General features: G+C 42.3%; 1 protein-coding gene across 1 annotated transcript; it reads left to right on the top strand.

Moving 5' to 3' along the window:
- The first annotated feature begins 34558 nt into the window (after positions 1-34558).
- LOC123244776 (MLX interacting protein) lies at positions 34559-56430 on the top strand. The gene is made up of 16 exons (XM_044673378.1): positions 34559-34625; positions 35211-35296; positions 35748-35837; positions 36456-36497; positions 37240-37411; positions 38431-38520; positions 39081-39172; positions 39936-40572; positions 40947-41053; positions 41338-41521; positions 50934-51058; positions 52023-52124; positions 52247-52374; positions 52546-52669; positions 55468-55597; positions 55735-56430. The coding sequence occupies exons 1-16, from the start codon at positions 34619-34621 to the stop codon at positions 55863-55865; spliced, it is 2247 nt and encodes a 748-aa protein (XP_044529313.1). The 5' UTR covers positions 34559-34618; the 3' UTR covers positions 55866-56430.
- Positions 56431-72089: the final 15659 nt, after the last annotated feature.

The following is a 72089-nucleotide window of genomic DNA, read 5'->3' as shown; positions in this document are numbered from 1 at the left end:
AGAGAAAAATTTTAAATCAAAAATACTTTCCAAAGAGGTGACCAATAGGCCATTTGCATTTAAGTTCCACTTTTAGCAAATCTTTAATGGAGAGAAGATGTTTAATAAGGGGATGGGGAAGAAAGGAACCTTTGGATCCTTGAAGTGGTTGGGAAATGGGTACCCCTAAAAGGAGAAGGAAGGGGTAAGGTGAGGACAGGGACTCAGATTTTGCCTAGGGCCAGCTTTTCTTTTCTTTAGCTTTACATGTTCAAATAGAAGCACTTCTGTACTCTAAAGTATTTAAGGGCACTTTGGTCTGGAGAGGTGCTTTTGCTATGCATCCTTCTATTACAGCTTGTCCAAACTTATCAGAACCTCTTAGAACCTTTGTCTAACACATATCCTAAGTAGAAAACTACCTTTCCTGTTAGTCTCTTTATTGTCACACACAGTTAAAAAAAAAAGCTGAAGAAGCTTTACTTTGGATGTAATATACCATGGTGTTAAGTAATCAGGATATTCAGTTAATAATAAATATTTATTAAGGTACCCTGTTAGCTGCTAGGGAGTTAGAGTCATGGGATACATTATGCTTTCTACTATAATGTGGAAAACCTGAAACATGTGGGTTATCCTTGGTCTCTAATTGCAGTAATTCAGCTTTAGGTAATGGCTTTATTCCAAAAAAGCACAGGGATGAATTTGATGCATCTTTAAAGATTAGCCATTAATAAAAATTTAGGGTGTGAGCTGTCATTCCCCAGAGTCCTCAGGAAAAGGAAATTGCCTCCCAGATGTAGGTGGGAAGGTCAGGCATAGATGGTTAAAGATGGTAGTGTTTCCAGTTCTTGTAGGAGTTCTCTTATGTTTATAATTGGTGCTTAAGGATCAGGCCCCAGGGTCTGTGACCTTTTGCCTACACTGGCTGTGAATCTGTCACTGTCCTCTTCTGGCATTTCTGATAACCTTGTCCTTTTGCCTTTCCTACTTAGGGAGCAGGAGGAGATAAGGGAAGTTTTGGAGTTTGAAAGGGTCTTATTTTCTTAGTTGGGAATCCCACTTAGATGGAGAGATAGATTACCTGGGGTTGGAGTCCTTAATTAAGGCTCTTAGGTTCATTCCCACTGAAATAAGGTACTTGGAGTGGACCTGGGCTATCTGACAATCCATCAACATACATTTATTAAGGACTTATCTTATGTACACATGTATATATGTATCTTATGTATACAAAGAAAGACAAAGACTTGGTCCCTGCCCTCAAGGAGCTCCTAGTCTAATGGCAGAGTCCACAGGCCCACAACTGTGGACTGGGGCTGTGGGCAGGGGCAGGTGATCTGGCAGGGAGGGGAAATTGGGAAAGGCTTTTTGTAGAAGGTGAGAGTTGAGTCTGGAAGAAGTAAGGTTTCCCCCCTTCCCCCCCACCTCATGTGATCATCTTCAGCTCCCCACTCGCTTATTTGATATGTCTAATCTGTTGTTAGGTCTGATCATTTTACCTTCTTCACAGCATCTCTAGATGCACTTAAGGAGCTCTTCCTAACGTGGCCCCTTGAGATCCATTTCCAGCCCTCTGTCACCACACTCCCCTCCATGAACTCCACAGTCTAGCTCTATTGGTAAAGACGGGCATGTGTGGCCTGGCTACACAGAGTGGAGCTACTCCGTTCCCCCTCTCCACCATGCCTGAGGACATTTTCCACATGTCCCACCCCTCCACCCAGCAGCCCAAAGGGAGCAATTCTTCCCTCAGCTGCTTGGGGGACTCACAGACACCTTGAAGTGCAGTTTGGGCACACAATCTCCAAAAGATTTGTCAACGCTAGTGTAGCAGCACTGGCTTTCCTCAGATCTGACTCTCAATCTCTGGTCTCTTTGCCTTTGTACTGGCTGTGCCCCAGCTGGAACCTCTGCCTCCACATCTCTGCCTCACTCCGATGAAACCCCAGCTGTAGGAGGCCTTTCCTGGGTCCCTTCACGACTAGTACTTCCTCTTTCAAGGTACCTTCGTTCCACAAATATGTATCTCCTCCACATGCTCTTCCCCCAATTAGCATGTACAGGCCTTGAGGACAGGGGCTTCTTTGTGCCCCTACCCCTTTGCGTGGTATGTGGCACACAGTGAATGTGGAATGTGGTCTGGCTTTCTAAGGGAAGTGCTGCCTATTCACAAGCAACTTGTGAAGAAGTCACCAACTTCTGTATGTTCTAAAGTTGACTCTGTCTTCCTTCTCATCCTTTTTTCTTCCTCTCTCCCTGCCCTCTTCTTTCCCCCCACCCCCCATCAGCTTTAGAGGATCCTATCCTCAAACTGAGAGTTCCCTGAGGCTCATATTAACCTAAGCAGCCTAGTGAGGTGGGCACCTTCAAGGCTACCATCCCTTCTTTCACTCTCTGGCCTCTCGGGTGCTCTCCCACTCTAAGCTCACATTTGTCCCCTTGAGTATGTAGACTGTGCCAACCCCTTTATCTTCTGGGTTCCTCCTATAAAGTATCCCTTCCACTCCCTAGCCCTGCTTTCCAGTTGTGATAAGACTCTTTCAAGTTCTACAGATTTTTCTAAACTTTTTTTTTTTAATTACACATAGAAACAGTTTTGGACGATTGTTATCTGACATTTTGTGATTCAGATTTCTCTCCTCACCTCCTCTCCCCACTCCCCTAGATATTAAGTAATCTGACATAGGTTATGCCAATGCCATCACGCAATACTTATTCTTTGGTTTGTTTTACAGCTGGTCCTGCCCCATCTCTCCTGAGGTTGATGATATTTGTGTTTTCTAAACATCTCTGCAGCATGACATGACCCCATGATCTTTCTTTCTCCTCAGTTATGTTTTCTTTGGGAAGTAGGAAAAGAATTTCTGTAAACCGAAACACTTTTCCAGATTAATAGGGCAGAGATCCCCAATATTTCATTTGTGAATTAACACATGCCTAGCCTAGTCTTTTTTTTTTTTTAACCCTTATTCTTCCACCTTAGAATCAATATTTATATTGGTTCCAAGGCAAAAGAGTGGTAAGAGCTAGGCAATAGAGGTTAAGTGACTTGCCCCAGGTCATACCATTAGGAAGTATCTTTGGCTAGACTTGAACCCAGGATCTCCCATCTCTTTGTCTGGCTATCTATCCACTGAGTCAACTTCCTGTCCCCCCCCCCAAAAAAAAAAACACACTGATCTTTTTAAAGTATTTTGTGTTTCTTGTTAGAAAATTTATTGAAGACAGGAGCCACTTGACTTTTGGTTTAATATTCCCATTACTTTGTATGTACACTCAGGCCCTGGTACATAAGAAATGCTTAATAAAAGCTTGCTGATTGATTTTCACTTCACATTTTTTTTATTTAGAACTTAGAAAGGTCAGTAGTATTTCTAGAGGTCATTGGAAGCAGATATACCAGGTATAGTCTGAACCTTTTCAGCTGCCTGCAGTAGGACTACAGTGATCTCTAAATGTTGAGCATAAATATTTACTTATCCTCTCTAGGGTTTGCAAATTGGACAACCATTCAATATCCCAGTGAAGTGAATAACATCCAGGTAACTAATGACCTAGGATAGTGATGGTGAACCTTTTAGAGGGGTGGATGATATGAGAAATGTCCTCAGGTGTGTGTAGAGAGGGGGAGGGGAGCTGCCCAGCCCAAGTTCTTTTGGCTTTCTAATAATGAACTCTGGCAATCTCTGTGCTGGGGTGAAGGTGCATGTACCCACAGAGAGGGCTCTGAATGCCCCCTCTGGCACAAGTGCTATAGGTCTACCACCATGGACCCAGGATAATAAGTAGTTTCCTCCAAGTCAGTTGTGGAGCTAAGTCAATAGAATTTGGAATTTCGGATTCCCACCTCCCGCCCCCCTTCTTCCCTTTGTGTAGGTGTTAGAACTATGAGCTTGCAAACCCAGAACTTGAGGCTTGGTCTAGCATAGCTTAGAATCAGAACTTCAGAACCTTGAAAGTCATTTAAGTCTGAACCACCACTCAGTGCAGGAGTTTCTTCTTAAGCAATTGACTGAGTCTTTGCATGGATATATGGTAATGGGGAGCTCACTACCAAAAGGGCATTGGATGTTTGTGTATATTTAGTTGTTCTTTTAGTATTCTGTGGAGAAGTATAAATGCTTATTATGTTGAATTTAATTGTATGGAGCCAAAAATCTACTTAGGTATGAGGGAGACAAATTATTTGCTTTGTTTTTGAGGGGCAGGAGGTGATCATTTTAAAATTTAAAAAAATTTTCTTGGAGATAGAAAATGTTTTTCTTCACCATATGAGAGATGAAGACTTGAGTCGACTCTTGTCCTTTTTGCCCTCTCCACCAGTATGTTTTCCTTTATATTAAATCATTTGGAAGCCTTTTGGAACAGAACTGTGAGAAATTTTTCCATTTGCAGATGCTTTGGCTAAGTAATAAGGTATCTTAACCTGTTTAGAGGTAGTCTTATCTGCTTGGTCTTTAACTGGTCATTGGGTTGTGAGGTCAGTAAAAATTTGCCTTGTCATTTGGTCTTTGAGTTTTTCTATCTAGACATTCTTCCCAACCTTACTTCTCAGAGTGTGAGTATGGGGCAGGTTTGACCCATCAAGGGGAGTTGTGGCTGTGTTGTAGTTATGTCCCTAAGGGAATGTGGTCTCAATAGAGCATCTATTTTGTATAAGCTAATTTAACTTTTGGGGGTTCCCAATTCCTTTTCTCATTTTGATCTGAATTTATTTTTTTTACAACTATATGTAAAAACAATTTTTCATATCTTAAAATTTTTTTTGAATTCCAAATTCTCTTCCTTCATCCCTTATTTTCCTTTCCCTGAGGCAGGGATTTGATATAGGTTATGCGTGTACAGTCATGCAAAACATTTCTGTATTAGTCATATTATGAAAGAAAACAGAGACTCCTTCTGTCACCCAAAATCACACACACACACACACACACACACACACACACACACACACACACACATAGTATGCTTCTTTCTCTGGAGGTGGATAGCATTTTTCATCATAAATCTTTCTGATTTGTCTTGGATCTTTGTATTTCTAATAATAGCTAAGGCCTTCATAATCAACCATCTTACAAGATTGCTGTTGCTGTGTACAATGTTCTTCTGGTTCTGCTCACTTCATCTTGCATCAGTTTGTGTGTAGGGTTTTTTTAAGCATTTAATTTTAATTTTAATTTTTTAAAATTACACATCGAGACAATTTTTGGACAATTGTTCTCTGACATTTTGCAGTTCCGGTCCCCACCCCCACCATGGTAAATAATCTGATATAAGTTATACCAGTGTTTTCATGGCATACATATTTCCATATTTCCCATGTCAAGACTAAAGACATATCACACAAACAATTAAAAAATAAATTTTGACATGTAGTCTCTTTGCTATTGATCTCTTTAACAAAATTATTGGTTGTTTCTATGATTTTTTTTTGACTCATTCTTTTGGATTAGAATATTTAGTTTGCAATTCATTTCTAACTATCCACTGCCTTTTATTGAATGTAATTTTTATTTTTTATGTAATAAAAATAAAATTTTATGTAATAAATAAAATAAATTTTATTTATTATGATCTGAAAAGGATATATTTAATATTTCTGTTTTCTGCATTTGTGAGGTTTTTATGCACTTTCTGTTAAGTTATTTTCAGTCATTTCCAACTTCTCATGATGCCATTTGCGGTTTTCTTGGCAAAGATACTGGAATGGTTTGCCATTTCCTTCTCCAGCTCATTTGACAGATGAGGAAGGAGACTGAGGCAGACAGAGTTAAGTGACTTGCCCAGGGTCACACAGCTAGTGTCTGAGGCCAAATTTGAACTCAGGAGAATAAGTCTTACTAACTCTAGGTCCACTGCTGTATTTACAGTGCCACCTACCTGCCCCTTACTACATGGACAGTTTTGCATAAGTGCCTTTTACCACTTAGAAAAAAGGTATATTCTATTCTATTTCCATTCAGCTTTCTCTAAAGGTCAATTATAGTTAATGTTTCTAAAAATCTGTTCATCTCTTTAACTTCTTTTTTTGTTTATTTCATGGTTAGATTTATCTAGTTCTGAGAAGGAAATGTTGTAGTCCTCCACCAGTGTAGTTTTATGGTCTATTAACTTTTGGATGCTATGCTATTTGTTGTGTATATGTTTACAAGAATTTAAAATTTAGGTTTTATGCTAAACATGAGAATTCTAAAGTAATATTGTAGTTGCCCAATTTAAAAATATTACAGCTTAAGTCAAAATGACTTTTAGGAGCTTTATTTACAAAGAGGTGGAAAGAGTAAAAGTAGAAAAATGTAGATAAAGAGGCAGAAAGTACTTCCTAGCTACAAAATACCCTAAATTAATCCTAATGTCTCCAGACCTCAAATGTGAATCCAAAAGCGAATCTCACTAGAATCCAAAGTTCTAATTAGGAAGCCAAAATCCCAAAGAGTCAGGGAGGCACTGAAGAATCTGCCAAGAACCTTTAGTGCAACAGAGGCTGACTGCCAAGAATATCACCAGAACTCACACTGAAGGGAGTGTCCCACCAAAGTGCCAATGAGCAGAGAGGGTCTCCTCACCAAAGAACTAAGGAAGGAGTCACTCCACTCACCACAGCAAGCCAACACAGGATCCAGGGAAAGAGTTTCCTCCTCTAATTTGGCTCACCAATGCAGAGAGAATCACTGAATCCTCGAGCTGGCCTTTTTAAAGCAGTTTTCTCAATATCACTTCCTGTCGCTCCACTACTTTATAGGAACCCATCTCAGTCTCTCAATTTGCCTAACACTGCCCAAGGCAGATGGCAGTAGCCTTTGGAATTGTCACCCACTCTAGCAAGTGACTTGGTGACTGGTAAGGTACTAAGTAGGGATACTTAAGTTTTTGATTGATTAACCTAAAAGTTGCTGATTGATAGACAAAGAGTTTGATTCACCCTGCTCATGTTTAATATTGATATTACTTCATTTGTTTATGATACCTCTTAGCAAGATGTAGTTTCCATGCTTCCCTTTTTTAATCAGACCTATGTTTGTTTTTGCTTTGTCTGAGATCATGATTGCTATCCCTGCCTTTTCTTTTTTTAACTTTAGCTAAACCATACTAGAGTCTGCTCCTGCCCTTTACTTTGTATGTGTCTTTCTGCTTCAAGTATGTTTCTTGTAAATAACATTGTAGTATTCTGGTTTTTAATTCACTCTGCTATCTGCTTACATTTTATGGGTGAGTTCTGCCCATTCATAGTTATGATTACTAATTGTGTATTTCTTTCCATTCTATTTTTTCCCTTGTTTATCTCTCTCTCACACTCTCAGTCACTTACTCATCAGCTTCCCCTCTCTTGAAAAGAGGTTAAGATAGATTCCTGTACCCATCTAAGTGTGTATATTATGCCCTCTTTCAGCCAGTTCTGATGAGAGTAAGGCTCAAGCATTGCCTGCCACCCCTTGCTTCTCCCAGTTCTTCCCTCTTTTTCAACTTTTAGTTTTTTTTATGTCATTCCATCATAGCTCACACCTTTAACTTCTAAAGTCTGTATGTGCCCAATTGCACGAATAATGATAAAGTTCTTAGACATTAAAAATTATCATCTTTCTATGTAGAAATGTAAACAGTTTCATCTTATTGAATTCTCTTATGATTTCTCTTCCCTGTTTATCCCTTTTTTTTTTTTTTTTGCTTCTCTTGAGTCTTATATTTGAAAATCAGATTTTCTGTTCAGCTCTAGTCTTTTCATCAGGAATGCTTAAGTCCTCAATTTCATTACATAGGAATTTTTTCCCCTTAAAGGATTATACTGTTTCACTGGGTTGATGATTCTTGGTTATAATCCTTTGCCCTCCAGAATATCATTTCCCATTAGGAAAGGCCTAAACCACCTAATCCTTTCCCATTGGGAACTGCTAAATCCTGTGTTAATTCTGACTATGACTTCATGATATTTGAATGATTTCTTCTTGGCCGTTTGCAATATTTTCTTCTTTACCTAGGAGCTCTGTAATTGGGTTATGATGTTCCTGGGAGTTCATATTGAGATCTCTTTCAGGAAGTGATTGGTGGAGTCTGTTTTTTCATTCTTTGATTTTTAAAATTATTATTTGATGTTTCATGGCGTTATTTACTTCCACTTGTCCAATTCTAATTTTTAAGGAATTCTTTTCTTCCATGAGCTTTGGTACCTCTTCCATTTTGCCAATTTGACTTTTTAAGAAGTTATTTTCTTCAGCGAATTTTTGTACAACTTTTCCCATTTTTTGTGCTTTCTTTACTAAATTGTTAAACCTTTTTTTGTGTGTGATTCTCTTGCATCACTCTCATTTCTTTTCCCAAATTTATCTTTCTTATTTGAGTTTTAAATTCCCTTTTGAGCTCTTTTAGGAATTCTTTTTGGGCAACTTCTTTTGGGAACATTCACATTTTTCTTTGAGGCGTTGCATGTAGCTGTTTTTTTTTGTTTTTGTTTTTGTTTTTTTTTTGCATGTAGCTATTTTGATAGTGTTGTCTTCTTAGTTTATTTTTTGATCTTCTCTGTCTTCATAGTGATTTTCTATGATCATATTTTGGTGGTAGAGTTTTCTCCTTTCCTTGGCCTATTTCTTGACTTTCAATTTTATGTCAAAGTTGGTCTCTGCTCTTGGGGTGGGGGGGAAGGGCACTGTCCCAGATTTTTCATGCTGCTATTTTCAGAGCAAATTCTTGAGATCTGTAAGTTTTCAGTTCTTCCAAAATATGATCTAAGGAGAAATGTGGTCACTGCCCTATTATTCTGCACTCTGGTCTATGAGAGACCACAAGAACTCTTTGATGACAGTTAGCTAGTATGGTGGCAGAGACACTCAAGACATAAACCCAAAAGAGAATGATTCCAGAACATCTACAAGCAGAGCCTCAGAGGGACACACTCAACGAAAACTTATACAAACACAACTAGAATTAATTCATGATTGAGATGAAATTCAAAAGTTTTAAAAGTGAACGATGTTTTTATAAATGGAATGAGAATGCTAGAGGAAAAAGTTGGAAAAGAAATGAAAACTATGAAAGAAGGAATTTGAAAGGGAATTAACAGGTGGGCACAAGAAATACAAAACCTTTTGTAAGCAATAAACTCCCCATAAATCTGAATGAACCAATTAGAAGTCAGTGAATCAATAAGGCAATAAGAAATATTAGGCAAAGTTTAAAGGATAAAAATTTGGAAGAAAGCATGAGTTATCTTGTGGCAAAATAAAACAAAGAAAAAAAAAACCCTGACCTGGAAAACTGATTGAGGAGAATTTATAACTGATTGGACTATCTGATTGCCATGACCAAAACAAAAACAAAAGAGCTTAGAAATCATGTTTCAAGAAATCTTAAAAAGAAAACTATCTACATCTCTTAGAACCAGAGGGAAAAGTGGAAATGGAATTCACCAGTCATCTCCTAAAAGAAACTCCAAATGAAAACCCCCAAGAGCATCATAGCCAAAATCCAGAGCTTCCAGATCAAAGAAAATGTACTATAAGTAGACAGAGAGAATGACTTCAACTACCAAGAAGCTATATTCAGGAACAAACAAGATTTGGCAGCCACCACTTTTTAAGGAGCAAAGAGCTTATTATTCCAGAAGGCCACAAATCTGGGCTTACAGCCAAGAATAACTTCGCAAAACTGAGTATAATTCTGCAGGGCAGAACAAATTAGATCTTTAATGAAGTAGAGGACTCCCAAGCATTCCCATTGAAAAGACCAGAGCTGCAGAGAAACTTTGAACTACAAACACAGTAGTGAAGAGAAACAAAAAAAGATAAACATAAATGAACAATGATAAAGGTCTAAAACAAGGATAATTTGCTTACATTCAGATATGGGGAGATGACACACATGGCCCCTCTGATCCCTGTTATAACAGAGTTCATAAAGTGAGGAGCCCTATTAGAGAAAGCCTGGAAGTGGTTCTATTTTGTATTGATCTTAAGAATGGAAAGAGAGAGGAAGAGAAATACACTGGGAGATTAGGGGAAAGGAAAGGAGGGCTAGGGGAAATTATCTCACATAATGAGTATACAAGTAGATATCTATACAAGTGAGAGAGGGGGAGAGAGCAGCTGATAACTTGAACCACTCTATCATCTGAACTGATTAAAAGAATGAAGAATATATTCAGAGCTGGGTACAGGAATATATTTCACTCCAGTGTTATAGGTGAGAAAGGGGGAAAGGGGAAATTAGAGAGAGGTTAAATTAAGTGAGTGATTACTCTAGTTCTAAGCAAAATTAATTCTAAGGATGTAAAAAAATATTTATAGCTCTTTTTGAGGTAGCAAAGAATGGGAATCTGAATACAGAATAAGACATAGTTTTTGGGAGATAGCCATTGTGAAAATTTGTTTTGATTGTCTGTCCATGTGTAATGGGTTTTGTTTTTCTTGAGTTCTCAATAAGGGTGGATTAGGGGGTACTATTGGAACAGGAAAAGATGAATTTTGGCTGATTAAAACAAATATTTAAAAAAATTCTGGATGTTCTAATCAACACAATAATCAATCACAATTCCTGAGGACTCATGATGAAACATACTTCCTACTTCCTGACAGAGTGGACCTATAGTGCAGATTGAGAGATTTTCTTTTTAGACTTGGCCAGTGAGAATTTTTGTTTTGCTTGATTATAAGTGCTTTTATATAGGTTTTATTTTTCTTTCTTGCTCAAAGTAGTGGGGAGGAAAGTGTGAGAGAGAGAGAGAGATCTTTGTTTACAAAAGAAACTCAGTAAATAATTACTGAATTAAATATTTGTCTCTCTAACAACCATTTTAGTCACTTTGAGTAAGCAGCTTGAGGTGTCTATGATTCTAATCTTTGCTGTTGAAGCACTGGAATGAGGAACAGCAGCAGTGAAAAGGCAAGGTTAGGCCTTAGGATCTCAATGATATTTTTTTATTTTTTTGAGTAGTTTATTTCATTATTATTTTTTTTTTAAATTTCCATGGCTACATGATTCTTGTCTCCCTCCTCTCTTCTCTCCCCCCTCCCAGAGTTGACAAATAATTTCACTGGGTTATACATATATTGTGATTTTTTTTTAAATGAATACCCAGTCAGGATTTCTACAAGACCCTGTGCCACAGGCCGCTTGATTATCTTCTTTCGTATTTAATGGAACAGTACTACTACTACCTGTTTCTTCCACAATCTGGCCCAGAGGTCCTGAAGACAGTCAAACTTTTACATCTCTCTAGGCTCTTTTTTGAGGGGGTTCCCTCCTGGATCCTGTAATTTCTCTCTCATTTAGGTATATCTCTCCCTTAACAGTTTTGTGGATTCGTCAGTCAATAATCAGTCATTAAGCAGTCATTAAGCAGTCATTTAGTGCTTTTTGTGTGTCTAAGAGCACTATGCATTTTTCTTCTGTGTATAGAATGTAATTGTTTAGGAAGAGAAATGTTTATTCCAAAAATCTATACTCCCAAAGGCAAATAATCCGGGTTATTGGAACCTCTAGCTTATTCTTTTCCTTTGCCTTGCATGGCTTTGTATGGGGCATGTAGAGCCAAGGATACTCATCTTTGGGGAATCATGGTCTCCTTCAGATGCTTCTCCGTGGTACATTGGCAGATGGCTATTGATTGCTTGTGTGCTCAGCTGCTTACTTTCTGGCTGATAACTTTCTGTTTGCTTCTATTTGGGAGTTGTTGCTGGTTGGCTTCTTGGCACAGAGGTGTGTATATAGTGTTGACATGATTGCCAGGAGTAGGATAAAGTGTGTGAGACAGGTGTAGTGTGGAAAGAAATACTGAAGAGCTCTTTTCTCAGGACTTTCCTCAGCTTAGAATTTCTTCTTGTTTCCTGCCAGTGTCCAGGTTCTTCCGTATCGTTTTTTTTAAAAACTCTTACCTTCCATCTTAGAATCAATACTGCATATTGATTCCAAGGCAGAATTGCAGCAAGAGTTAAGCAATCAGGGTTAAATGACTTGCCTAAGGACACAGGTAGGAAGTGTCTAAGGTCACATTTGAACCCAGAACTTTTTGCCTCTAGGCTTGGCTCTCTATCCACTGAGCCACCTAGCTTCCCCCTCCTCCTCCCCAGTGTCCAGTTTCTAAACACTGTGTCTGAATAGATCCCAAGGAGTGTTTCTCTTGGGTAAGACAGCATGGAATCAGTTCCTAGACCTATAAAGGAGCTAGAGTTGAGACCTTTCAGAACAGAGGTCATTGTTGTTCTAAAGGAAACTGAGGAGTTAGTTGAAAGGCCAACAGTTCAGATTGACTCCTTTTTGGCAGGAGCTGGAGGAATTGTGGTATTAAGTTGACTTAAGGAAACATTCCCTGTGAACCTGAGTTCCTGGATGGGCCAGTTTGAGAGCTTTCTCTGTGTGGAATGGGAAATTCTGGTTTTCTGGATCTAAAGAGCCCTTGGCCCCCTTCTGTGTCATAAGGGGGTATTTGGTCTGGGGCTTGGTCATGTGTATCTTGTCTTTAATGGGGTCTCCCAAAATCAAGAGTCTTTGAGGGGATCAATTGAGAGAAGGAGGGCAGAGTTTTCAGCTAGCTCTTACTGTGTGGTTGCAATCTGACAAAGGAATCTTTGTGTGGGGACAAAGTGCTGATTGGGGTGGGTTGTTTTGGCTTGAACCACTGGTGCTTTAAAACTGGTTCCTTTTCTCTAATCTCAGACACTGTTCCTAGAGGTGGGATGGGAAGAGAACTGCCAGTCCCAGGAAAAGGAGGAGCCATTCAATTTCCCTTCCCTTTCTGCCTTTCCTTACTATCTTAGCTCAAGAGTATGCAACTCTTCCACTAGCTGAGGGACTGACCCAGGTTCATTCTGGACCCCAGCTGGTATGCATTCATCTTCCTTTCTGGGTGAATGCCCAGCGGGCATTGGGTTTCTACTAATCACGCCGTTTGCTCATGGCTTCAGCTTCACTTGGCTCCTGTTTGTCCTGTACTTGAGACCACCTGTTCTGGCATTGGTTCATTTTCTACCAACAGTGATAAGGCTGTCACAGCTGAATTCTCCTTGCTGACTTTTTTGGCTTGGTATCTATCTGTTCCTCTCATATCCATAGTGCTTCATGCTAAGTTCACTTAGGAGGAAGAGAAAATTCTTTCTCCGGCATGGCCACTAAGTATCATAAGGCTGCAAGCAGTGACTTGGGGGAGATAGATGGTCTCTTTTTTCTGATGCTGACATTATTTTACCTCAGTGTCTCCTTAGGTTTATATTTGCTATGGTCCAGTTATATTAGTTGACTTTTCCACACTTAAAGGTAAACACAATAGCTGTGTGCCAGAGGCAGAAGTACTTATGCAGGAGGGAGCCCCTCTCAAATACAGGAAATGGGTTTATCTGGAGTTGAGATTCTAATTGCAAAGGTAACATAGTAATGAAAATGCTGAGCATGAAGTGATTTGAAAAAAAGCATAATTAGATTCTAGCCCTAAACAGCCAAATTAAAGTATTTATTTTAAAGCTGGAGTTAGAAGGACTTTGAAGAGAGCTAAAGGGTGGTTTGATGGGTTATTTTATTCATCAAATAAAAAATGATCTCATGGAGTATTTAGCCACTTACGTGGTAAAATTTGAGGAACACCAAAAGGCTTATTTTCCTAGTAGGTAAGATATGTTCTTGCTTATGGTTCAGTTTACTGTAGGCTGATATCTGGAAATGGTAATATTAAGCCAACTAATAGACAAAGACTTGGCCAGTCACCTAGGAGGTCCATGAAGACATAGGATAGATAAGGTTTTGGGAGATGGGATTCAAGAAAAAAATTGCAACATGGAATCACTAACTGAAAAAGCCCGGGGAGGGGATAAATGGGAAGGATGGTCCTCTTCTGCACACAGGACAATAAAAGTAAGAAGCACTCTAAAAGACCTTTAGAAAGCCCTTGTGTACATTTAAACTTTTGGATTCCGTGGCCAATAAAAAAGTAGTGGCTGGTCACCATTTACCTTCCCACTAATAGTATCCATTTATTGACTATAGAATCTGAAAATAATGCACTGGATATGGTGGTATCATGTAAATAATTGTCCCAAATGGCATTTAGAGTCTGTTCCTAGATTGCTTGTTATAACAACAAATTAAGCTACTAAAGGCCATCAATGAATCTTCAGATGAAGAACATTTAGGCTCACTTCTAGAAAGGTCAGAGGCTTACCCAAATACTGACAGAGGTATCACTTCTTCGTTCTGGAAAGAGAAGGCAGGATTAGGACAAAGGGAGAGCTAAATGATGTCTAGTCCTTATTTCCCCTGAATTAGGGAGACTTCTTTGAGGAAGTAAAATTTCCTGGAGACTTTAGAAGGAATATGAAAGTCATTTGCTTCTTTACTTTGTTAAAACAACGAGCTCCTTCTAGAAGGATATTTTAAGGGCTCTATATTTTTGCTCCCTTTTGGTTTGGGCCTTACAGTTGAACTAATCAGATTGTCACCTTTGTGATATTTAAGATGTTTATATTTTCTTGGCCCTGGTTAAAAAAAAGAAGGGGGGAAAGTCCACCTATATGGGGTGATTTGAGGTAAAGCTACATGTGCTGAGAGACTTGTCCTGGCCCTGCCCTGGAGTGGGAAGGGGGAGCATATACAGGGTGGACCACATGCCTTCCTTTGCAAAGCTAGTGGATAAGCCAGAGAATGTTTGTGTTTGCACTGACTGGTAACATGCCAGGACATTATCTAGGCTGTCAGTAATATCTGAAGAGAGGGGGAGAGGAAGACAACCAGCCACTAGTGGTCTCCTGAGACAGGAAGTGGCAGCTGAGACTGAGTTCCCTGATGCTGCTTAGGAACTTGAAGAGCCATAGGCAGAAGCAGCCCTGGATTATCCCCTTCTGAAATCTTGTAGCCAGTTCAAGCCATCTGAATATAGCTACTTGACCTCTGTGTCTCCATCTTAGTTCTTGGATGTGGGCAGGGGCCCCATTTCATTTTGCTAGAATTGAACTAGATGGACTCCCACACACACACTTTTTTTCCTCCTGATCATCCCCCTTGGCCTTTCCTCAAACTTAACAAGAGATAGATGAAAATTTGTGTGGCAAGATCTCTTTCCCTTCTGATTTAGTCAGATCTTTGAATTGAAAAGTTCATTTCTGTCCAAATTGATTTTTATAAAGTAGAATCAGAAGAAGACTAAGTTGATTAGTCCCTCTTTTTTTTAATTAAAAGATATTTTCCCAATTACATGTAATAATAATTTTCAGCATATGTTTTCCAAAATTAGAAGATCCAAGCCATCTCCCTCCCTCCCTTCCTTCCCCCTACTCTGATATGGTAAGCAATTTTATCTGGGCCATACTTGTATTATCATGCAAAACACTGCCATATTTGTCATTGTAAGAAGAGCACACTCATACAAAACCAAAACCCAAAAATAAAATCATAAATACACTGATGTGAAAGATATATGCTTTGATCCACATCTATCAGACTACAACAGTTTGTACTCTTGAGGTGGATAGCATTCTCTATCATAGGTCCTTCAAAATTATTCCAGATCATTGCATTGTTGAGAGTAGCCAAGTTTTCACAGTTGATCATCATATAGTAGTTTTTATATTTTTTATTTTTTTTAAACATTTATTAATATTCGTTTTTAACATGGTTACATGATTCATGCTCCTACTTTCCCCTTCACCCCCCGCACTTCCCCCACTCATGGTCAATGCACATTTCCACTGGTTTTGTCATGTGTCATTGATCAAGACCTATTTCCAAATTGTTGTTAGTTGCATTGGTGTGGTAGTTTCAAGTCCACATCCCCAATCATGTCCACCTCAACCCATGTGTTCAAGTAGTTGTTTTTCTTATATATTTCCTCTCCTGCACTCCATCATCATATAGTATTGCTGTTACTGTATACAATGTTCTCCCAGTTCTCCTTATTTTGCTCTGTATCAGTTAGGGTAGATCTTTCCACTTTTTCTGAAATCATCCTGCTTATCATTTCTTATTATATGATAGTATTCCATCAACACATACCACAGTTTGTTCAACCATTCCCCAATTGATGGATATTCCTTCAATTTCAAATTCTTTGCTATCACAAAAAGAGCTGCTAGAAATATTTCTGTACAAGTAGTTCCTTTCCTATTTTTTATTATCTCTTTGGGATACAGACTCTGTAGTGGTATTATAGGATCAAAGGGTATGCTCAATATTATGGCCCTTCGAAAGGGCATAGTTCCAAATTGCTCTCCAGAATGGTTTGCTTAGTTCACAAGTCCATCAACCATGCTTTAGTGTGCCAATTTTGCCACATTCCCTCCAACATCACTTTCCTTTACTGTCATATTGGCCAGTCTAATAGATGTGAGGTGGTACCTCAGCATCATTTTAATTTGCATTTTTCTAATCAAGAGTAATTTTAGGGGGCAGCTGAGTAGCTCAGTGGATTGAGAGTCAGGCCTAGAGACGGGAGGTCCTGGGTTCAAATCTGGCCTCAGACACTTCCCAGCTGTGTGACTCCGGGCAAGTCACTTGACCCCCATTGCCCACCCTTACCACTCTTCCACCTATGAGCCAATACACAGAAGTTAAGGGTTTAAAAAAAAAAAACTAAAAAAAAAAAGCGATTTTAGATTAGATTAATTTAGATTAGAACATGTTTATATGACTATTGATAGCTTTGATTTCTTTATCTTAAAATTGCTTGTTCATATACTTTGACCATTTGTCAGTTAGGAAATGACTTGTATTCTTATAAAGTTGACTTAGTTCTCTATAGATTCAAGAAATTAGACATTTATCAAAGAAGTTGGTCATAAAATTTTTTCCCTGTTTGTTCTTTCCCTCCTAATCTTGTTTATATTGGTTTTATTTGCATAGAACCTTTTTAATTTAATATAATCAAAATTATTTCACATCTTATAATGATCTCTGTCTTTTGTTTGGTCATAAATTCTTCTCTTCTTCAAAGATTTGCCAGATAAGTCTTCTATGTTCTCCTAATTTATTTATGGCCTCACTCTTTATTTTGATATCACTTTCTAATTTTGACCATGTCTTGGTATAGATGTGAGATATTGATCTATACCTGGTTTCTGCCATATTGTTTTCCAATTTTCCTGGCAGTTTTTGTTAATTGTGAGTTCTTATCCCAAAAGCTGGGGTCTTTGGGTTTATCAAACACTAGGTTGCTATAGTCATTTACCCCTTTATATTGTATATCTTATCTATTGTCTTGATCTACCATTCTATTTCTTAACCTCTACCAGACTGTTCTGTTGATTATTGCCTGAAAGTACAGTTTGAGATTTGGTACTGCTTAGGCCACCTTCCTTCACATTTTTTCCATGAATTCCCTTGATATTCTTGACTTCTTGTTTTTCTAGATTAACTTTATTATTTTTTCTAGTTCTATAAATTATTTGATAGTTTGATTGGTATAGCACTGAATAAGTAACTTAATTTAGATAGAATTTTCATTTTTATTCTATTAACTTGGCCTAGCCATGAGTAATTAATATTTTTCCAATTGTTTAGATCTGGATTAGTCTTTCTTAAATCTATTTCCTCTCCAAAAAACTGGCAGCCATCTCACAGGCAAAGGAAAGCAGCAGGCAGAGCTAGAACTTGGATCTATTAGGCTGTTATTGCTTTGGATCCTGATCTTACTTCTCTCTTTTAAGCACATCACAGCTCTGGGTCCATTTCTATTGATAAGAGGGAACTACAGTTAGGAAAGGTGTCCCTTGCTCATGGCTATCATGGCTATATCTCTCACCGGGAGAGAAAGCCGAGGAAGCCTAAAAGCAAGCAGATTTTCCTTATGTCCTGCTGCCTGGCAGCAGTTGAGGACATTTTTTTTCCCTCTCTCTTTCTGGCACTACTCCAGTAGTGCCAGGGGAGCCCTCTTACCCTCCCTGGGCTCTCCCTTCCCACCCTATCCCCACTTCTTCCCCTTTTGCCTCAGGTGGTATCAGAGACAACATTGTTTTCCATTTCTTCCTTCACACTGAGGTTCCACTCTCTAGCCTGACTAAGTGGTGCTTGATAAGAGTAATTGATGTGAAGTATGCCCGAGTGCTGGGTGTGAAGGGGAAGCTTTTCCTGTGTGCAGCCTTGCTGCAGGAGTGTTCCTGGAACTGAAGGGTGCTGGTACTGCTATACTCTTACAGCACCTTAAATTCCAAGCACAACCATAGGACGTGCTGCCCTGCAGATAGCTTTGTATGGTTGGAAGGTGAAGGAGAAAGAATTCCAGAAAGATGGGTGTTGTTGCCAACATTTGTGAGTTTCTGTTCATCTCTGGCATATATTCAGAGAAGCAGGTTATGACCTGCTGGATAGGACTGTTAGCAGCCAGGGCCTAAGGTCCAAGAGCCCCCAACCCATTTCTTCCCTTTCTTGCCTCAAACTTGGATTATGGGATGAATTTGTCTGTGTGAGGCCCAAAAGGCCTTCATTATGTCTTACCTCTGGAGAACTGATCTGTAAGCCTCTGAAGAGACTCAAAAGAAGCCATCAACATCCCATACTGTGTACTAGAGGGAATGGAGGAGTGAAATAAGTGAACTAGGTGCTGTAACACTGTCCATTTTGCAGTGCTGGCTTTTAACAGAGACATTAGAAAAACACACTTGAACTTTAACAGCCAGCAAACCAGATATCTTTCTGATTAGAAATGTTGCTATTATACCTGAAGGTAAATCTTTATTGAGTGGTACAACATGCCTCCCTCTGTAAGGGTGACCTAGTCTGAGATTCTGTTGATAGATGAATTTGTCTGAAATCAGGCCAAGCATGGTAGATTGGGTCTGATACTCCCAGCAAAATTTAGGACTTTGGCATCAGAGAAGGCAGGTACTTCCCACCAAGCCATAAGGCTATGCTGTTCCTTGTGAAGGCCCAGACCCTTAAGTTCTCTAGATACAAAGTCACTTGAATTGTTTTGTATTTCATAATTAACTTCCCCAGCTGCAACACACATATTTACTTACATTCTCTCTCTCAAAGATCAGAAAAAATTTACAGAACGAGTTCCTTTTACTCCTAAACTGGGGTGGTTGACTGTTTCTTTAGAATATTTATTTCATGTGGATACCTAACATATTAAGGGTAAAAACTTTTCAGAATTTTGTGCTGTTGAGAAAATAAATGTATATTATTTCCTATGATGGCTTTCAATCTCAATTGTCTCTACTTTTGTTTTCTTCTTTTTTAACCTTTTTTTTTAAAAGGCCTTCAGCTGATAAAGAAAGAGCAAGATTAGATGCCCTGACCTTGGTTTTATAGAACTGTAGTGACTAAAGCTCTGTTTACCCATGTATGAAGCTATTGTACACATGTGGATTTCCAAAAAGTGCCCTTATTTCAGGGTTAATAATGTTATGCAGAAAACCCGAGGCTAAAGCTGTGGATATGATGATCAAATAAAAGTTACTTCTCTTTGTATATAGCTATATTTTTGTAAATTTGGTTTCATGTTGATGGAGTAGTTCTTTTTGCTGTTTTAACATCTGAAAACCCTAACTCTTAAGGAGTGTATGAAAAGAACATTCAGAATGGGGTCCACAGATCAGCTGCTTCTTGTGGGAAAATATTGAGAGTTTGTTGATTGATTTGTTGTTTTCTTTTAAGCAGAGGCCAGTCTATTTCAGATTAACTAGTTTGTTTTAGACTTAATGGGTTAATTTTGTTCCCAGTGTTCTTACTCTAAACTTCTCTACTACTCTACTCATTAAAAATGAGCCTTTTCTCAGAATGGAAAGAGGATCTTAATGATGGAGGAGACTTACAGAAGCAAATATATGATTCTGGGGCAGGTGAAAGGGAATTGAGCTTGATTTTTCGTTTATTCCTCATATGTTGGAGATGCAGAATTTCTTCTGTCTTTAGAGATTGAGTTTGTAATGGGGATTGTACCTTCCTATGCTTTCCTTTCCTTTTTTTTAATTGGGGGACATTGGGAGACTTTTAAGAGTAATTGCCAATAAAATCTTCCGTAAGAAGGTGATTGCTTGCTCTCTTTTATAAAGAATTGTTCGCAAAACCTCTACTATGCAGAGTACTTCCTTCTGGAAAGCAGGTGACCAGAAACTTCAGTTTGGTGCCTTGGATGGTTATGGGTGAATCATTATAAGTCACAGTGCCCAGCACCCTCCCATCTCCATAAAACCTCTGCTAGAATGATTCTTTCTAGGATGACCGTGTGAGCTATGAAGTACACAGCTTATGTTGTTCAAGGAATACAGCCTTCCCACTTCAGGGCTGGCAAATCTGTGGTTGGAGCTTTAGTAGTATTAGCTACTAACACATCTGCCTTGGGCGCTTTGCATTTACAGTCTCTCTAGTACTTCTCTCTGGGAAGAGGTTAGGGTGTCAGGTGAAAACAAGGATAAGTCCCAAAGAAAAATCCTGTTGGTTCCACTTCACTGAGGATAACATGACCTCTTATGAAACATTGTATAGAGATTCTTTTAAAGGCCTGGGTTAGACCAGTTGGCCTCCGAGATCCCTTTCAACTCCAAAATTCTGTGAAAATGTCTAAACACTAAGCACCCCCCACACGAGAGTTTCTTACTGTAGAAGGTTTAAAGATGGGTTAATCAGTTCTTAATTCCGTGTGCATGCATTTTAGAGGGTTTGTATGCAGTCACTGTTTTAGAATATAGGGAAGATACAGAGGAAGGGCCTCTCGTACTAATAGTCAAGGAGCTTATAATGTATTTATGGAGAGACGACCAAATAAGGAATAATCGTGTGCTATTTTATGGCATTTTCTGATTCAGTTCAGCAGGCATTTATTAAAGGTCTGATGAGGGCAGGATACATACTAGGTCTTTGGGTATCAAGACAAAAATGAAAGTCTCTGCCCTCAAGATATCTATTCAGTTCTACTGAGGGATAGGGAGCCCTGTATGGGTCAAGGTAAGGAGTGAAGGGAGAGGACTGACAGGGGAGAGATGAAAGAACTATAGGAATTTTTGAAGAGGAAAGAAACACTAAATCTTGGTAGGATTAGGGAAGGTTACTCTTTTGAAGAGGAGCTGAGCATTGCAAACATTAAAAGAATACAAAAGGAAGAGGTAAGGAGGCCATGTCTTCTAGGCCATAGGGATAATGAGCTATGTGAATGTATTGCATTGGGAGACATGCCATGTTTTCCAGGAACTAGATTGTAGAGTGAATGTAGAATTATTGAGGCAGCGAGGGGGTGTGAGTAAGAGATAAAAGTCCTGGACTTGGAGTCAGGAAGGTTTGAGTTCAGACCTTACCTCAAGCACTTGCCAGTGGTGTGACCTTGGGCACATCATTCAACCTCTGCCTCAGTTTCCTCAATGATAAATTGAAGATAATAATAGTACCTCCCTCTAAGGGTTATTGTGAATGTCAAATGAGATAATATAGATTAAGTATGTTACAAGCTTAATGTGCACTGCTTCTGCAGCTGCCATATAAGAAGGGTCATAATGTGAACAAGTCAGTAAAAGTCGATTGGGCCTCAGGTTTTTGGCAGGCCACAAGTTTGTGTTTTGTTTTAGAATAAAAAGGAGCCATTTAAAGTTTTTGATCAGGAGAATAACATGGTCAGATCTGAGCTTCGTGAAGATTTTCTGGCAACTATATGAAAGATTAAAGAGGTTTGAAAAACCGTTTAGATTTGGGACTTATATGAAAGTTGGTAAAAGGATGCAATATGGCCTGAAATAATTAGGTTAAGGCCTCTTTCAGAAAGGTTGAGATTAGGGGGAAGCTGGATGGCTCAGTGGATTGAGAGCCAGGCTCAGAGATGGAAGGTCCTAGGTTCAAATCCGGCCTCAGACACTTCCTAGCATTGTGGTCCTGCTCAAGTCACACGCCCATTGCCTAGCCCTTATCTTCTGCCTTAGAACCAATACCCAGTATCGATTCTAAGATGGAAGGTAAGGTTTTTTTTTGGTTGTTTTTTTTTTTAAAGAAGAAGAAGGTTGGACTTAAAAATTCTGAAATTTAAGGAAGAGATTAATAAAATTGAAAGCAAAAAAAATTGAACTACTGAATCTAGAAGTATTTTTTTAAATAAAAACCTTTTTTTTTTTAAACCCTTAACTTCTGTGTATTGACTTATAGGTGAAAGAGTGGTAAGAGTAGGCAATGGGGGTCAAGTGACTTGCCCAGGATCACACAGCTGGGAAGTGTCTGAGGCCGGATTTGAACCTAGGACCTCCCGTCTGTAGGCCCAGCTCTCAATCCACTGAGCTACCCAGCTGCCCCCAAAAAACTTATTTTTTAAAAGAGAAGAAAACCAAACTGTAATAAAAATGAGGGGGCACAACATGTAAAGAGGAAATAAAGGAAATTATCAGAAACTGTTTCTAGGTATATGTTAATAAATTGAAACTTATAAAAATATAAAATACTCAGATTAACATAAGAAGAAATATGCTACTTAAGTAGCCCATTATCAGCAAAAGAAATTGAATCAGCTACAAATTCATTCCCAAGGGGAAAAACTCAAAACTAGATAGATAGCTAGGAGGAAACAGGACTTGGATTCAGGAAGGTCTGAATTCAAATCCCACTTCAGACACTTACAGATTATGTGACCCTGGGCAAATCACTTAACCTTTCTCTGCCTTGGTTTCCTCATCTGTAAAATGAGGACAATAATAGCACCTTAGCTGACAAAGTTGTTATAGGATTCAAATGAAATAATACCGATAAATACTTTTCAGTCAATCAACATTTATTAAGTGCCTGCTATCTGCCAAGTACTGTCCTGTAAGGACTAGGGAATACAAAAAGACAAACAATTCTTGCTCTCAAGAGGCTTAGAGTCTAGTGGGTTAGACAACATGTAAATAAATACATACAAAGCAAATTACATACAGGATAAATAGGAAGTGATTAATAGAGAGAAGACACTAGAATTAGGAGGGATGGGGAAAGGCTGCCAGTACAAGATGGGATTTTAGGTGGGACTTAAAGGAAGCCAAGGAGGGCAGTAGTTAGAGTACCTAGGATGCCAGCATGACGGAATCATTGGATTGAAGAATATATGGTGATGAGTTAAGGTGTAAGAAGACTAGAAAGGTATCGAGGAACTAGATGAAGGAGGAATTTTAATGCCAAACAGAGTATGTTTTATTTGATCCTTGAGGCAGTAAGGAGTCCCTGCAGTTTATTGAGTGGGATCATAAGACGATCACACTTGACCTTTAGGAAAATCACATTAGCGACTGAATGGAGGATGGGCTAGAGAGGGGGAGAGACTGGAGGCAGGCAGACTCACCAGCAAGCTATTTAAATAATCCAGGTATGAGATGATTAAGGCCTGCACTAAGTGGTGGCAGTATCCGAAGAGAGAAGAGGGTGTAATCAAGAGAAGTTGGAAAGATGAACTGGACAGGCCTTGGCAACAGATTGGTATAAGGGGTGAGAGATAGTGAGGAAACCCAGGATGATTCATCCTTTGTGAGCCTGGGGGACTGGGAAGATTGTTTACAAGTGAATTCATAAAAGGAAGGAACACTTAATTCCATTATTATATAAACTGTTTGCAATAATGAAGAAAAAAGGCACCCTTTCTAATCTCTTTCAGCGATACATATATGATTTTGATTCTTAAACCAAGCAGAGACAAGAGAAAGAACATCCCTAATAAAAAAGTAACACAGATTTTAAATAAAATATTAGCAAATAGGCTACAACAACATATTAGAAAGATTTCTACACTACTACCAGATTGGATTTGAACAAAGAATTCAAGACTAGTCCAACCTAAGGAAAACAAATAATAATATAAATAACAAAAACCATATTATATCAATAAATACTGAAAAGGCTTTTGATAAGATCTAACACTTATTCCTGTTAAAAACACTGGAAAGCTTAGGAATATTTGGGCTTTTCCTTATATGATATATATTATCTATCTAAAACAAAGAGCAAACATGTGATAGAGAAAAGTAGAGAGCTTTCCAACAAGAACTAAGTAAAGCAAGGATGCCCATTATCACCATTAGTAATTTAACATTCTTAGAGATGTTGGATATAGCAATAAAACAAGAACGAGATGTTGAGGGCAAAGAAGAAAGAAAATTGTTCCTTTTTTTTTCAGAGAATATGATTTACTTGGAAAAACCTAGTCAACCAAATTGAAACAGCCATCTAAAACTACAAGATATCAAATATATCCACATAAATCATCAGCATTTTTTTATGTCTCCAACAAAGCCAAACAGAAAGAGCTGAAAAGAGACTTCCGAAATTCAAAATAACTGAAGAAATTATAAAATATTTTGGAGTGTGTCTACCATGATACATCCAGGAACTTTATAAGTCTAGCTATAATATACCTTTTGCAGAAATAAAACCAATCTTAAATAATTGAAGAAATATTAATTGCTCATGGGTAGGTCAAACTAATTTGACTCTGGCTTTTTAGCCACTTGAAGGCTTAAGAGCTATACTTGAAGCAATGGGTCCGACTTCTTTTATACAGTTTTTAGTTAATTCATCTTAATGCTTTGAGAACCAAAATTAAAACTTCTTTTAAGCTATGAAGGTTTGGGTTTCTGGAGGGGACATCTTTCTTCCTGAGCCAGTGGAGAACAGAGACTCCTTTTAGAAAGCGATTCCTATGGCTGCAGTAGCTTATTTTTAGGGTTGGGAGATGTGACAGTGTTACTTTATTCTCTGAAATGGATAAGTAGCTTCAGATTTCTCTGGCCCTTAGTCAGTGCAAGGACCTTGCCTTGCCTTAGATGTTGCCTAATAATAGTAATAATGCCCCAGTTTATTTAACATAGCTCTTCAAAGGGCTTCAGCTATTTGAAACCTAATCACCTTCTCTCCTCCCACCAGGTCTGAGAGTTGGGGCAATCAGTGGGGGAACCAGAGCAGGGGTGTTACTATAGGTTTTGTTTTAAGGGACCTAACTAGAATTTCACAGCAAATCTGCTGAGATCCAATAGTTAAGCCCAGGTGCCCTGCATCCAGTCCTTTACTGTATTTGTAAAAAGTAGATCTATCTCTCAGTTCCATTGCTTTATCCAGTGGCTAAGACAAACTGGAATTTGTTTCATATATAAAGCTATTGTAAGCAATATTTGGACCCAATAATTATCTCCTTTTCATTTCACTTGAATGTCTTTTTCTTTAGTTTGCCTGTCAGATTTATGAATAAGGGAAGAATTTATGACCAAACAAGACATAGAGAATATTATAAAAAATGAACTGGATAATTTTTATTATATTAAATTGAAAAGGGTTTGTACAAACAAAACCAATGCAACCAAGATTAGAAGGAAAAAAACAAATTTGGGGGGGAAATTTCATAGCAAGTATCTCTGACTAATGTCTCATTTTCCAAATATATAGAAAAATATATGAGTTAAATTTATATGAAAACAAAGCATTCCCCAATTGGAAAGTGGTCAAAGGATATGAACAGACAATTCTCAAAGGGTAAAATTAAAACTTTCAATAGTCACATGAAAAAATGCTCTAAATCATTGCTAATTCAAGAAATGCATATTATAACAACTGAGACACCACCTCACACCTATCAGATTGGCTAACATGAACAAAAAGGAAAATAACAAGTGTTGGAGGAGATGTGGGAAAATTGAGACACTTAATACCCTGTTGGTGGAACTGTAAACCGATACAACCATTCCAGAGAGAATATGGAACCACCCTCAAAAGAGCCAGAAAACTATGTATACCCTTTGCCCTAGTAATACCACCCCTGGGTCTCTATCCCAAAGAGATCAGAGATAAGGGAAAAGGACCTACCTACATCAAAACAATCTTAACAGCTCTTTTTTTTAGTGGCAAAGAATTGGAAGCTGAGAGGTTGGCCATCCCTTGGGGAATGGCTGAACAAGTTATGATATTTGGTTGTAATGGAATACTATTGTGCCATAAGAAATGAAGACTAGTATGAATTCAGAAAAACCTATAAAGACTTATGAATTGATGCAAAATGTGGTGAACAGAACCAGGAGAACAACACATACATGAATAGAAATATTATGTCAACTGTAAAGGACTAAACCATTATCAACAAAGCAAGTTCCTAAGATATCCACAAGGGACTCATAATGAAAAATACAATCCATAACCAAAGAAGGAACTGTTGGAGTCTGATTGCAGATCAAAGTATTCCATCTTTCACAATATTTCCTTCATGAGTTTTTTTTTATTGTATGTGTGATATGTGTCTTCTATTATGAAATGAGTAATATAGAAACATGTATTGTGTAAAAACACTGATATGACTTATATCAGAATATTTGCTACCTCGGGGAGTTGGGGCAAAGGAGGAAGGGAGAAAATCTGAATCCTAAAATGTCAGAAAAAAATTGTTTCTACATGTAACTGAAAAAAAATTATTTTTTAAAAAGAAAGAAAAATATTTTTCTTCTCCTTTCAGTGCCAATAATGAACACTTAATATAGGCCAACTAGGTGGCAGAGTTGATAGAATGCTGGACCTGGAATCAGGAAGACTTATCTTCATGAGTTCAAATTTGGCCTCAGACACTTACTATAGCTGGGTAACCTTAGGCAAATCATTTAACTCTGTTTGCTTCAATTTCCCCATCAGTTAAATGAGCTGGAGAAGGAAATAGCTAACCAGTCTAGTATCTTTGCCCAAAAATCCCCCAAATAAGGTCATAAAGAATTGGATGTGACTGAAATGACTGAACAACAACAATATAGGTTCACTTCTACCTGCCCTCAGCTTATCCAAATTTCCTTTATAAATCAGCATGATATTCTGAGTCGAGAAGGAAAAGTATAACAGATAATTGCTTATAAATGCACAAAGGCTTTAAAGTAGCAGATTAAATGAGAAGTTTGTGTGTACATGAAAACTTCCTAGAGGTGAAGTGTGATTTCTTAAATCCAGATGTGTGCATAAATTCAAATTATCTTACCAAAATTATTAGTCTTAAATCCTTTCCAAGGTCATAGTATCTAATGATGCTTTGTTGGTCAGTGATACCTGATTTTTCCTGACCCTGTCTGCTGTACCACACCAATACTGTCCATGGAGTTTTCTTGGCAAAGATACTAGAGCAGTTTGTCATTTCTTTCTCCAGTGGCAAACAGAGGTTAAGTGATTTGCTCAGGATACACAGTTAATGTCTGTGGTTCGATTTGAAACTGGGTCTTCCTAATTTCAGGTCTAGTGCTCTCTCCACTGAACTACTTAGCTACTTGAGTTAATGATGCATCAAAGGTCATAAACACTTGAAGAAAAATAGTTTCATGTTGGTAGAAGTTATTCTCCCCATGTTTCACTGTAAATTTTTTTTTAACCCATACCTTCTGTTTTAGAAATTATACTAAGTATTGCTTTCCAAGTTAGAAGAATGGTAAGAGCTAGGCAATGGGTGTTAAGTGACTTGCCCAGGTCACACAGCTAGGAAGAGTCTAAGGCCAGATTTGAATCCAGGACCTCCCCTTTCCAGGCCTGGTGCTCTATCCACTGATCTACTTAGCTTCTCCTTCATTGTAAATTTTTCATTCTATAGATTATTTTTTTTTAGGACTTGGACCAGTGTTAATTATTTGAAATTCTTTTCTCTACACACATAGTTGGGTAAGGAAAGATGCTGAGGTTCTGGGATTCAGGATCTCTTCTAAGTAGGGCACTTGGGAATTGGTTGATTTCATGGTTTTCTTTTCTGGATTATTTGAGAGACCTGCCAGCCCCTGGGTTAGAAACAAACAGAACTCAGAAGTTATTGCTTCAAGTGTTAGGAATGACAGTGTAAGAGAAATATAAGAGACCAGTAGGGTGGTTCTGGCTCTCCTACAAGATATAAAAGACAAGTTCACATTTTCACAGCTCTGGGGCTGTGACATCTAAGATGTCATCCCTGAACATGCTGTCTCACTTATCCTCCTGCTTGTTGCTGACCATGGCTATACTTGCTGGTAAGAGCCTAATTGGAGCCACCTCCCATGGCCATCATACTCAGAAGCCCTCTTTGCCTGATTTTCCTTCCTCTGAACATTAAAGACAGGCTTGATTTCTGACTCCTTTCTCACGTTTACCCCAATACCAGTTTAGACAGAAGATGGGCACGCAGAAGGGGATGCCTTATGATAAAGCTGCTGAGATTTTTGAATAAGGATAAAGGTCCTTGTCACACATAACTAAAAATTTAGTGTGGGGAAGGCCCAGGACCCAGTTTAAAGGATGGGGGTAGAAATTTGCCCAGGTAGAGTGGGGAAGAGGAAAGGAAGATGGGAACAAGATAGAAATAAGGAAAAAGCAAGCCATGAACATTGCTGGAAGAGGGTCTGAGTGTGAATCTGCTCTGGTACTCTGATGATGCAGAGTGGCTTGGGAACAGGGTCTCTGTGATTTTCTTTTTCCTTCTTGCTCCAGTCTTTTCCCTATATTTAGTACATGTGCCTAAAATAGGCATATGGAGAGAGCTTTCACTTTCATGGAGAGAATGGATTTGGCTCCCTGACTACACACAATGATTGAGAGAGAATGAGCCAGCAAGTTCTGATCCTGACTTAATTGGTAGAGAAATGGGGCCTAGGATGGGCATCTAGCATTGCTTCCTGAGATAGACTATGGCAGAGAACTTTGAAGTTCTGACTCTCACTTTGATGCCAGACACTTAGACAGACACTCCTGGGACCCAGTAAGGTCCCTTCAAATAAAAGACAAAAGCACTAAGTGACTGGTGAGTAGGATTGTTTTTATGCCTCTGAAGATAGGACTTAAGTGTGGGTGTGGGAACAAGGCCTTGAAATGCTCACAGGCCTGCAAGGGGGAAGCCTGTTCTGCCTGTGTGGGTGGGCTGATGAGAGGTGGTACTGAGAAGGACCAGAAATGCAGGAATAATTCCGTTACACTTGCCCTCATTCCCTGGCTTTTGCTGTTCCCCTTCATCCCAACTCTCCTCAATGAACCTTTGTCTTGACCATGAACTGTTAGTTTTGGCTCCCAAAAGCCTTGCAGAGACCAGTCAAAATCCTGAAGAAAGGCCAGGAAGATAAGCTAGTCAGGAAGAACTAAACGTCCTGAGAGAATGAGACAGTGTGATATAGGAATCAGGGCTCAGGTGTGACCTCCAACTCTGCCACTTACTCTCTGGGGGATTGTGGAGAAGTCATTTAATCCCCCTGGGTCTCCATCTACACTTCTGTAAAATAAGGAGTTTGGATTAAGGTCGGACTTAGACCTGAAAGAGATGGTAAAGTCATTGAATAGGCCACTCCTTTACTTTACAGCTATCCCTTCCAGTTCTAAAAGTAGCCCATTATAGAGGCCCACTTAGCCTTCGGTGGCAAAAAAAGGATGCCATCTGGTAACAATATCTTCTATATAGCTCATTTAGTCCAGCCTCCTTATTTAAGTACAGATGAGAAAATCAAGGCCCAGAGATGGACCTTGTTGCTCCTTGGAGCTAATAAATGATAAAACCAAGGTTTAACCCAGGTCTTCTGATTCAAATACTCTTTCCATTGCCCCATAGGGTCTCATGCCTCTCCCTCCCTTCCTGTTTGGGCACCCAGAGAATCAGACTGCGGAGCCTCCCTTTACCCTTAATAGTAAGTTATTGGGCCCTTTATCCCTGCCTTGTCTGGAGCTGGTTAAATCCAGTACCATAATCCTAGCTTTGTTCATTTTTTAAAAATCTTTTCAACGCATCTTCAAATCTACAGCAGTTCCCAGGTAAATTCTCCACAACATGCAATCCTGGAAAAGTCGCTTTCTTAGTAACTTCAGTTTCCCGTGTTCTGTGGCATCCAAATAAACTTCCTCACTACTGGTATGTCTCTCTCTTAAAAGAAGTCCATAAGATACTTAGATCCTGCTGTTGATAGCTGGAAGGAAAACTTTAGATAGTAAATTTTACATTTTAAGGAATTAATATACTTTTATTTCTCTTTTGGTGCAGGTCACACCAGGGCAGTGTAAACATGTTACTTACCTTCATAGGGGAACTTAGTGTGACAGTTGATAACATTGGAGGCTGAAATATTGGAGAGTGATGGTGAAAGCCAGACCTTACAATGGGTCTAACCAAGTTTTAAGGGGCCAGGAATGTCCTGCTAGCATTTGGGCCCATGAGAGTATCAGCCTCTAAAGAGAAGTGAGCCAAAACAGGAAGGGAAGAGGTAGAGAGGGCCCATTTCCGAATGAATGGGAAGACAGAACTAATTGCTCTTTCTTTCGGCCAGGCCAGGACCCTGGAGCTCCTCTGTGGCTCAGCTCACAGTGAGCTGTTGCTGCTCTCTAGAGCTGCTCCTGACCGGAAATACTTGGTTGAAACTTCTCTGTAAGCCCATCTTTCCCTTTTGCTTGGGTTTGACTTCTAGTCTTGGTTTATACACCATGCTTCATGGTCCTCTAGCTCCTTTGGCTGACTTTAGAGATAGATTCAGAGATTGATTGGGAGACATGGGCCTGATCACATCCTGCACAAACAATTGCACAATTTTAGAGTCAGAAGAAACCTTAGCAATCACTAGTCTAACTAACCTATCCCCAAGCTCTGTTTATGGTCCAATGAAGTGGGGAGAATGTTTTCTAAATGTTAGTTTTGCTTTCTTTGACACCCTTATTTTCATTGGGCAGAGGGAAAAATCCTGGGGAGACTAGCAGATGTATTGTCAGGTACTTATTACCATTACACAAAACCTACCATGATTGACTAACAAGAAAGTGTGAAGTTTGTACTGCCCTAACAGATCTTGTACTGTCCAGCATGATTAGCCCAAGGAAGGGCCACTTCAGTTTAAGTCACTTGAGAATAGGGGTGAGAGGTGGGGAATCTGGTCTATGCTCTTCTTTCAGACTATTCAAGTTAAAACTGGGCCTGGCAGGAGGAGTATTGCCATTTATTTTATTCTAGTTTTGAAAAACAATCCCTCTTGCCTAAAACACACAGACAGATGGTGGCTGCAAAAATAGAATTACTCTGCCAGCATTGATGCAGCCTTAAGGTCCATCATCCAGATGTGCCTCATCTCTTGTCTTGGGGGCCACTTCTTCCTGGAAGGAACCCAAGCATTCTGCTACTCAGGGACATGGTGCTTCCCTCCCGGATTTCGTTATTCTCAACTCCCTCCTTGATGAGGAGTGTCCAGCTAAGACCTGTGTCAAATAGAAAATTGCTTGGTTAAGTGGAAGGAACAGGAGGGAAGAAGGAGAGATGAGGCAATTCGGAAGCATTCTTTTTTTAAATGAAGTGTATGAAATGCTCAAGGTCTTTTAGGAATTTACCTAGTAGTAAGCATACCAGCAGCGGCCAGCATTTAGAGAGTATATATTACCAATATCTCTTTTGATCCTTATAACAACTTCACAAGGTAGGGGCTATTATTATTTCCTTTTTTATAGTTAAAGAAACTGAAATAGGCAGAAATTGCCCACAGTCACACAGTTAGTGAGTTTTTAGGGCCAGATTTGTACAAGGTCTTCTTGTCCCCAGACCCAATATTTGAATGCCTGTTACATGTGGTGAATTGTTCTAGGCACAGAGATGAGCTTTGTCTGCCCAGAGCTCTCTGAAAACCCACAAGGCAATTTAATTTTACCACCCCTCACTTGGTAGTAGACTTTCTAGAGCTCTTTATCGGCATCTCTTGTAGGCATTTATTATGCATTATTTTGAATTATGGTTATTTGACTGTCACATCCCTCTGTAAAATTGTACGCTTTGCAAGACCACGCACAGAACTTCAGCTAAACTTTGTAGCCCACCTAGTTCACTTACAAAAGGTTTCTTGAGTTGTTTGTGTGTCTTAGGATGGTTTATTGCCATATGTCTCACAAAAAATGGAGAAGAAAAGTTTCTGGCTTCCCCTGATTCATAGAGTAGCCAAGTGACAATGATACCAGAAGATATTAAATAAAGGCATTGGACAGAGAAATCAGGAGGTAGTTTTTAAAAAATGGAACCTTTCTGTAATAGATCCTACATAATGAACTCACTGTACAAATAAAAATCTTGTGGAAGCAAGGTGGTATGTAATCAGTGATGTGCTGGTAAATGTTTGATGACCAGCTGTCTGGGGGGGAGAGGGGGGAGTGTATACACAATACACTTTTAAGCTTAATTTACCAAGGATGAGATTTGAACTCAGGTCCCTTGACTATAGAGCTGCTTCTCTTTTCATTGAACTACATTCCATTGCCTGTGGTCATTCCTGGATTCAGCAACTGAATAAAGTTTAGCATGCTAATAAAAAAGAAAACTTAATCAACATTATTAACATAGCCTCTGGCATCTTATTATGTATAGTCTACAAAATGGTAAATCCTGCCCCAATTTGTGCTTGCCAATCTCTGAGGTGTAAGTGCCACTGTTGGGAGTAACAGTGGGAGCCAGAGTAAGAAATGGCTCCAGCATCCCTCTGTAAGCACTGCACTTCAGAGAGGTGATTTGAGTGGGAGGTTAAATGATTTTTATAATGTTGGGGTTATGAAGTGCCTCAGCCTGCTCTTTTACATTGGAGGGAGTGGAGAATCTGTCCCAGCAATCTCCTTTTACAGATGAAGACCCCAGAGGCTGGACAGGTGAAGAAACTTGCCCACAGTCACACAGATGGAGTCACAGCTGGACCCTAGGCCCTCTGACTCAAAATCTGATTTGCTTTCCCTTGTACTATAGTTCCTTTATCTAGAGGGCTATAGAAGGAAAATGACTCCTTTGAAGCAGCAGAAGCAAGACCGACTACACCCTTCTCTCTGAGTCCTCCAGCCATGCCATGTTCCTGCCCTCTTGAGCTGCAGACAGTTGTACTTGGTGGGTGAGAGGAAAGAAAAGGCATATGCTTAAATCAGAACCTCTCGTTGCTTGGCTAGAGGGGAGTGCCATCTGTAAACCCCTTGCTTCCTGTGAGTGCTGTTTATAGTTTAATGCTGTAGCCTTTCTACAAAGTGGGCGCCTAACTTTTTGAGCTCTGGGCAAGTAGTCCATTGGTTTGGAAAGAGAGAAGGCAGCTCTGCCCAGAGACAGATGGTATTAAGCTCTTAAGATCATAGATCTAAAGCTGGAAGGTACCATGGAGGCCATCTATGTAGTTCAACCACTTCATTGTACAGATGAGGAATCTGAGGTCCAGGGTAGTGAAGGGCCTTGCCCAAGGCCACACAAGTAGTGAATGTTAGTCAGATGAAATGTGAAGCCAGGTCCTCTGTCTCTAGAGCCAGTAGCCCTGTTAGTTTTCCTTAAGGTAATGCAGCAGGTATTTATTAATCATGGCCTGGGCTGTTAAAACAAATAAAGCCATCTCTGCTCTCAAATTTTCATTCTTATACCAGTGGAGAAGTCGTTATCTACTTTAATCAGCTACGGTCTATCAGCACTCCAGCTGTTTGGTACCTTTGAGGGACATTTCTCACTGGAGCAGGAGAGGAGAAGATAGGGATTTTCCAACTGGGCCTGACCTTGCTACTAGTCTTTTCCTCTGGCATATGGGAGACATGCTTCCTTCAGGAGGATCCCTTCATGAGTTAGATGTACTACTTCTGGGCACCAGTAGAGGGAGGAGGAAAATAAGAATTTTCAAATATATTTGTATGCTCTAGACCAGTGATGGGCAAACTTTTTAAAGAGGAGGCCAAAGGAAAGGAAATGTTCATCTGTCAGTCTGTTTCTAAGGCAACTCTGTCAAAGTTTCATTGTATTGTATCCCACTCATATTCGTCAGATTAAGGAAGAATGTCCCTGGCTGGGTAGAACATTTCAGGGGGCCTCATCTGGCCCTCAGGCTGTAGTTTGCCCATCTCTGCTCTAGAGTATATGCTGCTTGCAGTAGTGCCATCAGGGGCTTGCCATCAACAGTCTGCTCTTTGGTGACATAGTTCTTTCACAAGTAGAGATAGAAATTTCTAAACAGTGGCTGGCCTTACCACTTCTAGTTTCATGCTCTGGAATATCTGACTCATGTTTTCTTGAGAGGAGGTGGTAATTTTCAGAGAGAAACTGAGTTTTCAAGTATAGTTGATGTCATCAGTATCTTCTTTTAGCACAAAAATGGAGTGGCAAGAGCTTTTTCCTTGTTATTCCCAAACAGGCAGAACAGCTGAGAATTGCTTTCCTGAGCTATTCTGAGTGAGTGTGTTTGGAGAAGGGTGTATTTGGGGTCTCTTGGATACCATTTAATAAGTGATGTCCAGTGAGGAGCTTTTGCTCAGATCTTCCCTTGCCCTTCTCTTCATCATGCATCAGCCATTATTAGAAGGAAGATCTGTATTTCAGAGGTGATACTTGTGGTCCAGGGCTCAGGCTAGCTTTTTTTTTCCCCTTGGGCCTCCTTGGTTTGTAAATAGAATCATAAAGAGCAAAATAACCTAGGTCTGTGGACTAAGAAGCCAGGCTCACAGACTGGAGCTGATATAAGAAGGTTGAAGGGATCTCTCAGTTTGGGCCTTAGGCAGGTGCCCCCTCAGTGGCCAGAGGCAGAGTTGAGTAGCTGGCAGAAAGGTTCACCCAGTCCAGGCTAAACCTGTGTCCCATGTTCATGCAGAGCATTGGGGTTTAAGGTGTTTGACAATCTTCTGATGGAGTACTTCTTTTTCTCTTTTTGACTACATTGTTTTCATGGAAGCCATTGAGTTCCTGTTTTTGCTTTTCAGTGGGAAATTGGTTTCTCCAAAGTGGAAGAACTTCAAAGGATTAAAGCTGCAATGGAGAGACAAGATCCGACTCAATAATGCCATCTGGCGGGCGTGGTATATGCAGTGTAAGTGACCTAAGCGGGAGCCAGAGGGTCTTCTTAGAGCAGGAAAATTCTGCCAGGGATCACATCCTGTCTTCCAAAATCTCATTCTGTTCACACAAAGGCATTGTTTTTAGAGAGTGCCCCTCCTCTCCAGGTAGTTCATGCAAACAAGAAAACCAGCACTAAACTTCAGTTTTTGTGTTTAGTAAGCATGTGTCTACAGGTAAAACTAAGACAAGAGGGTGAGCCTGAGGATGTAAGGCTTGACACTGTGCAGGTGGAAAACTTTCCACCTGCACATTCCCCCTTGACATTTTTCACCTGCACAACACCATCTCCCTAGTTATTACCTATTATATTTTGGAGACTAAGGCATATTACCGTGTTCATGCCACTTTAGTGACTCCTTGAATGAGTTGGTGTCCCTCCTCTACCCATGCTCTGTTTTTAAACACTTTTCCTTTGATCTCTATTTCTCATACCTTTTCAGGTTTAGCAGGGAAGGTAGCTTAGGAGGAACTCAGGCTAAGGGAGAGCACCACACTGGGTAGGAGGGGTCATGCTGAGGTCTAAGGTAATTATGGTTTCTTCCTCTCTTCCCTTTAGACTTGGAGAAACGGAAGAATCCTGTGTGCCACTTTGTGACTCCATTGGATGGCTCTGTGGAAGTGGATGAGCATCGCCGGCCAGAGGTGCTTTAGGAAAGATTGCTTTGTGGGGAGTATGGGGGAGGCAGATTCTTCAGCACTGGGTACATGGGGTGCTCTGTATCGAGGCTTGAGTTTCTTTAAAGTCTACCTGATTTTAAGAGTTGGAAGGAGTGTTCACTTGTTGCAGAGCATTTTATTAAATCTCTGCACTCAGTCTAGAGCTTTTAAAGCCCTTTCCTTCTGGTTTTGATGGGACCTGAAACAGAAGCACAAAACCATAATCTTTACCTTTCAGCCCTACGGGTTTTTGTGGCCACAGAAAATAGGAAGTACCTTGTGAGTGATGTGAGTGTGAAATACCATTGCCCAGGGGTAGGTGCATATCCTCCCTCTACTGGCCTTTATGGAGTATTAAACACTTTATTTTGTCTTATCGCTAGTATAAAGAATCCTTTCTGCTTCTAGCATCATCTCTTTTCCCTTCACATTCCAGGCCATCACCACTGAAGGGAAGTACTGGAAACATCGAATTGAGATTGTGATCAGAGAATATCACAAGTGGAGAACATACTTCAAAAAAAGGGTATCTATCCTCGGCTTCGTAGAGAATTAGCTGAGGCATTCTCCCAGAGGTGGGGCGTAGTTAGTGTTGGTGTTAGTTAGGGGTTAGTGTCAGTGATGCCACAGAACAGTGCTAAGGATCAGCACTGTATTCCAGCTACTGGTCCGTGGCCTATGACAAATGTATACAGGCCCTCAACACTTCTATTGCCAAAGAGCCTTCTTTCTTAAAATCTTTTAAACTTAAAAACAGACTCTTGCTCATTCCACCTTGTCCTATCTTGGATAGGATCCTTGGTTTTTGTTCTTATTCCTTGAGCCAGTGAAGGCTAGGTCATCCATAAATTTAATTGTTACCTTGTCCAAAGTATAATTTGGTTTGAAAAACACTAACTCTAACTAAGCATAATCAACCTGTTTGGCCAGCACAAACCAACTGTGCCCCATACTTTTGTTCTTCACTTTCCTTGCCAATGACATGGGGCTAAGACTCCCTGCTCCCTTTGTCCCAGAGAAAGGTGTAAATCTGGACAGTGACCAAACACCTACAAACAGAGGAATAATCTCAATACTGGTGACATAAAACACATCATATTCCCACATAAAGTCTTTGATAATTGGGGTGTCCCTTTCTCCACAGCTACAGAAGCACAAGGACGAGGACCTGTCCAGCCTGGTCCGGGTAAGTGAACATATGAGAGACAGAATTAAGCCTACATAGGCAATGTTCAAGTCAGTCATTCTTTAAGGTACAGCTGAGCTAGTCTTTGAGAGAACATTGAGTTAGGTGGCTTTGCAGTGGACACCAAAGCAGGAGATATTTTTGTGATTGGAACAAAGTCCCACTTATTAATAGGAAGAATTGTAAGGAAATTGGTTTACAAACTAGAAAGCACTATACAAATATGAATGGCTATTGTTTTCATTATCATCATTGCCAGGCTACTTGCTCTCCTGAAAACAGGACCTAGAGAATCATTAAACAAAATTTTCTTGGAGGCAGCTAGATAGAATGGATAAAGCCAGCAAAGTCCTTGGAGTCAGGAAGAGCTGAGTTCAAATTCTATCTCAGACACTTAATTATCTGTGTAACCCTAGACATGTCATTTAATCTCTCTCTCTCTCTCTCTTTCTCTCTCTCTCAGTCTCCTCAGCTCTAAAATGGAGATCATAACAACACCTACTTTCCAGGATTGTTAATAGTCCTCAAATGAGATATTTGTAAAGTGCTTAGCTTAATAAATATTTATTGACTGACTAACTTCTATCTTAAAACAAAGAATCTTTGTCAGAAGCTTTTGTCTAACACTACTCAAATGACTCAATGAGACTCCATGATGTCAGGGAGTTAAGAATTCAAGGTTACAGCTGCTTTTTTCTTCTTTTGAATACCTTTGTTTTCTTTTCCCCTATTATGGGGGTAGGATGATGACCTGCTTTTCTGGCATAAGAGTGGGGATGGGTGGGACACCCCAGTCCCCATGGAAGAGGACCCACTCTTGGACACAGACATGCTCATGTCAGAATTCAGTGACACCCTCTTTTCCACTCTTTCATCGCATCAACCAATGGCTTGGCCCAACCCACGGGAAATAGGTAACTTGGGACCGTTTGTTTCCCTTCAGACCAGTCACTTTCTATTCTGAGTTAAGTTTCTGAACTTTTCCAAGTCACATCTTTCAGTCAAGAAGAGTAAACAAAGGAGGATTTGACAGAAAAGTCATTTATTAGCTGGGTACCATAAACTCTTTGTTAAGAGAGGGAATTGGCCTCTTTCTTAGGAGAAATGTGTGGTATGCAGTATCTTGCTAATGGTAGATGCCTAACTTTTTTGAAGTTGACATTTTGGAAGCTAGGCAGCGTTTGTTTGGTGCCACTATTAGAAACTGAATACTGGTCTAGATGGACAATTGAACTGACCTCACATGGCATTTCTCTTGTTCAGTTCACCAATCATTTATTGAGTTCTGGCTGTTGGCCAGGCACTGTTCAGTGCTGAGGATACAAAGACAAAGATGGGAGTAGTCCCTGCCCCTAAGGAGCTTACAGTTTACTGGAATATCTCTTCTCTAGACCAATGTTATACTATTTAATTTGTTAAGGAGGATGAATCTAAAGTAGATCCTTACTGTAGTCCTTAGTCTTCATGGCATTGGTATCCCCACTTTCCCACTAACCTTAAGTTAGAACTCAGAGTAAAAATGAAGAATTTGGGGGAATCTCAGCTGTACTGGGTTAAACCTATCAAGTGTACAAATAAGTTCAATATTAATATGATTAGTCCTTGGGATTTGGATTCCCACCAGGCTACCAGGTGGGAAACAGAGCAGGCCAGTGCTCCACTGACCATCCAAGTAGGGCTGTGGCCCCTGCATTTCCAGCCTAAGTGAATTAGGGAGCCCCAGGCTTTTAAAAGCAAGAATGCTCTGGTGAGAATGAAGCAAACTTTTCTGAAGAAGCTTTTCAGATTTACTCTTGCTTTTTAATGAGGAAGACTCCAAAGTACCGTGAGAACCATGGAAGTGTGGCTTCCCAGCCTTTTTAAGCCTGTTGTATCTCAAGGATTCATTGACTGAGCAGTTGAATTTAGCTCCTTTCTCTCTGCATTCTTGTAGCACATTTGGGAAATGCAGACATGATCCAACCTGGACTAATCCCTCTACAGCCAAACTTTGACTTCATGGACACATTTGAACCTTTCCAGGGTAAGGACGGAGAAGGGGGTCGGGCTAAGCCCAGGTCACACCTCCCTTTGTTGTTCCAGGGGGATCAAGCAGGTGGTTAAGTCCAAAGTGTGGCAAACCTGAGCTGTACACGAGCAGCAGGGGGTGCATTTTCCAGAGTTGTTGTCTTTATGGGATTGTACTGATGGGGGGATGATCCTCTTTTTAGGCTGGGCTTTGGCGGCTGCCCTTTTCCTTGAGCCCAACCCTTGGCTCTGGCTGTGGACAGTTCTCCCTCTGGGCATTAGAGGGCAGTAGTGACAGGCCTAGCCCAGCTGGGCTGTCTGAAAACAAGCCCTTGATCCTTGGACCTGAAGAGCAATTGAACCATGTGGTTGTGGGAGTTGTTCTGACTGGTTCCATACTAAGGAAACTGCCCCAGCGGAAGAGTCCCAGCGAGGGCGAGCAGCTTCTAGCTCCTGTAACCATTCTGGTTGAGGGGAGGCCTAGCATTTCTGACCTCGTTAGGTACCTGTTTATCTGCTCAGAGGCTGCCTGGGGGCCTTGGGACTTAAAGGAAGGCTCCTGACCTTGTCTTTCAGACCTCTTCTCATCCAGCCGCTCCATCTTTGGCCCTACACTTGCTGGACCTACTGTTTCAACTGCTGCAGACCCCAGTAGCCCACCAGCACAGGTAGGGGTGTCCATATCCAGGAATTTGTGTCCCTAGGACTGTGCCAGGCACATGACCATTATGACTATGATTTATATAAGTGAAGGACTTTTAAATGTTGCATGGAATTATGGAATTTCTTTTTTGGTCCTGGAATAAGTTTTTGAAGTTGGATTTGTAGTGTAATCTTATTCCAGTTTTAGGAATACTCATACATAACCCTAGTTATACCTTGTTTGAGCTGGGATGTCTTGAATGACTAGATAATATAGATTCTGTTGATTTTCTTTCCCCCATTGCTTTTGACTTGTTAGAAATTCCACTCTGGCCCTGGGACAAAGCTTATCTTAGAGGGACAGGGATTGTGAAATCTTTAGATATTTTCCCAACCACTGGGTGTATGTGATGTCTATAGATCTAGACATATACCAATATCTCAGAAGACCCTATATGCCACTGTAAACTTTGATTCTCCCATCTTATAACAGAAGAAAATTTGGGAAAACTCTTAATTTTAAGGGTGTTAGGCCTTCCATAATTATGGAGGATTTTTGTTTTCTCTCTAGGGTTCATTTTGGAGTCTAGCCCCTTTGGGAACATATAGAGAAATTGAAGTAGGCATTAGTCCTCTAGACTAGCAATACTGTGCTTAGATATTTTTACCTTTGCTTTTTTTCCCCCAAAGAATTGAATCTTTTGGGGTGTCAGTTCAGGTTCTTGGAGTTTATGTTAAAAGCTGATGAAGCATTATTCAACTCCAATGTTCTCTCCTTTTCTTTCTTAGGGACCCATCCTTTCAGCTAGTGCTCTGCCCACTGTGAGCCTCCCTGACAGCCTCATTGTTACACCAGGGCCAGCCTCCCTAAGCCCCACAGAAAGACGAAGCTGCGAGCGTGGGCCCCGACTTGGGGGCCCTTTCATCCAACCCACAGACTTTGGTAGCCCTGAGCCACAACTGAGTGGTCCACAGACTTTCCTTCCAGTGTATCCAGGTTCCCTGCTCTCTCCCAGCCCAGCACCAACACCATCTTCACCTGCAATGCCATTAGTGCCCTCTCCAGGGGCCACTCTAAGTGCCCAGGCTCCATCAACTTTTCTACAGTCACAGAAATTTGAAGTCGGCAAGTCCTCCTCAGTCATTACCCATACAGCCTCCGCTACACTCACCCATGATGCCTCTGCAACTACTTTCAGCCAGAGCCAGGGACTTGTGCTAACTGCACAACAACCAGCCCCACCAGGACCTCCTTGTAGCTTGACAGTGCCTCCAGCAGTTGGGCCAACCCAATCTCGCCTGACTTTTGTTCACCCTAAATCTGTGCCCCTGGCTAGTGGACGGGCCAAGCAACCCCCTAAAATAGTGCCTGCTCCCAAACCTGAGCCTGTGTCATTGGTGTTAAAGAATGCTTATATCACCCCAGGTGAGTAAGGTTGATAAATCAGGGTGTAACATTCTTGATTCCCATGAAGGAAGCAAGAAGAAATATTCTTTTGGTCTTTTGTACTTCTTTCTCCAGTTCTTTTGGTTTGTGAATTGTTTGTGGGAGCATAGAGTCAAGTTATAGGAAGTTTTATGGGTCCTGGGAGCTATCTTTCTGATCCCTGTCTTGGGGAAGGGATCCATCAGATACGGGAGATTGGTGGGACTTGCTTGTTTTGGGCTTTTGTTATGGGAAGTGACTAAAGTGGCATGGTGGCTCTTTGTTGTGAAGCTGCCCTGACCTGCCCATCCTAGTCTTTGTTGCTCCTGCTGTGTTCTGAGGGGCATCACCCTAATCTCCTCCTTGTTCTTCAGCTGCCTTTTCAGGACAACCCCAAGCAGTGATTGTGACCCCTGGCCTTCTGAAGAGAGAAGGGGTATTGACCTCTACCATATCCCAGCCTAATGTAGTCATCGCCAGGGTGAGGAAAGCAGGCTCTCCTTGTTATGGGAGAGGAGGGCAGTGGGCACTGGGTGCTAGGGGATCCCTTCTCTTTGGTCCCCTTGTTACTCTGAAGTATCCCTTTTCTGGGAAAGCCTCCCATCCCATTCCAGACCAGAGACACTAGTTCTCTTGCCATTAGGACTAATTAGTCTTCTCTTCTCTGGCATGCAGTTGTCAGTGGGCAGCAAACTGGTCTGAAGACTGGACCCTTCAATTGGTGATGTATAGGGAAGTGACTTTTCCATCTCACTGTCTTCCCAGGCTCCTGGTGTCACTGAATTCCACAGTGGCATCCTGGTTGCTGCAGACCTTGGCCATGCTACCAGCAACCAACCATCCCCAGCCTCTCGGCTCTTCTCCCCCAGTGCTGTTCAAGACTCCTTGGTGAAGGGCGAGCAGATCTCACTGCATGGAAGCAGTTCCCAAATGGCCTCTCCATCTTCTAGTGAGTAATTAATTTTGTGGGGAACAGACCCCTTAAGTAATATGTAAAACTTCTAGAAATAAAAGGAACAAACATTTATCTCTCTGATTTGATAATGCCCCAAAATACTTCTCTGTAAGTTTAGGTAAGATACGGTTCTCACCCTTACAGATTTTAGTCCAAATGCACAAAAATATATAATATAGTAGTCCATCATAAATGCGTTAGAGAGGTATAAAAGAACCTTGTGAAATCCAAGGGATTTGGAATAGAGGAAATGACTTTTCGACAAGGGCTAAGAAAAACCTCTCCTTCAGCATCAGGCTTTACCAGTCCTTTGTCGAGGTGGAGAGGGCAGTCACAGGAAGCATCATGTGCAGGTAAGCACTTGAGTTCGGCTTTAGTGCAATGGAACATTCCAGGCCTGGATATGGAAAAGTACAGGGTTGGCTCAGGCCCACACTTCTCTGGGACCTGGGACACATCTCTTAACTTCTTAGATCTTGTTTTCCCTACTTGTAAAGTGAGGGGAGTGGGCTGAAGGTTCTCTGAGGTCTTGCTTCACCAGCTCTAGATCTTAGATCTGAAGACAATGAAACAAGGCTAGAAAGGTGGGGCTGACTATGTGGAAATAGGGAGCAGTGAAAGTTTTTGAGCAGAGGCATATAAAGATCAAGTCTAAGAATAAGGATGATTGTGCTCCCTACCCCCACCCCAGTTTTCTTACATCTCACTCCCTGCTACCTACTCTTCAGGTCAGTGTCCCTGACCTGCTGATTGTTCCATGAACAAGACCTGGGCATTTTCTCTGATTGTCTCCCATGCCTAGAATGCTCCCCCTCACTTCCTTCAAAGGTTAAAATCCCACCTTCTCTGGGAAGCTTTTCCTAATCCCTCTAAATTCCAAAGCCTTCCCTCTGTTAATTATCTCCTCTTTATCCTGTCTATAACTTGCTTTGTATGTATTAGTTTGCATGTTGTCTCTCCCATAAGACTGAGTTCCTTGAGGACAGGGACTGTCTTTTGTGTCTTTTTGTATTCCCAGTACTCAGCACAGTACCTGGCACATAGTAGGTGCTTAATACATGTTGATCAACTGATTGACTTACTGGAGAGAGGATAAAGCTTTCTTTTAGGAGGCTGCTGTCCAGCCTGAACAATAATCCCCTCCACAGGTTACCTGACATGATCCTAGAGTTTTGGCCTTGAAGTCTCTGGCACTTTCTTGGGAAGCAGCCAGCTCCATTTTTGGACACCTTGAATTGTTAGGAATTTGTTCCTTATGCCAAACCTGAATCTGCCTTTTTGTAATTCCCAACTATTTGCACCTGGTTCTGCCTTCTGAGATCAAGCAGAACAAGTCTGATCTCTGACAATTTCCTTTCAAATACTTCAGAAGATAGCTATCTTGTTCTCCCATGTCTTTTCTCTTCCAAGTTAAACATTTCCAGTTCTTTCCACAGATCCTTCTGTAGCATGATTCTCTGACCCTTAACTGTCTGGATAGCCTTCCCCTACACCAGGAGTTCTTAATACTTTTTGGGACCTGTATCCCTCTCTCAATCTGAGGAAGCCTATGTTCTCAGAGTAATATTCAATTAGACAAAATACTGATCTTTACAAAATCAAAGAAAGGTTAGAGCATCTGGCTCCCACCAGTTTCCCCTTCCTACAAACCAAAAATAAAGTCCTAAAAGAAGTCCCGAGGAGCAGATATTTGGGTTTCACTTAAAGCAGCTAGGTCATTTCAATTCTGAACTTAAACATCAAAAAAGAACATTTCCACATAGAGAAGCAGAACACCAAAAGTTCGGCTATACAATTGGGAATCTCTACTGCACACCTCTTGCTTTCTTTTTTAAAAATATAATGAATTCTGTATATTAATTTGAAACAGTCCTGCTTGTTGTCTCTGCCAAACATCCTTCTGTTTTCTTTTATACATTTAAAAATTACCACAGTGTTCCCCCTTTTAGCCTTAGCTCAGCTCCCTCTATTCAACATTTGCAATAAAGTGCAGTCAGAACACAGCCTACAAATGACTTTGTCCAAAAATGGGTATTTCTGGACCTTGTGTACATCCTATTTCTCTTAGGAGGCTGATAACATGTTTCTAGCACTCCATTACCTCTGTTTGCCACTATTTGTTCAGCCGTTCCCCAGGTACCTCAAAGGCAGTCCAAGGTGTCCTTTTAGACTCTCATTCTCCCCACCTCATCCCCAACATTTCAGGATCAGGAAATTTGTTTTGTTTGTGATTATTTGCTCCCTGCTATTCTTCTCCTCCTTACCCTCCTGCCTCTAATTGCCACTCATTTCCCTGGTAAGTTTCACATAAAATTGAGGCCCCTCTGACCCACCCCTCACTTCATGTTTGTATGCTCCCCTTGCATCTGCAGTCATGAGAAATAACACGTTCTCTCTCCTTCTTTTCCTTTCTACACCAGTGAATTCCTTTTTTCTCCTTCTTCTCTTTCCCCTCCTCCATTTCTAAAACCAAAGCCACCCTATCCCCAACGTCTATCTTCCCCAGTACTCTGTGAAGATGTGACAGTTTTAGGCTTCCTCTTCCCAACTATGTTAATACTGCGTCACCATGCAGCGAGGTGCTTCCTCCATAAGTTCACCTGTCTAGGGGTCTTTGGATGTCATGATCAACTTGGATCTTTCCATCAGAGATCCTCGAAAAATTTTGTCAACAGCTTGTTTCATTATTTCTTGCCATCTTTGGCATTGGTTTATTGGCCCATTCTTGTTTCCAGTGAGTGAGTACCTTTCTTGAATAAGGCTCATCCCTCTCTCCAAGCTGTCATTCTCCTGGTTCTTTCCTCCAGAGCTTTCATCTCTTCTTTGTTCCTTCAGGGTTCACCTAGCTCCTGGGGAACATTCATTTTCACTTTGACTCTGCTTACAGTTCTTAGAGTTGCTGTCTCTTTTGGAGAATCTTCAGATTTGTAATGGCTTTCTATATTTGCCAGTGTCCTCTTTGATTTATTTCTCTTCAGCTTTAGTTTTTGAATTGGGGCTTTGTTCAGGATTAGCATGGAGTGTCTCATCCTGGTTTCTGATTCTGACCTCTACCTATTATGCTTAGGTTCTCCTGGATCTTCATAGCCCTCTGGCATCTCCAGACAGAATATTAAGGATTTCAGAACCCCTGTGCCTGGGTTCTACAAGTTTTGAGTACCGCAGAACTTTGCTTGTTCCTAGTTACTGCCTGCTCCCATTTCCTAAAGTTTCAGAGGTCCCCGCTCTAAGACTTCAGACCACTCTGGGGCTTTCTTATGTGAGCCCTCCATTTTGACACAAAGCCTTGTAGCTGACAAATGTCTTGTCGCTGTCAGACTGGCCCTGGCTTTGCTGGAGGGACCCCTTTCCCTATTTGTTTATGAGTCAGCCTCTGACTGGCTTCTTGTGCAGTTTAGGGATAGAAGAAGTCTATCATTTCTCATTGGATTTCTTCATCACTATTTGATCGATGCCCATTTCAAGGTTTTGTTGGAGCAGAGTGGCCTGCTTTCCTCCAGCTCAAAGTACAGATTCTGACAAACATTTCCATGAGTTTTCCACCAGGATTCAAAGAAAGAGGGCAAGGAACCACTCATACAAAATTATTGTTAGCTTTTTTTGTTTTAGCTCAGAACTAGAAGGATGAGGGGTGCGCACCAGTTAGGGACTCGCTAAACCAATTATGGGTTATGGGTGTAGTGGAATGCTTGTGCCATAGAGCGATGAATCAGTTCCCATGGAAGCTCAGGAAGACTTGTATGAACTGAAGCAGGGTGAAGAGAGCGGTTGTAACAAGAAGTCACCAGTGCAGTGACTGACCCCAAGTCCAGAGAGCTGGCAATGAGATATGCTCCTTACCTCCTGACAGATAATGATAATAAACAGCTTGTTGTTGGACAGTCGTTTCAGTCGTGTCTGATTCCTCGGGACTCCATTTGGGGTTTTCTTCAGAAAGATACTGGAGTGGTTCACCATTTCCTTCTCCATCTCCTTTTACAGATGAAGAAATGGAGATAAATAGGGCAAAGTGACTTGTCCAGGGTCACACAGCTAGTCAAGGTCTGCAGCCAGATTTGAACTCAAGAAGATGAATCTTCCTGACTCCAAGCCCAGCACTCAGTCCATTGAACCACCTACCCACCCTTTTAACATCAGTGCCTAACATTTATAGAGCACTTCCTATGTGCCAGGCACTGTGCTAAGCGCTTTACAGTTTTTTTTATTTGATCCTCACTGTGCTGTGAGATAGGTGGTGTTATTGTCTCTATTTTATACTGAGGGAACTGAGGCAAACAGATGAAGTGCCTTGTCACACAGCTAGTAGGTCTGAGGCTGCATTTGAACTCGGGTCCTTCTGTCTCCAGGCCCAACATAAAGAATGAGGCCTAGAATTTTTTTGGACATGGCAAATATGGGAGTTTGTTTTGTCTGATTAAGCCTATTTCTTATAAGGGTTTTTGTATATTTTTTCCCCTCTCAATGGTGGGAGAAGGGTGGGAATGAGAGAAAACTTATTTTTGTTCATGGGAAAAAAAAACATAACTCACCCCCACCCCTAAGAGGGGAAAAAAAGTATTCCTTAGGCCAAACACTTTTCTTTTCTCCCCCCTATTTTGCCTTTGCTTCAGGTTCATCCAAATGGGGAACTGTCCTAGGAGCATAGATTTAGAGGTAGAAGGAGAAAACTTTGATGCCTGGGCTGGCTGAGTGACTTGTCTAGCTAGACAGTATCAGAGACCAGATTTGAACTCATTTTCTTTGTGCTCCTGGTGGCGAAACCAAAGGTGTTAAATTTGCCATGCAGTAGGAGGTCTGTAGACCAGACTGAAATGCCATTGGAAAATGTTTGACAAGTAAATAAAAAGGCAATGCAGATAATGTTCATTTGCGGAGGTTTTCTAAGTACCTCTCTCTGCTGCAGCCTACAGGATCCATTTCTATTTGAGTTTGATGCTGCTGGTCTAAAGGACTCTTTTTCCCCCTTCTTTTACTATCTTCCTCCACTTTTGAGTCATCCTTTTGATCTTTGATCAGTCTCTTTTCTTTTGACTTCTCCAGACACTACCACAATTGCTATCTCTTTAAATTCTTCCATTACAAGATCAGCATTTGTTGCAAGTATATGTTTTAGGCTAACAGAGTTGATCTGATCCTTTCTCTTTCCTTTATGCCTCTTTCCTTCTAATTCCAAAGGCTTTTTGTCATTTTCACCTGAAACTCATGGTTGCTGTCTGAACCCAAGGGACTGAACATTGTCTTAGCATTTCACCCCACTTCTCTTAACGTGGCCTAAGATTGCACTGGCATTTTGGGCTGCCCTGTCACACTCTTACTTAGCTCAGAGATCCTGCAGGCCAGTAAAATCCCCAGGTCTTTTTCAGATGAACTCCATCTAGCTTTGTCCCTCCTCCATCTTATACTGGTGAAGTTATTTTTGGAAAGCTAAAACTTTGTGCTTATTAAATTCTGTCTTATTTAATTTAGCCCGCTTTTCTAGCCTGTTGAGAAGTTTTAAGATCCTTATTCTGTCACATGTTAACACTCCTAGTTTTTTGTCATTTACATATTTGATCAACATGCAACTTAGACCCTTTTTCCCAGATTTGAGGGGATTTTTTTTTTACCTTAAATTTTCTTTTTTTATTGTGAATTTAATCATCAATAGGCATGACCAAAAAAAGGACTATTTAATGAAGAAGCCATGAACTTAAGATTTCATTATTTTTTAAAATGAATATTAAATCTTAGCAGAAATATCAGAAGGTCAGATTTATAGATTCATAAGAAAACTCACCAGGGCCCTACTTCCAAGATGTCATCAAATTGGGTTGTTTTTGTTTTTGTTTTTTAGAAATTCCTAGTTTTCATATCATTTTTATCTCTATGTCCCTTTGTCCACTCCTGTCCATGGAGGCATCCCCTTATAACAAAAACATTAAGCTGTTAGCGACCATACTTAGCATCTGTCCATTCAACCAGTTCATATTTCCTTCAGTTGTACAGTTTTTGAGCCCACATCTCTGTCTTAACAATAACATATTAGACTTTTTCAAGTGGTTTTCCACAATCTAGTGAAACCTATTTGTAAGAATATCCTTGAACTATCACTCTAGTAACCCTGTCAGAAAAGAAAACGAGACTATGGCAAGATCTCTCCCCACCCCTCCCCATCTTGGGGTTGATACAGTATATTGGTTCCAAAGCAGATGAGCAGTAAGGGCTAAGCAATTGGATTAAGTAACTTGCCTGGGGTCACCCAGTTAAAAAGTGCTTGGGACTAGATTTGAACCCAGATCCTCCTGACTCCAGACCAGGCACTGTATCCACTGTGCTGCTGAGCTGCTCTAAGGTCTCTTCTCAGTGATGTCCTGCCATCTCTTTGGGATTACTTTTTCCTTCTGTAGAGCTGCTTTATCTATCTTTCTCTTTAATATTATTTCCTAGAATTTTACCAGAAACTGAAATCAAGCTCTTCGTAGCCCATAGCTTCTAGACTTAGCTCTCTTACCTTCTTTGAAATTGGGACATTTGCCATTCCCCTTCACAATCTTTTAGAGCTCATTGGTCCCATTTGTTAGTTCTTTGGTGTTATGGAATGTAATTTGCCTGACTAAGCAAGAGCAGCTTGGTGTTCTGTTTTTTATCTTTGTGTTTGTATTGGGTTTCAGTTCCCAATCCTGTTCCATTCTTCCAGTCCAAAAGCCATTCTCTTTAACAAATTAAGCTGAAGCAAAGTTCTGTGTTATCATTATCCCCATCTACTTAACCACCTGCCTTCTTCTTTGATCTCCACCTTTTCCTGAATAGACTTTTTTAAAAACCCTTCTTCGTTCTGCATTTCTGAAGTGTACATAGTCTTCCTCTGTGTTTTTTGTTTTTTAAATCCTTACCTTCTGCCTTGGAACCAATATCCACTGAGCTACCCAGCTGTTCCTCCTCTTTTTTTTTTTTTTAAACCCTCACCTTCCATCTTGGAATCCATACTGTGTATTGGTTCCAAGGCAGAAGAGTAGTAAAGGTTAGGCAATGAGGGCTAAGTGACTTGCCCAGGGTCACACAGCTAGGAAGTGTCTGAGGCTACTTCCATTTTTTTAAGGATGGCATTATTTAAGCAGGGCAAGACATTATCAGGTCCCTCTGACTTTGGCAGAAAAAGAGCCCTTCACCAGGCATCCAGATAATTGAATCCCCATTTTGATTATATCACCCTTGTTTTACACTTGTCATCATTTCCCCAAACTCATCTATTTGTCTGTTTCCTCTTTCTGTCCAGGTGGTTTCCCCTGAGCCCTGCTGACAACAACACTTCTATTTATTACTTTCTTTATCTTTATTCAAATACTCTTCACCCAGCTTCCACAGTTGGGTGGTTCCTAGCTTTCCTCACAGGAGTGTGCCTTCTCACTGCCCCTCTTTTTACAACTCTCCTATTCTATTTGAATGAAGTGTGTGTACCCTTCCAGAGCCATGCTGCAATAATGCATGAGGTCACATTTGTCACCTAGTGTTCACCATGTTTGTCATTTATCCTTTTGTATATTTGATATAGACACTGAGGACATGGGTTCTCCGATCTCCTATCAACTTCTGCATGTTTTTCTGTTCTTGACCCTCTCTGGTTTTTAGCAGAGTGGATATTTGCATGCCTACATACATACATACCTACATACCTACATATATACACATGTTCTTTTCACTCATTCTTTTTCAGTTTTAAGCTCTTAAGTTGCAAAGTCAGGCAAAGCTATATATCTTTTTACATACAAGCATTATTTGTATTATTATGTATAAGAATGTAATCTAATTGGTATGTTTATAATACTTTAAATAATATGTATATTTTGCATATAAATTATTGTGTGTATAATTTTTTTAAACCCTCACCTTCCATCTTGGAGTCAATACTGTGTATTGGCTCCAAGGCAGAAGAGTGGTAAGGGCTAGGCAGTGGGGATCAAGTGACTTGCCCAGGGTCACCCAGCTAGGAAGTGTCTGAGGCCAGATTTGAACCCAGGACCTCCTGTCTCTGGACCTCAATCCACTGAGCCACCCAGGTGCCCCCTGTATACTTTTTTTTTTTAAACTAGTCTTGGTATACTTTGACTCTGATCAAGAATTCATTATTTCTTATATTTGAGTTTGACCCTAATGAGACTTTTAGCATAATGAAATACCAAATAGATAAGATCAAACTGTAGAAAGTTCTCAAAGATGAGGCAAATGGGGCAGGAATGTTGCACATGGATTTCATTGTGGACAACTGTGAGTTATTATATTTAAAGAAAAACCATCCAAAATGATGGGTTTTCAGTACTCTGACATAACCTAGAAAAAGATCTAGAAACCCTAGGTTGTTCCTTAAAACAAATATTCCCTACCTGTCAAGGATAATGTGAGCATTAAAATGAGATGATGGGGCAGCGGGGTAGCTCAGTGGAGTGAGAGTCAGGCCTAGAGACAGGAGGTCCTAGGTTCAAACCTGGCCTCAGCCACTTCCCAGCTGTGTGACCCTGGGCAAGTCACTTGACCCCCATTGCCCACCCTTACCAATCTTCCACCTATGAGACAATACACTGAAGTACAAGGGTTTTAAAAAAAAATGAGATGATGTCTGTATGTTATTTTATGACTGTAAAGTGGCACCTAAATATTAGCTGTGATTCAGATGCCCAAACTCCTAGCAGGTCAAGTTCATAGACTGAATTTCTGTTAACTTTGTAGCCCTTTTGGATTAACAGGAAGGCAAGCCTTCTTGTGTGCTCAGAGGAAACCACTTTTTCTTCAAGTTGCAATCTATATATTTGTGTTTTCTGATCTTCGATTGAGGGGAAGAGAGTCTTCGTGATTTGACAAATTGTATGATGTTGAAGTTCTTGTTAATGCTTGATTTAACTGGAGCCTTGAAAACTTTATGATGGTGGGTAGAAAGCCCTTCTATGTACTGTTTGCTGAACTGTTTATTTGGGCTCCATTTCTTAGAGGAATTTATAATTTGTTAAAGCTTTTTCTGCACCTTTTGAGATAGATAATCATATGATTTCTATCAGTTTGATTATTGATATGCTCAGTTATGCTGATAGTTTCCCCAAAATTAAACCAGCCTTGCATTCCTAGTCTAACTCCCACCTGGTTATAGTGAATAATCCTCGTGATGTATTCCTGTAGTCTCTTTGCTAGTATTTATTTAAAATTTTTTGCATCAAAGTTTATTAAGGAAATTGGTCTATAACTTTCTTTCTCTGTCTTTGGTCTTCCTGGCTTAGGTATCAGCACTATATTTGTGTCATAAAAGAATTTGGTAGGACTCCTTTGCTTATTTTGCCAAATAACTTGTATAGTATTGGGATTAATTGCTCTTTGAAATGTTTGATAGAATTCACTTGTGAATCCATTTGGAGGAGTTTATATTCTCCTTCCTTTTCAGGCAGAGACTGTCCTAACTCTGGCCAGGCCTCTCCTTGTGCATCAGAACAAAGTCCCAGTCCTCAGTCTCCGCAGAACTGCTCAGGGAAATCCTCTACAGACCCTCCAAATGTGGCTGCATTCAAGGTATCATGGCATTCTCTTACTTGGAGCCCTTTGGAGACGGTGGGAGGGAGAAGGCAGCTGAGAATCTGTGTCCTGGATCTGTACTCTAGGACAAGATTAGGGAGAACTGGAAGAACCTCAACAAAGTTGTTCCCTCAGACTTGAGAGCTAGCACATCCTCATTTCCCTGTGTCATGCTCATTCTAACTGGACCAGTTCTTAATCTGTCAGAAGGACCACTGAATGGACTTCTATCAACCACTGTTTAGAAGATTCTTCAGGCCACATTCATTGGTGGTGATGGGCAGGCCTGTGTCACCCTCACTCTATAAGCCTCAATGGCTCCTTATGAATCTCCAGAATCAGACAGCATACTATCCGCATACTCTGTCCTCTACTGACACTACTGGCCTTCTTGGGGTTCCTTACTTACGCTTAACACTCCATCTCCCCACTCTGGGGAATGTTCTCCTTTTTCACTGTCACGTCCTTCAAATACTCCGTTTCTCAGCTCCCCCCACCCCCCCACCCCGACTGGCAGTGTCTTCATTCTAGCCTTAGCTCCCATCCACCTTACACACACTTGTCTGCATGCTAGCTCTGTGTGAGCCCTTGAGATCCAGGACCGTGTCTGCCTTTCTTTGCATTCCCAGTGCTTAGCTCAGTCCCTGGCACATAGTAAATAGTTAATAAAATTCTATTGGCTGATGCCAGTCGGCTTTAAACTGCCCCATCTGTCTTATGAGAAATAAGGTGATGGGAATCAGACAAGATACACACACTGGTTCTGTCCGTTCCACTCTGTTGCAGTGTTTGTAAAATGTATCCTGGCTTCCTGGTGGCTCAGAGGGTTGGATTTTGTGTTAATTTTCCTCCCAAATGCAGTGATATTACCAGCCAACAAGGCTTGCAGGAGGCTTTGGGTCGATGATATTAAAATATGGAGCAATGCAGCCAGGTGTGACCCATGTGCTTCCTCAATCAGAACCGAAGGATGAAGCACATCTCAGCCGAACAGAAGAGACGGTTCAACATTAAGATTGGCTTTGGCACCTTAAACAGTCTGATCTCCAACAACTGCAAACTGGTAAACTGGCAGGGCCTGGGGGCAGCCTCATATGGGGGCAAGAAGGAGCTTTGCCTCCTCCCTCTAAGTCACTGGGCTTTCGGTGAGATGTTACTTTTGACCCTGACTCTTCCCTGTTGTAGACTAGCCATGCAATCACACTGCAGAAAACGGTAGAATACATTGCCAAGCTTCAGCAGGAGAGAAGCCAGATGCAGGATGAAGCCCAGCGCCTCCGAGAGGAGATTGAGGAGCTCAATACCACCATCATGTGAGATACTTGGCTTGGCCGGGTCCACACAATGCTTCCCTCCAGGCTCTTAAAGAGTGGAAAGTGGGAAGAGAGCTTATGGCCCTTCTTGTCCCCAATACCTGGGAAGGTGCCAGAGCTCAAGTATTCCACTCAGAACTGTTCATTACCTTTCTGACTTTGTCATTTCAGCTCCTGCCAGCAGCAGCTCCCTGCCACAGGCGTCCCTGTTACCCGGCGCCAGTATGATCACATGCGGGACATGTTTGATGAATATGTGAAAAGTCGAACTCTACAGAATTGGAAGTTCTGGATTGTATCTTTTGTTGTCATCCCACTCCCAAGCCACCCGAATCTACTAGGGAAAAACAAAAAACAAAACCTAGAAAAATGGCATTTCATTTCCTTCAGAAATATCCCCAGAAATTGATTGTTGCCATTGGGTTTTCATTGAACTTATCAAAATGGTTACCTCCACTATCCCCGTCTCACAGAGAGTCTAGAGGTCTGACCTGGGATTTGATAAGATGGTCCTCGGGTTCCTTGTTCCAGTGATGGGAATTAATCTGAAATTATGGCTTTTGAAGGATGCTGACCATGCAAGGCTCACCTTTTAGAGGATCATAGGACTAAGAGCTGAAAGGGATGGTCTAATCTGGCTTCTTTGTTTTAGAGTTAAATCAACAGACACCAAAAACCAGGGGAGGGGACTAGTAGAGGCTGCCTGAGGACACTGATCTGGGCAGAGCCAACCTACTTTGCTGTTTTGGCCCCTGAAACATAAACCCTGTGCTAGTCATCACTCTTCATCTTACAGGCTGCAGTGGCTGTGGGGGGGGGGGGGCGGGTTAGGGGAGATTAAGTATAGGAAGCACAGATGGTAGGATGGGGCCACCAGACATCTCTGGGGCCACTTCGGTTCTGCTTCTAAATAAGACATCTGCAGAAATAGTAGTGAGCTGCCTTATCAGTGGTCTTGTTGCTGATCCCTGGAGATGATAAGCCTCCAGAGAGAATTAATCTGTACCAATCTCTATGGTGGCAAGTATAGGGCAGCTTGAAGAACAGATAAAGACTGACTTTAGTTTCACTACTTTAAATCACTGGTTTACTCTTGGGGCACCATGTCCTATCACTTTAGACACCACGCAGTCATAATGAGTCAGAATTCTCTTTAATAAAACTGCATACCCCAATTTCTACATTTCCTTCAACCAAATACTTTTATTGGAAAATGCAGCCCTCTTTCTAGTGGCCACACAGAACTAATTGCACTGTGTCACAGATATACGGGCTGTAGATAGATTTTGTCAGAAATAAAAGTCACTCTGACACTACCAAGTATCCTCCTAAGTTTTTGACCATCTTATCTCAATTCAAATCAACAAATATATCTTAATTTGCCTAATTAAAAAGAAATAATGGGCATGATTCCCTGCTCTCAAATGGAGGATGATATAGCCTGTTTTCTAGTAGATATCATCCACGGTGGAATGTCATAGAATCAATCCAGATTAAATACTTGGGATAAGGTCAAGGTAGGAAAGACTCCTTTTAGGCTGAGCACATCTGAGAAGTATTAGTACCACTATTGGAAGTAGTGAGTTTACCCATATTGAAAGCCTTTAAGCAAAGTCAGTCCAAAAAAGCATTTATCAAGCACCTAAAAGCACCTACTGTGTGCCAGGTACCATCCCAAGCCCTGGGGATACAAAGAAGCGAGGCTCTGCTCTCCAGGCAGCTCATCATGTATGTAACAGGAAGAGAGCACATTAACAACCAAGCAGAGACTGGAAAGTCGCTCACTATATGTGTTGTTGTGGGGAACTGGATGTGGCTGCTGAGATATGACGGGCTCTTCTCATTTTAGATCTTTGTGACTCAGGAGGGAACTACTCAGGATTTTTGAACAAGGTTAGGACACTGTCATACTTGCGCCTTGGAAACTTCCTTTGACAGGACAGGTGTTAAGAGGCCAATTAGAAAGCTATTACAAAAGTCCACGGGAAGATGATGAGTATCTGAACTAGGGTGCCAGGGGTATTGTGAATGAGGAGAAGATAGCAGAGGACAAAGATTATAGACATAAAATCTATAGTGCCTAGCAGTTAAAACTGAGGCAAAGATAATTCTGGAGAGAGGGTAGTCTTAGGTAGTTATCAATAGGCATCCAGGTAGAGGTGGTTTTTAGCCACCATTTGGAGATACAAGACTAGTTCGGGAAAGAAATTGGGACTAGATCTGTGAATCCAATTGCTATCTGCCAAGAGCTTGTTAGTTCCATGGCAATAAATGAAAGTAATAATGAAAATGTGTAGAGAAGGAACAAGAGAAAGACCCAAGATAAGAGATCTGCATTTAAGAGAAGGATGGCCAGTGAAGAAAACCAAGAATTCCTGCTTAGACAGGCAGAAAGAGAGCTAGGACAAAAGCATTCGGGTTGGGGGGGGGGGGCGGGATGGGCAATATTCAGATGTTGAAGGAAGGCCAGGAATGAGAAGCAGTCGTTAGTTTTGGCAAGTAAGAGGAGTGGTCAACTTACAGATTTCTGCGGAGTGGTAGTTTGAAGCCATATTGCAAGGGGTAGAGAATGGAGGCAAGATGTAGCAGACTTTGTAGAAATTTAACAGTTCCAAAGGAGGGGAAATTGAGGAGAATGGCTTGAAAGAATGGCAAGGTCATGGGAAAGGTTTGTTTGTGCCAAGAACTACCCCACATTAATTTGTTGGCTGTGGCCTATCAATTTGAGAATCTTAAGATGTTTCGAAACCAAATGGAGGAAGGCATTTTGGTCAAACTTGGATTTATGGGCCCTGAGTTTCTGCCACTTACTAAGGCAAGTCATCTCACCTCTGCAGGTCTCAATGTTTTCACCTGTGAAATGAGGGGGTTAAGACTAGATGGCCTCCCATGTCCTTTCCTACTTCAGATGTGTGATTCTCTTGTCCCAAAAAAAGTCTACTCTAACCCTCTCTTGCATAGCGCTCACTGGCTGCTGTCCCTAAACTGTCCTCACAGATTGGAGGGAACGTGCCAGGAGTTGGGAGGAAGTGCAATAGGTGTTCTCCTAATCCTCAGCCTTTCCCACTTTTCCTTAATCCACGTTCTGGGCAGTTCAGCATCATCATCAAACCATTGTTTGAGTCATTCAAGGGGATGGTGTCCACCACCAACCTGCATGAACTCCACCAGAGTGCCCTCTCCTGGCTGGACCAGCATTGTTCCCTCCCTGTTCTCAGGCCAAGTAAGTGACTTGGTTTATGCTCAGAGAGAATGGGCAGGAGGGGTTTGCAGAAGAACTAAGGGGAGAGAAGGAGGAGCCAGGGGGAAAAGACAAGTGCCGTGTCCCTGAGCTAATTCCCCCTCTCTCTTCTCTCCTAGTGGTCTTGCTCACCCTCCGGCAGCTCAGCACTACAACCGCCATTCTCACAGACCCATCCCGGTTACCAGAGCAGGCATCGGAGGCTGTCACCAGAATCAGCAAGAGGACGGGGGACTCACAGCATCCTTGATAGCTCAGGGATCAAAGGGGCCTGGCTCAAGAGCCAAAGCCCATCATCGCATCCTTTAGGACTTCCCTCTGATAACGGTGGGCACTTTCAGCGGAAATGCCAAGCTCAGGGTCGTAGCAGGTTCGGGTCCTGCCAGCAGCAATAGCCCATCTGCTGGAACATTGTGCTTAGTGACTACAAGCATCCGCCTCCCTGCGATTCCCACAGCGAGAGCTACTCCAGAAAAAGGGAAACGTCCGGCTTGGGTCGGCTCTTGCCTTGCTGCCGATACCTCCTTCCCTCTAGGCTGGCTGCCCCGGAGGGTGATGGTGCCTGCAGAGCTGAGGTGTGGGATGGTTTCAGGACAAAGGAAGGAATGTTCCTTCCTTCACATGATTAAAATCTTCAGGCACCCACCCCCAATTCCAGACTTGGGGACTGGTTTTTGTCTTCTTACGTTGTTTGTGGTTGTAGGGAAGCTTTCTAACTTCTCTCGTTCCACCTCTCCTGATGTAGCATTTGGAAGATGTCTGTCTGTCTGTCTGCTTACAACATCCAGGTAGTGACTGGCCCCCGTCTGTGGCTTGTAAATACACCCAAACTTGTATGTGGGCGGCCGCTGCCACTGCAAAGCACCTGCTTTACTGCATGGCATGAGCTGCTGGGGGTGGAGGGGCGGGGGGGTGGAGGGGACAGTGCCTTCTTTAGAGGACACTCGGACCACCTGAAGAACCACAGCATTCAATGGACATGGACATACAGGACATGGAAAGCTGCCGCACCCTTCTGGACACTGGTTGGTTGGGAGAGGTGGCATAGAGTGACCCATGTAGCATCATGGATTTGAGAACCATGTGGCTGGGACTAAAGAACCAGGAGCCCCCCCAGCCCTCACCTGGAGGTGGGACCCGCTGTGGCTCTGCATCTGCTTCCAAGCTAAAGGGATTGGGAGCGTTTTATAGATCGAGTTTGAAAAGCCTCCAGGTTCTCTGTTATTGCCGTTGTCTTCACTCTCAGCCTAGCCTACAATAGTATCCATTATTCATCTTTTGAGAGCGCCAAACCCTTGATTTTGGGACCAAAGAAATGCCTGTGAGCAAAGTCTGAGGAAAGGGAACCTCTCCAGTCCACTGTTAGGTTACTGGAATGATGGGAGCTCGAGATTCTTAGTTTGGATGGTTCTTTGGAGGCGCCTCTGTTGGCCTCTCATGGATCAGGAGACAATTGTAAGTACCTGCTCAAACAGAAGGAAAGTTATCAAAACAAAGCCAGAGCTACTTTCCTCGTGCATTAAAAATGAACTCTTTCAGTTACTTAACCTGCATGTTAGGCCCCGCGAGCAAGAATTGCCTCTTTTGCGAGTGATCAGGTCTTTCTGAGTACAGCAGAGAGCCCTTCCTCATTAGGACTGAAAGGACTGGAAATGCTTCAAGGCCAGAAGCTCCCTCATTGGTCCGCCTCCATCGAGGCAGCTTCCAGATGACACAAACCTACAGCTGGAAATTTGGAGCAGCTTCTCGCTATCGGTGTCAGCTTTGGCCTCTGCTGCTCTCTCCTGACTAGAAAAGGGCAAAAGATGAAATCGATTGTACAGCCCCTGGGAAAATGCCCCTTTGTTCCCCTTTTTAAAGTGTCAGAAGTTTGGTCATAATTCTCTCAGAATGGCAGTTGGTTAGTCTAGTGATTAGGCAGCAAACATTCCTGGGTGGCTACTTGGGGCAGAGCTGAACTCGAGTCCTGGGTCTCTCCTGAGGCCCCTTCTTTCATCCACATTTCCTTTGGATTATCAGTAGAACCAAGAGTACTTCTGCCATTTCTGGGCTTGGTCTGCCTAGAAAGTTCAGGGTCTTGTTTCTTTGAAAAATGGGGCGTCCCACTCTAGGCCTAGCAAGATATCTGCTGACATTCAGATGGTAAGTGTGCTGGGAACTTGTAGAGAGGCAGCAGCTCCCTGTAGTGAGATCCCTGGGGAGGTACCCATCCTGCATCGGGAATGGAGGAAGGTGCCGGAAAGCTGACAAAAAGAGGGAGACATGGGTGTGGGGGAGCCTCCCTGAAGGGCAGATCTGTTCTAAGTACTGAACCCAGTTCCCAGAGGAGCTCAGTCCTAGGACGCCCTCAGTCTAGGGTGGGAGAGGACACGTGTTTCTCAGCTGACAACTTTGATTCAATTCAGCAGTAGGTCAGAAGGGAATTTGGCCACCTGCCTTTCCAGATTTTATTGTACCTGTCGGAGGAAGTGCAGGAATGAGGGTTAAGCTGCTCCTTGAAGCTTTCACTCACAGATCTACAGGTAACAGGTTCAAATCCTGTGCCTCAGCCTGGTGTTAGTTGTCAGAGTGAGAATAAATACTCCTTGGGTGTTGGGGCAGCAGAAAGCCATTCGTGAGCTCCGCCATATTCAAAAGGAAAGCAGCCTTGGCTTTTGTCTTTCCAGCTGAGCCCATTCTGGCTTCCTGGGTCATTGGGGAGAGTTTGAGTGTCCATCAGTGCCACTTGCTGCCCTTCTGTGTCTTTGCTCTGGAGAGCAGAGCCAGGAACCACCAAGAAATGGGGAGCTAGGGGAGAGTGGGGGCTGTTTAAAACCTTTTGGGAATGTGAATTTGGCTTCTTGCTTTGTTGACCTGCCTTTCCTTCTGCTAAATCAGTGTTCTTGAAATATTTAAGGCAGTAAGTAGGTTAGGTTAGATTTCATGAAGTGTATTTGTATGTGAATACTCACAGACTGTAACGAGGTGCATGTTTTTATTGTTTACCCATTTACTTAAATGCATTTCTTCTGGTGCTTAAGACTTCACCATGGTGATCGGGCAGCAGAGTTCTTCCCGGGAGCTCAGGAGGGAAGGTTTCTGGTCCTGGAAGTTTGTAGATCACCTCTGATTTGGTCTTGCCAGACCAAGCAAGTGGCCTGAATTGTTGTCTTTTATCAACTCGCTGGGCAGGGAATGGTTGGGAACATTCTAGAGTTTGGGTCTGTTTCAGGTCAAGGTCTGGGGGAAATCTGGGGTTCTTTTAGCCAGCTGCCCAGGAGAATGGCCAGAAGCAAACTCTGACCTTCTGTCCATGGTTTGTTTACACTCATTTCCCCTCTCTCCCCTGTCCTAAAGAAACAGCTGAGTCCTCTAAGGGAAGGAAATCAGCCCAGAAAACCCCCTGCTCCCCACAAATCTCAGAAAGGGCTTTTCTCTCCCCATCTCTTTGATCAGCATTATCAGGGCTTGTTTCATACTGAGCATCGGAAGTGTGAAGATGTCGTCTGAAGCGGGCCCAGCGGGGTTTTCTGAGCGTTCTGACTTTCTGCACCCCCTCCCACATCCCTTGCAGATGGGGTTACATAACCTGAATGCTGTTTTGTTGCCTAATTAGGGTTGCCTTCATCTTGCTACAGGGTGGTCGTTGGGTTCCTGCTTTCCACAGCACTAATAAGTGTTTAGGAGAAGAGGATTTTGCTGATGGAAAGCCGTAGGTAGCTGGGAGTGCTAGAAAGGAAGGAAAACCGGGGAAGAAAAAATGCCCGATGATGGCAACAGGAGCCTGGCCCAGGCTGGGGTGCAGCTGGCAGGTGTCAGACCTTCCTGACAGGGAAGACTCTGTTTGGTTCCTTTCATCCCCTCAAAACTTTTTTTTTTTTTAAATCCTTACCTTCTGCCTTAGAATCAATGCTAAGTATCAGTTCCAAGGCAGAAGAGGGATGAGGGGTAGGCATTTGGAGTTCAGTGACTTGCCCAGGGTCACACGGCAAGGAAGTACCTGAGACCAGATTTCAGCCCAGGTCCTTCCCCCACAGCCTGCAGCTCCCCACGACACCCCCACTCCGGAAACCACATCTATTTTCTCCTTTCTGAGACCAGTGACCTTTGGAAGTAGGGAAGTCATCTCCGTAATTCAGGGACCAAGCAAGGCTGGTCTCATGGTTTATGCCAGCTGGGCTGGGCAAGGAATAACAGCTACTTGCCCCAAATACTCAATGCTTGCTGATGGATTTTGGAAAAAGACGAATCCAAATGTCACAAAACTTTTCCCCCGTTCTCCAGTGGTCCTGACTGAGCCCGCTTACTTTGCCTCAAAGAGTCTCTGGGCCTCGGACACCACACTTCCTGGCGATGCCCCTTGGTGAGGTCTGAGGGCTGGCTGTGGTAGCCATGGTAACAGAACGCGGCCCTCCTCCTCCTCTATAGGCTGGGACCACTTCAGGGTAGTGTTGGCCTCTGCCTGCCTCTGCCTCTGGGAGTTTCCAACCTTCTTCTCTAGGGAACAGGGATGAGATGCTAAAAAAAGCCCAGCCGGGCCAGACTTCTCCTGTTAGGTTTTCTGTCTTGGGTGTCGACCGTGATCCGGCACGACTGTTTGGTGCAACTAGAGCCCAGCTCCATGTGTGGAAAATGGAAGAGACATGGATGTTTGTCGGCCCGTTCCCTCGTCAGGCGCATTCTTTTCTGGGTCCAGACTAGCCTCTGAGGTGTTGGGAACAGTCTCCCCCCTCCTGGTCTCTGGACTCGGTCTTTGTACCATCTCTGCCACGAAGACGGGCAGATTCCAGACCGCCTCTGGGGATGCAGCCCCCTGGCTAAGCAGAGGGCCCTGCTGACTAACTACCTCTCCTTGGGGGGCGTCCTCCGCTGCCTGACTGGAGCCCTCCGATTCCCGCAGCTTTCGGTTAGGAGAGCTCCCTCCCCCGGGGCCCTCCCGCAAGGCCCGCACCCAGGAAGGGCACTTTGGAAACTTGTCCCGGTGCCTTCCCCGCCGTGAACTCACTGGAACCTCACAGTGGCCCTGTCAAAGGCACAGCAAGTATTATCCCCATTTTACAGATGAGGAAATGGAAGTCTTCGGAACTCTTCTGGATTTTGGAAGGCAAAAGACAACCCAGACCGCTCCTTCTTGTGGCATTGGTTCATAATTCCAGTTGGTCGGTTTGAGGTTTTTACTTTATCCGAGGATGGTCAAGGAAGTTTGGCTCCATATTTGAAGTATTGAATGGCCCTGGGCTCTAGCAAGGGAGCCACGTGGCGCATTGCTGAAGTGCGTCCGTCCGTGGGGAAGGCTTAGGGGAGAGGGTAGACCCAGCCCCCGGAGGGGCCCACCTTCCTAACTCTTACCAAATGGGACTTTTTCCTTGCTGGTGCTCTTGAAAACCAACTTAGGGGAAAAAAGGGAAAAATCTTCACTTTTGAATGTCTTTCTTGTTTTTATGTCGTTTATCTAAATGGGATTTTATTTTTGTGTGACTTTCGCCTCTTTTTAGAGTCACCGTTACAACCAAGTTCTGTTCCTTTCCTCGTTTCAATTCTCTCTTGGATCAATGAGTCTGAAATCGGAGCATGAGAGAAATTTTGAAATATTCCTTTTTTACAGTAGAGATTAGGACGTCTTTGGAAGTAAGAGATTTACATGGGCCTTGGGAGAAGCTGGAGTTTTAAATATTTCAGTGATAGGATTAGCGCTCTAGAGCCGAAAGGGACCTTAGAGGCCTTCTAGTCCAGCCTCCTCATTTTACATTTGAGGAAACTGAGGCCCAGGGAGATTAAGTGACTTACCCTGAGTCACATAGTAAGTGCCAGACTCAGGATTTGAACCTGGGTCATCTAAACCAATAGTCAGCTAATAAACCAGGATGGACAAACAGCTTTCCACTGGTGAGGCAGGCTCCTGGTCTGTGGCGGGGATTCCAGAGCCTCGGCCATCAGGCTCCCCGGACCTCCCCGTATCTAGCGATGATGATTTTTTACATTTCTGAGTTGCTCTGAAGCAAAAGGAAAAGTGAATTCAGTTGCTTTTACTGTAGCACCACAGCGTGCCGTGCTGTCACTTCTCTGGTTTTCGCTTGTTGTCTAAATGGCTGGCTTGTGAGTTTTGTTCGTTATTTGTTTTTTGTTTCAGGGTTCCTTTCAGTAATCAAATTGACTTGTGCCAGAACCTCAGAAAACAGAACCCCTCTCTGTCCCTCTGTGTTTGTGTGGAAGGCCGCCTTCCTCTGCCATACAGCACCTCCTCCATTTTCCCGCTCTCCAAAAGCACATTTCCACCAGCTGTATTCAACACTACAATGCATTTTTTTATATATTTGCAGCCAAAACAATAAAAACTTATTTTTTGGAAGAGCCTGTGCTGTGCTGTGTGTGACTTTTGTCTGTTTCATTTTAATCCCCTCGCTTCCATCTTAGAATCATACTGTGGTAGGGATTAGAGCTACGGTTCTACGGCAGAAGAATGGCAGGGCTGGGCAATGGGGGTTAAGTGACTTACCCAGGGCCACACGGCTAGGAAGTGTCTTGGGGTCAGATTTGAATCCAGGACTCCCGTCTCCAGGCCTGGCTCTCCCCTGAGCCACAGAGCTGCCCCTTTGTGCATGACTTTTAAAGGCAGCCTGTGTGGTAATGGTAGGAAAGCATGCTAGAATGAAGGAGAAAAAACCCTCCTGCTGGGGTGGCTTGGAGGAGGGAGAAGGTGAGCACCCGGTCCTGAGCGAGGTGGTGACCAGGTTGATGAAGAAGCCCCCTGGGCCGAGCCGCCGCTCCTGGGCATCAGCGATAAGGGGCTGCCATTTCTGCGGCCCTGTGAATCTCTTCCCTCCTTGGAGCCTCACCACAACCAAGTGAATCAGGGAGAGGTTCGGTGACCTGCCCTGGGTGGGAGAGCAGGGAAGCAGAGGCAGGATTTCCCCAGGACTTCCCGCATCCAGCCTCGCACCCGGGAACATTGCTGCCACCGAGAAGGCCATCGTGGTGCCTGCACAGCCTGCAGGTTGGACCGCTCTCCCTTTTGCCCCTCTTCCAGAGGCGCCACTTTCGGGGATCTCCCTCTGGAAGAGACTCCCAGGTGCTGCAGCCAGCAGGCCCCAAATGGCCTCACGGGCACTCCTGGGACACAGAAATTTGGGTTCATTTCTACAGTTAAAGTAGAGCTGCTTTTCTCACCCTGGCCAGACCCTCGGGGTGGGGAGCTGCTGCCCCTGAGGCTCGATTCCCAGAATACCTCCTGTACCCTCCTCTCCATCTGATGCAGGGGGAGCCCCTTACAGGTCACCCAGATCCTGTGACCTGGCACCTTTCTCCTGCCAGAGCCCAATCTGCTGTCTAAGAATTCTAGGTAGAAACAGGCCCTTGTCTGATCAAATCCACTCGTCTCTTTCAAGGGAAAATGTATTTACCTTAAGTGGAAAAAGTATGTATTCATTCCACAAAGTCAGAATTTAGCTCATTGGCCCTGTGGTCCCCTAGAGAGAAAGGGGGCGAACCCCATCCTCCTTCTGGTTTGGTTTGAACCAAATTTCCGTATGGTGTAATACTTGGGGGGTCCATTGGATGACACCGGAGAGCTGAGATCATGGGGAAGGGGGCAACGAGGAATTACAAATAATGTGGGTTTGAGAGATGGGGGCGAGGAGGAATGGGATAAACCCACGCTGAGTAGCAAGACCAAAAAAGACCATAAAAGCACATTTCTAAAGCTGCCAGGAGAGGAGATGCGAGTGATCCTTCTGGGCATGGGCAGCTCTGCAGGAAGGACCCCTGGTAGTCACTTTTGAGTCAAGACCCTGCTCAGAGCGTCAACACGGCGATGGATTCTCAGACCCAACGAGGGACCGAATCAAGAAGGACTTCCAAGGAGCTTATGCTCTCTTGGGAGAAGACAGCAGACAAAAGGACGCTGGCGTTGGGCGAATCTGGAAAATGCCGAGAGAGGAGCGAAGACTGACCACTGCCCTCAAGGAGGGGATCTTGGAAGAGCCGACCCATCCGAGGACGCCACAGCAAGAGGGGGTGCATTTCCAGGAGGAGTGGGCGTCCTCTTTCGAGGTGGAATGAACTTCCAGAGCGAGAAGGCCACCCGGCAGAGTAAATGTCCCGTGTGGAACAAATGCAAAAGTATTTCCTTTGGGCTAGTCAGCTGGGCTTGGGTACAAGGACAAGCCTGACAGCCCTTCCCTCAAAGAGCTTAAAAATCAAATAAGGAAAGATGATGCATGTAGGAAAGTGAGGGAGAAGGGAAGGTCTGGGGGAACAAGGCTCAGAAACATCAGGGAAGTGGCCTCCTGGGCCTGGCGTCGGGCACCCCACGGTGCCACCAATCAGAGCTCCAGGACTCCAGTGGGAAGACCAAGACTTGGCTGGAGTGCGGGCAGCAAGGCTGGGAGAACCCTTGGACTGGGCAAGATCAAGTGAATGTGGGGAGAAATCCATCTCCCTGTGCCTCCCCCAGGGCACTCGCCCATTTCCTCCCAGAAGTCAATCAACCAACATTCATTAGGGACCTTCTCGTTAGGGAAACAAAAGAGGCCAAAGAGGAGCTCCCAATCGGATGGATTTGAAATTTGATTCCATTTGAAAATGGATTCAAATAAATTTGAAGCAGGTTCTATACCAGATAAATGGGAAATAATGACCAAAAGGAACTGAGCAGGGCCGGGGAAGGCTTCCCTGAGGAGCTGGGATTTTAGTAGGAGGTCATTCATGGGAAAAAGACGGGAGCTCGCCGGAGGGTCCACCCAGTGCGCTGAAGCCAGGTGTTCCTCAGTTTCCCCTAAGGGAACGGGGTGACCAGACTCATCACCAATCGATCATCCCTTTCCCTCCGGTGTGGCTTGCCCCTGCTTTCGTATTATGCATTTCCCTATTGACATCTCTGTCTCCTCATATTCCCTGAAGTTCCTCATTCGTCCAATGTTTCCCCAATGTGAGGAGAAAGTGTGGAAGAAAGGATGGACCCCTTCCCCTAAAAAGGCTAATTTAGGGAGACCGTGGACCAGTCATAGAGGACAGGCACCTACGGACGGGTTACGGTTGGCACAGTTAGAAGTTTAGGGTTAGAGGCAGCTGGGCGGCTCAGTGTATGGAGAGCCAGGCCCAGAGACAGGACGTCCTGGGTTCAAATCTGACATCAGACACTTCCTAGCTGGGTGACCCTGGGCAAGTCCCTTAACCCCCTTTGCCTAACCCTTACTGCTCTTCTATCTTGTAATCAATACTTAGCATCGATTCTAAGGCAGAAGGTGAGGACTTTTGTTGTTTTTGGTTGTTTAAAGAAAAGAAAAAGAGTTCAAATGGGTTTGAAGTAAGTCACGGCCTCCTTTGGGAGAAGGAAATGGGCTCAGGGTGTCTCCAGTGGTTGGGAATAGCAGTAATAGGGTTGCATTTTCCCTTTTAAGACGGCTTTTCCACCCCCTCTTTTCCCATCCCTCCTCCCCGAGTCCTAGGACCAAGTGGCCAAGACTCCCATAGAGTCACAGACCCATCCCCACAATATCTCCACTGAGGACAGATCCCGCATGTGTCAAAATCATAATTTATTAAATAAACGCAGAGCGAGGGCTCTGTGAAGAGTCTTGTCACCATCCAATAAGTAAAAACATATATAAAATACATAAATAAATACATAAACAGCAAGTCAAATAAATATCAATAAATTAAAAGGAACATTTCCTCCATGTTGCAAGACACACAGTGGGACAGGGAGTAGAGAAGGAGGCCTGTGATTCTCTTGATAAAGGGAACTCCCCAATGAGGAAGCCCTCTCACATAGTAGGTGCGCATGGATAAATGCATTTTGGTTAATAATGATAGCCATAGCTTTAAAGTTTGCCAAGAGCCATTATCTCATTCACTCAATCCTCTCAGTAACCCTGGGAGGTAGCTTTCGTCATTATCCCCATTTTATAAATGAGAAAATGGGTTCAGAGGGGCGAATGAATGACCCATCGTGCCTTTCTGGATCCCAAGTCCAACACTTGCCATGACCTCTCTAAATACAAATTCATTATACTGGTGGCTTCACATAAATAAAGATGAATAACAATCTAGTAAAAGTGGGACATTTAAAAAACAACCCTGACCTATAAACCTACATAGATTATCTATCTAGCTATCTCTCTCTATATCTATATATCTATATATCTATATAACTACATAGATATAAATATATATTTAGATGGATGAATGAAAGAATGGAAGGGTGGATGAATGGATGGATAGATGGAAAGATAGATGATAGGTGAATGGATGAATGAATGAAAGAATAGAAGGATGGATGGATGGACAGATGGATAGATGGATGGATGAATGGATAGATGAATGGATGGAGGGAAGGAAGGATGGATGGATAGATGGATAGATGGATGGATGAATGAATGAAAGAATGGAAGGATGGATAGATGGATGGAAGGATGAATGGATGGATAGATGGATAGATGGATGGATGAATGGATAGATGGATAGATGGATGGATGGATGAATGAAAGAATAGATGGATAGAAGGATGAATGGATGGATAGATGGATAGATAGATGGATGGATGGATGAATGAAAGAATGGAAGGACGGATGGATGAATGGACATATGGATAGATAGATAGATAGATAGATAGATAGATAGATAGATAGATAGATAGATAGATAGATAGATAGATGGATAGATAAATAAATGGATGGATGGATAGATAGATAGATAGATAGATAGATAGATAGATAGATAGATATCTCTGCCCCTTAGAAATAGGCTGTCAACTAGTTCATGACAACTTACTGAGGTCACTATGATATTTGAATATTTCTGTAGAGGAAAATGTGATTTCATTGATCAAATTCCTGCCAGGATAGATTGGCACCTGATTGGAGAGGACTGCCTAGATCATTGAAAGGTATGCACCCAGAGCCAATGGATAGCCAATATGTGTCAGAGGCGGGCTCTGAACGTAGGTCTTCCTGGCTCCAAGGCCAACTCTCCAGTCACCGCACCACGGCTGCTTCTTTCTCCTAGTGTAAAAACTTGGAAGTCCTCTAGAAACGTGAATTGTTTGGGGGGTTTCTTCCCACTTTGTCTGTAACCGTCAGTCATTTCTCAGAGCGTCGTGAGTGCCTTGCAAGCACACTTGCCTCTCTCTAGACGTTCGTCTTGCAGTGGCTCACAGAGATATGCCATAAAATGTGAGAACTGTTTAAAGGTTTTCAAAGCAAACACTTTCTCGTCAAAGCGGGTCATGGCATCGTTAGTGTCTTCTGGAAGGGGGGGAATTGTGGCTGTCCCAAAGGATCTGACTCTGAGATTCCTCAGCTGAGAGATGACATGAGTGATATTGTCATAGAAGCCTGGGTTGGAGGGAAGGCGCCCTTTGAATTGCTCTACCTTTTTCAGCTCCCTCAGAAATGTACTGCTGTTACCCTGAAACGCTGAAAGACTTAGTTCAGGTCCGTAGGAAATGAGAGGATAAGCTTCATCTTGCAATCTTTCTTCCCTCTTCTAGAAGGTTAGAAAGAGAGAGTTGTGGTTAGTCACCAGAACATGCTGTGGGCAGCTAAGTGGTACAGTGAATAGAGTTGGGGGCACAGTCAGGAAGACCCATCTTCATCCCAGACACTTACTAGCTGTGTGACCCTGGGCAAGTCACCGAACCCTGTTTGCCTCAGTTTCCTCATCTGTCAAATGAGCTGGAGAAGGAAATGAGAACCAACTCCAATATCTTTGCCAAGAAAACCCCAAATGGGGTCACAAAGAGTCTGATATGACTGAAAACAGTTGGACAAGTAACAGCATTCTGTGCCAAGTGCTGGAAAAAAGGCAAACACTGTCCCTGGCCTCTAGAAGCTTACATTCTAACTTCATATCTCATCATTGTCATCAAAGGCAATTATTAAACAACTATCTAGTGACTTCACTGGTATGAAGAACTCCTGGAATCAAATCTCCAACATATTCAGAGCCATTTGGGGCAGCCTTTGATTCTTCTAGCTCCTACTATGTGCCAGGAACTCTGCTAAGCTTTTTAAAATTTAATTAAAATTTTTAATTTAATTTAATTTATTGCTATTATATTTATATTTCATATTTTGTTATTATAAATTATAACATATTATATAATTATGTATAATATAATAAGTTATTATAAATTAATTATAATTCATTTAATTATCATCTAATTTTATCCTCACAACAACTCTGTGAGGTAGGCAGCTAGGTGGTCTTGGGAAAGAGCTCTGGGCCTGGAGCCAAAAAGAACAGAGTTCAAATCCAGCCGCAGATACTTAACTAGCTGTGAGACCGTGAACAAGTCATTTGACCTCAGCTATAAAATGGGAGGATAATATTAGCACCTTCTAATTGTTGACACGAGAATCAAACGAGATGATAGTAATTGTTAAAAAGAGCTTAGCAGCAGGCCTGGCGCATAGTAGGCACTATAAAAATCACAGACTACCCCAAATTACTTTGTGTATGTTTAGTATTTGGTTGAGGAAATTGTCTTATTCAGGAGTTCTCTATACCAGCAGAATTGTTATATTAAAGATAGTGGATAGAGCTCCCAGGTCTAGAGTCAGAAAGTCCTGGGTTCAAATGTGACCTCAGACACTTCCTAGCTGTGTGACCCTGGATAAGTCACTTAACCCTGATTGCCTAGCCCTTGCTGCTCTTCTTAGAATTGACACTAGGATAAAAGGTAATTATTTTTAAAAAAAATTTTAAATGGAGACACTTACGTAGAACTCATAAAGTGCTTTAGCAGGGTCATGTAACTCATTAATGATTTGCTTCATAACCTCCAGTGTTTCGTTGCGCAGGGGCACTTCCTGCGAGGGAGCCCAGCTTATCACCAAACAGAGAATCCACAGGGAGAAATGCCCAGCTCCTAAAGAAAGGAGAGAATTGATCCCACCTAGTGAACACGTTATTCCAGAATCAGATCTCTTGTTCTGCCCTGGGTTCCCTACCCCACCCCACCGTGGCTTCCTCAGCCAATTGGCATCTATCTATGCTCCTGTCAGACTGTGCAATGAATGATAAGGAGACGACAGCTCCTGTTTCCGTGGTGAACCGTGCCTGCCGAAGCCTCAGTTCCCTAGTCTGTGAAATGGGAATAATAATAGCACCTGCCTCACAGAGCTGTTGCAAGGATTAAATGAGATTAATTAATTCACCTCACAAGCCTTAAAATGCTCGCTGCTATTATTATATGGTTAAGGGGCTTTCAAGATGGAAGGTTTCCCCAATGGTTAGAGCCCCATTGGTTCTTCGTTCAGATTCCCATCCCCTGATACTTACTACCTGTCTGACTTCAGGTAAATTATTTCACTTTGATTATCTTAAAATAAGTTTGTTAACAGTTGTGTTTTTAAAAAATTATTTTCACTTCCCTGGCCTCAGTTTCCTCACCTGGAAGGGGTTGGATCAGATAGCCTCTGAAGTCCCCTTCGGTTCTAAATCTCTGACCCTATGTGTCCGAGCCAGGATTTGAACCTGGGTCTTTTCTGACTCTGGGTTCCACTTTCTATTTCATCACACTTTCCTAGAGCAAGTACAACTATCCCCATTTCACAGATGGGAAAACCGAGGCTCAGGGAGGTCAAGCGTCTTTCCTGGACTCCTACAGGTGGCATTCACAGAATGAAAATCCAAGGCAGACCCACTGACCGCCTCTAACTTGCGTTACCGGAAGGAATTCGCCCTTCCTCTCTAGGCTTGGGTTCTCATCTGTAAAATGGGGCTAATGGAGAATGTGCATCAGACTGCCTGCCTCTCCATGGTCCCTTCCAGCTCTTCCCATTCTTTCTCTGTTTTGCACTCAGACAGTCAAGGATTCTAAATCCCTAGAGGCTCCTACAGGCAGTTTGGCTCAAGGAGAAAAAGCCCTACCTGGATGCCAGTCCATAGCAGCGAGAGACGGCTGTGACTTCTGTGGAGCAGCTTCTCGAGGCAGATGTGTGAGCCATGATCCTGAGAGGGTATATAAAGGGTCCAATGGAGGCAGAGGGGAGGAAGGAGGTGGGGTGGGAATTGATCGACTGCGTCATCGCTCATGGCAAAGAGATTGCTCAGCTTTTCTCCAGAACGATGGTCAAAACCCCACTCTCAAACGACAGCAGCTAGATAGAAGATGGAAGGAAATTTTGAGGTTTACCCTGGAGGTGGGCAGGTGACTGACTCAGTGTGGCAGAGGGAAGTTAGCACTAGATCTTCTTGGAAAGAGTTTGATGGGCTAACCTGAATCTCACGGAACCACTGACTTGTTGGAGCTGGGGAAGGGAAGGGAAGACAAGGTGATGATGACACTTCGGGAATTCCTTGGGGGGCACGTCCTGAGGAGATAGGCAACTGAGGCTGAGACACTACTGATGAGTAACTGAGTCTGGGGCACGGTGGGGAGCCATTAGCAATGGCCAGTATGCCCAGCTTTTGGAAGACCGGCCCCTTTTTGGCATTTCCCTAGTTGTGCCAAGAGGCACTCGAGATCATCTTCCTCTGGAGTGGAATGACTCCAGGATCTCTGTGGTGGCAGCCAAGTCACTGGGCTGAGTGGCCAAGGAGTCCTACCACTTTTGTTTCCTAATCCCACTGGGAAAAAAAATGCAAAAAATAGTAATATCCCTCCTTGGCTCTCCCACCAACTTCCTATTCCCCCCTGGGAGAATTTTGCTTTAAGCTTTAGAGGATCGCATCCTAGATTTAGAGGTAGAAGAGACTCTTAGAGACCAGTCAGTCTAGCTTCTACTTTGCAGATGAGAAACTGAGTCAGAGAGGTGTTAAGTAGCTTTCTCAGGGTCATACAACTAGAGTCTGCCACTAGTTTGCTGTGTGACCTTGAGTAAATCACCTTTCCTCCCCAAGCATTCATCTTCTTATTCGTAAAATCGGGGCAGAAGAAGAGAAAAGACTGAACTAGCCTGTTACCTTCAGTGTCCTGGGAAAAGCTCTAGTCACCCCCACCGTAGCTAGGTTTCTAACTTAACTCCCCTTCCCCCAACAGGATTTGGGGAGGAAAAACCACAGGAAGCACAGAGTTGAGAAAGAATCCTTTTATTTTTGATAGTTCTTGGTAGTTTAATCATATAACATGTACCCCAATTAAATGAAGCCTCCCCAGAAATTGTTTTTGCCTTTTCCCTTTCTCTGTTTTCAGAAGCAAATGATAATGAGAAGTCACTAACAAGGACCTAGTCACAAAGGTAACTTCTAAGCCATGCCCCAGGGTTGATGACAACCAGTCCAATCTTCTCCATCTTTTGTCAAAATGATAAGCACCTACAGAAAATGCATCTGAGGCTTGGGGAGTTCCTCACTAGTCAAAGAGAGATTAAGTTCTGCTTTTTAGATTGAACCTTCTGAAGATGGGAAAGAATTTTACAGATCCTAGAAAGATTTCCAACAAACTTTGAAACCAATAAATGTTCTCTGATCAGCTGTCACTTCACTAGAAAATTCAGTGAAGAATCATTCTCGCCCCTCCCTCTTTAAAAACTCTAACTGAAGCTTTTCTGTAGAACTTTTTTAACTTCTCAATCCATCTCTCTGCATGGTATAATAGAAAGAACTGAAGGGCAGTAGTAGGGTGGATAGAGTACCAGGTCTGGAGTCGGGAAGACCTGGGTTCAAATCTGATCTCAGATACTTCCTACCTCTGTGACCCTGGGCAAGTCATTTCACACTGTTTGCCTTTGTCCTTCTGTCTTAGAATTGTCATTAAGAAAGTAAGGGTTTAAAAAAAAAACAGAACTTGGAATCAAGTGATCAGTTCAAATCCAACCTAAGCAAGTCATTTCATCTCTAGCTTTCTCACTTGCCAAATAGAGATAATAATAATAATACTTGCCAACTTACTTCATAGACTTGTTATGAGGGAAGTGCTTTCAAAACTTAAGTGCTATATAAATGCATTTCTCTCCCTTTTTCAGGGAGAAGAGGGAAAGGATGGGCATGTAATTTTATTGGTGTGAGGCCCTTTCAGTGAAGAAACTGCCCCAACCAATGCTAATCAGTAACTCATAATCAAGAGCTCCCCCTTCTCTCCTTTTCCCCATTTCATACCACTCAGATGTTTTCCCTTATCTCTTCTTTCATCCTTGTCCCACTTGAAGAGGTGGCCCTTCTCCTTGACACGGCAAACTCCTCTCCATTCACAAGTGATTGCATTCCATTCTAACTTCTCCAGAAACTTGCAGCTTCAATCATTAGCACTTTTTCATCAATCTCCAATCTCTCAAGTATTTCTGAGATGCTTCCTTGCTACCATCAAACATACTTATGTCTCCTTCATGCTTAAAAAAACAACCCTTATTTGATCTGAGTTTTCCCATTAGCTTATCCTCTTATTGCTCTCTTCTCTTTTGAGGTTAAATTTCTTGAGAAGGCCATTTACATTCAGTGCCTCTACTTGCTTTCCTCTTACTGTTTTCTTAATTCTCTTCTGTCTTGCCTTCTCATCATTTAACTGAAAATGCTCTCTTCAAAATTACCATTGATCTATTAATTGTCAAATCAA

Source organism: Gracilinanus agilis, chromosome 1 (genome assembly GCF_016433145.1).
Source record: "Gracilinanus agilis isolate LMUSP501 chromosome 1, AgileGrace, whole genome shotgun sequence".
Classification (NCBI taxonomy): Eukaryota; Metazoa; Chordata; class Mammalia; order Didelphimorphia; family Didelphidae; genus Gracilinanus; species Gracilinanus agilis.
This window is presented reverse-complemented; position numbering and strand designations above follow the sequence as displayed.

Coding starts and splice junctions, on each gene's coding strand:
- LOC123244776 (XM_044673378.1), top strand. Junction 36,498..37,239: donor ACCTGTCCAGCCTGGTCCGG/GTAAGTGAACAT, acceptor TTATGGGGGTAG/GATGATGACCTGCTTTTCTG. Junction 38,521..39,080: donor CACATTTGAACCTTTCCAGG/GTAAGGACGGAG, acceptor CTTGTCTTTCAG/ACCTCTTCTCATCCAGCCGC.